The 72,089-nt window shown below is 32.6% G+C and overlaps 1 protein-coding gene across 2 annotated transcripts; it reads left to right on the top strand.

Annotated features, from left to right (window-relative positions):
• Window positions 1-37,655: 37,655 nt before the first annotated feature.
• On the top strand, window positions 37,656-50,101 carry LOC107636152 (topless-related protein 2-like). Of its 2 annotated transcripts, XM_021120883.2 has the most exons (22): window positions 37,656-38,001; window positions 39,934-40,113; window positions 41,574-41,687; window positions 42,072-42,230; window positions 42,319-42,527; window positions 42,661-42,752; window positions 42,873-43,121; window positions 43,249-43,318; window positions 44,394-44,467; window positions 44,641-44,736; window positions 44,879-44,971; window positions 45,077-45,204; window positions 45,288-45,525; window positions 45,611-45,895; window positions 46,430-46,540; window positions 46,643-46,819; window positions 47,000-47,128; window positions 48,073-48,168; window positions 48,250-48,432; window positions 48,535-48,713; window positions 48,898-49,025; window positions 49,739-50,101. In XM_021120883.2, the coding sequence occupies exons 1-22, from the start codon at window positions 37,922-37,924 to the stop codon at window positions 49,858-49,860; spliced, it is 3,192 nt and encodes a 1,063-aa protein (XP_020976542.2). In that variant the 5' UTR covers window positions 37,656-37,921; the 3' UTR covers window positions 49,861-50,101. The 2 variants fall into 2 exon arrangements, with proteins under 2 accessions (XP_020976542.2, XP_088339999.1); XM_088483873.1 differs by lacking the exon at window positions 44,879-44,971 and having other exon boundaries at window positions 37,657-38,001.
• The last annotated feature ends 21,988 nt before the right edge of the window (window positions 50,102-72,089 follow it).

Raw genomic sequence — 72,089 nt, 5'->3', positions numbered from 1 at the left:
TCTTATCAAATCTAGTGGGCTGTAAATAACCACGATCCTGACAAAATAATTTTCTTTAAAATTTGGTGGGCGGTAAATAACTAAAATCCCCACAAAACTATTTCAAATCAAGTTCATTCATATAATCTCAACATTCAGCACTTCATAATCAAACTCAACTCTCATCATTCTTCTTTCTCATCTCTTTCCCGGAGCAAGTGGACAATGCCACTGCCTCTTACCTGGGGTCTCAACTCTTAATCAAATTCAATTTATTTTTATATTCATTCTCGAATTCATTATTATCATTCACATTCATTCAAATTCAATCATAATCATCATACCTCTCATTTTGTCCATCAAAAATCCCAACTCAAACATAATTTATTTTTTTCTAATTAATTCAAACTCAAAACGTAATCCTTTTCTTAATAAGTCAAAATCAAATTATAAAATCCTTAAAAATCAAATCTTTCTAAATAACCACTTCAAGCGAAGCCTCCTATTTTCATAAAAATTTTGGCAGCATCTCCTCTAAAACTTGGACTTTTGCCACCCTTCAAAGGTCCCAACCACCAAACCAAGAACCTATGGTCATTCAAATCATTTCTATTATCAAATTATTTCAATATCAAACTAATTTTTAATATTAAATCTTTTCTAAAAACTAACCAACTCCAATAACAAACCGTTCATAAAATTGAATCACACATCATATACCATTTAAACAATCCATCAATAATTTATTCAGTTCATTCCTATCGTAAGGTCTTTTAGCCTAAGTTTTCACGTGACATTAAACATTAACTACGAGAAACCAAAATCATACCTTGGCTGATTCTTCCCCAAGCCCGGAACACCTCAATTATCCACTGTTCCTCAAGCTCCAAGCTCCAACTCCTCACCAATTGAATTTCCAGCTCCCAGGATTCAATTCCAAGCTTCCAATATCCACCAATTTAACTTCAATTCAACAAGATACATGATCTAATTCATATAATATCACAATAATCAACATTGAACTCACTAAATTACCAATTCACAAGGGTTAGGGTTTTTTTACCATTACCCATGAGTCAAATAGACAAAGTCCAATACTATCCACGAGCTAATTCGATCCTAGGACATCAAAATCACATAATCTTTCAAAATCAAAACCTTAAATTTCAAAACTAGGGAAGAGTGGCTGAGTTAGAAATCACTATATTCTTACCAAATTGTTCAGTAAATTTTGTAGAGAATTTTGAGATGAACGCATAACCGCTAACGGCTTGTCAATCGGATCTCCGGATTGAAAGTTATGGACGATTGAAATTTTGGTGGTGAGGGTTAGGGATTTCGGCATCGTTCTTCACTCAAGAACGTGAATCCCCTTTCCTTGAGGGATAAGTGGCTGAAGCCACTTATAAGAGTGTGAATGGGTTGGGCCTTGGGCTCGATTTGGGTTCGGTCCAACAAGTTTGGCTCGTTCGATTCAATCTTTGGCAAAATTCTTTAAAATTAGTGTTAAAATTCATATTTTAATTATTTCTACCTCATTAAACTATAAAATTTAATTTTTTTAGTTTCTTTAAATAATAATTAATTTATTGATTAATTATTTACTAATTACTCAGGATTTACAAAGAGAATCATTAGATATGTACATGGAACATCTAACTTTGGTTTATGGTATCCTATGTTTGATGAATTTTCTGTAGTGGGTTATTATGATGCAGATTTTTCCAGTGATAGAGTTGATAGAAGGAGCACGTCGGATATATGCTATTTTTTAGGCAAATCCTTGAATGTTTAGTCAAGCAAGAAGCAATCTACAGTGGCACTTTCCACTACTGAAGCCGAATACATCGCTACTTCTTCTTGTTGCTCACAATTGTGGTGGTTAAAAACTCAGCTTGCTGACTATAAATTGAATGCTGATGATATTTCCTTGTTGTGTGATAATATGAGTGCCATAAATATTTCTAAAAATCCAGTTTTTCGCTCTAGAACAAAACACATTGAAGTGAGATTTCACTCAATAAGGGAACATGTTCAAAAGGGCAATATTAACATTCAATTTGTTAAATCAGAGGAACAATTAGCTGATATTTTCACTAAATTCATAAGTTAAGAACTAGTTTCGGCATTCTTAGTTATGATTCTTTGTTTTAAATGTTGTTGATGCCTTGTTTAAAGTTTTTATTTCTCAGGTTAGGATGAGACAATTCTAGAAAAATGAAGAGCCATCATCAAAGAATGTGGTATCTGGTGTTTATTCTAAGTTTAGATTCATGTGGGCCAACCATTCTCTTCAGATTTCATGTGGTCCTTTGTGTTTCCTTAAACACAACCTCTTTTGGGTCCAACAAGAGTTAACTTATATGAATGTGGGCCTCATTGGTTTTGTCATATATTAATTTTATTTCAAATTCCTTTTCTTTGTCTTTTATGAAAGTCATTTTTTTACAATTTTTTTAAATAAAAACTTTTTCAACATTAGGTCATGTCATTTCAAAAGGTGTCAAAGGCTCTGATCAGGCATGTTTTCAAGAAACCATTAACGTGTAGTAGTTACCAAATCAAACCCATTCATATTCCTTTGCATGCCTCTTCAGTTTTTCACTACCTTCATTTGTTTTGAAAACTGCAAAATTATTGTGCCACAATAATGAAGAAGAAAACCGCTACATGAAGAGGCACCCACACTCAGCAACTTCCAAGAATTCCTGAAAAGTCTCAAGCATTATCTCACTCTCGCGATCCCACCTTCACTCCTTCACCCACACCTTCTCTTTCTCCTCCTCGCACCGAACCCATGGCACCCATGAAGATTACTCCAAGGTATCCATCTTCGTCTTAGGCAGTGGCTCCATCAAGTGCACCATCTCGCCCTAGTTCTTTGAAGGGGAAGTGTCCAGCCACTGAAGAAGCCCCTCCTGAACCTTCAAGGCCAAAGCCAAGATCTGCTTCTTAACACCCTCAATGAGGTAAACCATATATCCCTCTTCGTTCAGTGAAGGAACCCCCAAAATATAGACCCTTTTGCTAAAGAATCTCACATCATGAATTCTCACTCTCATTACAACACTCTTCGTTTCTCTTCTACTATGAACTATGAATTTTACAGAGGTGTTGTTACTCACCGCCCTTTGTGCCCTACCTTTTTGGCTGATTTGCTCACTTTGAAAAAGAAAGGTTTTGTTTTTGTAGAAAATTTAGAGTTTCTTGATTGTAACCATCTTTTCAAAATTAAAAAGTTTGTGTATCTTGATCTTGTTCGTGAGTTTTATGCAAATATGACTTATCATGAGGACAACATTCATTCCTATGTGAAAGGGCGTGAGTTGAACTTGAATAGTGAAACCTTAAGTGATGCCCTTGGATATACAGATGTGGGTGTATGTGTTTATACCTCGGGTAAATGGGATGAAGGTTTGTGTTTGTCATATCAAGATGCTTTGTCTTATGTTTGTGAAAATATTTCTCTGATTGATGGTTTCACTCTGAATCATAAGGCTTTCGGCCCTCTACATGCTCAACTCCACTGCATTGTGAACCATATCATTCTACCCCAAAGCGGTTCTTATCAAACAGTTTCATTTTGTGATACATTAGTTTTATATGCTATCATTACGAAAACTGAGATTTTGTTTGCTTATTTAATGATGAGGCATATGCATGATTGCATAAGGAGCGACGGGAATGCGTCTCTTCCTTACGGCATGTTGTTAACTTGTATTTTTGAATTATTTAATGTTGACCTAACCACTGAGACTTTTGAAAATAGACACTCTTATCTAAAAGGGGGGTGGTGCAGTGAAATAGCAAAAGAAAAGACCTACAAGAACTGAAAAGCTTGTCATTGATGATGATGAAGATGAACTTGATGACATTCCTCTTTATTCAACTTCTGAAACATCTGTCTCAACTGGTCACAAATCACTCCTGTATGGAGTTGTTAAAGATGTCTTGCAAGAGTTTGTGAACTTATCCAACCATCTCATTTCCACAAGCCAAAAAAAAAAAATCTTGTGGTAAGGAATGAAAATGCCTTGAGAAAATCAAGAGATAGAGTGGTTGTTCTCCTGAAATATGTGGACAATATACATGAGGATGACACCATGGCCAACGGATCAAGAAGAACCACTGGACTCTGAAGAGGATGGCTCGGATGCCTAGGAATATCTCTTGCTGAAGATTTCTATTTTATTGCTCTTTGTTTCATGAAACAATTTAGTTTTAGACACTGCCTTATTTTAAGAATTACTATAAGACTTAAAGACTGTTTTATTTGCACTTACTTTAATTCAGTTTAAGTGGATTTTAAGGACTAATGTCTTCTATGCAGGCCTAATTCTTGACACTGATTCTTCCCTTGATGACAAAAGGGGGAGTTATGGTTTAGCTTTGAGTAATTTTGATGAGTGTGATGAATTTAATTGTTGAAACTTGTTAATTTAGTTAGTGTTAATGATTTGGTGGTTAGTTTTAATGCTTTATATCTAGGTGATGTTTAATTGAGTTTGTGAAAAGAAAATGCATGATGCATGATGAATTATTTTGGTTATGCTACTGATTTAATAATTGAGGTGCTGACAATATTGTCATACAAGATAATTCTATGCAACATTTGCTTGTCATGTATAGTTGTGTTCTTTGTGTGTATATTGAACAGAAAATAGTAGATGAGCACACATTAAGGGGGAGCAACCCTTGTGAAAGAAAAGGGGAGCACATAAAAATACATAGTATCATGAAAGGAAAGCTTCTGAAACTTATCTATGTTAAATCCTTTGATTATTACCTTGAATATTATGTTTGTCATCAAGAGGGAGATTGTTGAGTTAAAAAAAAATAACACATTGATGATCACAAACATGTTGATTTGGGTTAATAACCCAAGTGGGTTTGATGATGCTGGTTAGGTATGCAGGCCCAAATTATTATTGTTACAGCCCAAACATTTGAAACCAAATGAACCAAAGTAGCTGTATGAAAATGAATCACTAGCCCAACCCATTATCTTCCAAGCAAAAGGAAAGCAACCCTAAGCTTTAGACAAGTTCATTTTAGATAAAGATCAAAAGAGAGAGCGCTTCACTTTTGTGTTCAAACCCTAAAGAAGAAGAAAAGAAAAGCTAATCAAGGAAGCTAATGTCAAATCAAGTGAATCAAAAGCAAGCTAAGCCAAGTTTAGAGAAGTTAAAGGTAATTAGTTTCCTTTAATATGCAAGTTAATTACTTCACATTTTCTCCTTCCTCCTGCACCACCATTTCGGGCAAAATGAAGAAAGTGGTAGTAAAGTTTCTCTACTGTGAGTCAATGGTTGAAAGTGTTTCTTGAAGGCAAAGGACAAATCTAAGAGTTTGGATTTTGCTAAGCCCATTGAAAAAGGTAAATCATGGTGCTGCTGTGTCTGCTACAGAGTTGAGCCCTGATTCCAAACCTCTAATTTTTGGGGTTGATTGAAGAAATAGAAGAGAATATTTGGGCTAGCCCAAGGATCAAGACGTTAAATTTTTTGAAGAAAACCCTAGCCGTGGCTTAAACAAGATATAAAAAGAAAAATGCTTTTTATTTGAAAAACCTAAGGAAAGAGAACTCGAATTGGAGAGAAGAATGAAACCTCACAATAGAGTTTGAAGTCTTAGAAGCATTGCACCTACACTAAAGGGAGCACTCCGCTAAGATAAAGAACAATGTTTTGAGTCTAGAAGTTGGGTTCAGTGCATAGAGCCGAGGCTGTAAATCATCATCTCCTTCATGGTTTACTGTTTGTATTTCTATTTCAATGTTATATCTTTCTTTGTATTCATTATGTGGTAAAAGGCAAAAGAGAGAGATATTGATAAAAGCCACTGAGAGAAAAGGCTGAGAGAAACACTTGAGAGAAAAGCCTAGAGTGATTTCAGATTCTTTTTTATTGCATTTCTGTTTTGTGTAATGTACCTGAGAGGTATCCCTTGCTAAGTTGGGTGAGCACTTAGTGTGTTGAGTCTAAGTAGTTACATAGCCAAGTCAAGTTTATGTTGAAGCTTGAGTGTCTCAAATACGATTATGTTGAGTCCTAGGGACTTGGTGTATGTAATACTTGGAAAGATAATGAAATTCCACCAACGTTTTGGTGGAGAATCGATATAGGTTGCATTATACTTGGCAACTGAACAAGGATACATGGCTGTGTCATCTTCTTCCTCTCTGCTCTGATTCTGTTTTTCACGATTTATGAGACAAAACGAAATTGTCTCCTGCATAATTGTATACATAGACCAAACAGAAGCTAAGATAAAAGATTTGATTTGAAGCTTTATTAATCAAGTTTTAAAGAGGCCATAGATTCAACCCTCTTCTCTAGGCCATCAAGAACCTTCAGATATTTTTTCATCATCATGCCTAGCGAATCTAGAGCCTTTCTTCATTGATTTCGAACCTAAGGTTATATCTTCCATGAGTCGAAGGTTATGAAGACTAATAATTATGGAGAAAATCAAAAGTGCTACCTTCAGTGTGCACCCTCAGAGTGCCCCTAGAGATGATGGGATGACCGCCAAATTTTTTCAAAATTATTGGGATATTCTGAGTGGGCATTTGTTTCGTGCAGTTCGTAGTATCTTTGCAGGAGGAATAATTCTCAAAAGCTTCAACCACACATGCATTTGCCTTATTCGGAAGATCTCGGATGCCTCTAATATGACTCAGGTGAGACCTATTAGCTTATCTACTGTCGTCTACAAAATCGTGTCAAAAGTTCTTGTTCATAGGCTACAAGGCATAATGAATAAGTTAGTGAGTCTTAACCAGAGCGCATTTATCAAACGTCGGCTGATATCTGACAATATTCTCTAGGGGTGGCAATATATACCTACCTGCGGGTACCCAACCCGACCCCACCCGATCGGGTAGGGTTGCCAACCCGATCCGCAGCGGGTAGGGTTCTCGTGCGGGTCGGGTAGGGTGCGGGTTGAACCTCAACCCTACCCGACCAACCCGCACTCTATATATGTTTATGTTATATACTTATATAAAAATATGTTTTAAGTGGATATTGAATCAAAGACCTCTCACTAAATGCAAAAGATCCTTAACCACTAAAAGAAAATCATTAATTGATAATTTAATATTTTTTTTACATAAAAATCAGTTCTATTTTAAATTATCATCAAGTTATATAATGATGTTGTATATTTTTTGTAACCCACGGGTAGGGTCGGGTACTCGCAGGTTAAGAGCGGGTAGGGTTAGGGTTGGGATATTCTCAACCCGTGGGTAGGGTAGGGTTAAATTTATATAAAAATCTCAACCCAAGGGTAGGGTTAGGGTTGGATCCAAACCCTACCCTACCCTACCCATTGCCACCCCCTAATATTCTCATTACTCATAAATATATGCATTATCTTAAAAATAAATGCCAAGGTTTAGAAGCTGAAATGGCAATTAAGCAAGACATGAGTAAAGCTTATGATAGAGTTGACTGGCACTTTTTGTAGTTTATGTTGAAAAAACTTGGCTTTAATGACATCTTAATTGGTTGGATATGTGAATTGGTGACTATCATTTTTTATTCTGTCGTTATGGAAGGACAACCCCATGGCTTTTTTAGGCCAAATAGAGGCGTTCAGCAAGGTGATCCTCTATCCTCATACCTTTTTTTATTTTATGCAAAAGGACTTTCCTTTCTATTACACAAGGCAGAACAAAACGGTTCAATTTAAGGAGTCCAAGTCACTAGAAAATGCCCTAGAGTGAACCACCTTCTTTTTGCAAATGACTCTATTTTGTTTTGCAAAGCCACTAATGCTTGTTGTGAGAATATTCTGGAGTTACTAGTTAATTGCGAAAGTTTCAGTGGTCAACGGGTTAATCTGAATAAATCTGCTATTTTTTTCAGCTATAATACTCCCCAACAACGCTGGTCTCCATTAGCCACTGATCTTAATATTAATCGTATTGGAGTGAAAGATAAATATCTTGGCCTTCGGTCACTTGTTAATAAATTAAAGAAAGCCACGTTCAGTGCATTAAAGAAAAGGTCAGGAAAAATGTTATGGGATGGAAATGTAACTTGCTTTCAGCAGCGGGTCGACGAGTTTTGCTTGGAGAAGCGGTTCATATACACACATTGTCATGCTTCAAGCTCCCAGATTCTTTAATATTAGAAATTCATAGTATTTTATCGCAATTTTGGTGGGTTCAAAGAGGCTTGGAAAGAAGAATGGTATGGATTAGTTGGAACATTATGAGTAGACCAAAGAAGGAAGGAGGTCTGGAAATTAAAGACATAAGGGCTCAAAATCTCGTTTTACTTGGAAAACAGTTTTACAAAATAGCATCTCAACCAAATTCTATTCTCTCTAGAATTTTAAAAGGAAAATACCATAGATACTGTGATATTTTAAAGGCAGAAATTGGAATACACCTTCGTGGGACTGACGCAGTATCTTATAGGGCCGCAAAGTAGTGGAGAAGAGATTGTTGTGGAGTGTGGGAACAGGCTCTGACATCAGAATTTTGAGTGACCCACGGCTTCCTAAGGAGTACCCGTTTACAATCCCTCTTTCGGCGATGCTTCAACCCAATAATATCCTTCGAGTCAAAGATCTTCTCTCTGAAAACAAACAATGGAATCAAACTTTAATCCAGCAAATATTTCCTCAACACATTAGTGATCGAATTCTATCAATTGAAGTTAGAGAAGATTTCGATAAATTAAAATGAATTTTTCACATATCAGGAAAATACAATGTTGTTTTGGGCTACCAAGTTGCTTATGGTTTCCTTCATGAACCAATTAACATTTGCCCCCCTATTATGAAAAGAAAAGACATTTGGATATCTTTGTAGAAACTAAAAATTTCCCATAAATCCAAGATTTTCCTGTGGAAGACTTGCCATGAACGACTTCATGTACTCCATCTCATGCCTTCCCGGTTTTCTTCAACAGATGGAACCTGCCCCTGTTGTCAATCAGAACCAAAAACCCAAATTTACTACATGGTTAATTGCAAGGAAGCTAGAGAGACATGGAAATAATCTGGCCTAGCTAGGTACTTACCTAGAGTGGAAATGGAGGATTTTAGTCAGTGGTGTCTCGCGGTGTTGTCGGCCATCCAACTTAGTCACGATGCAAAATCCATCGCCCAACTTGTTGCAATTCTTCTCTGGCAGATCTAGAAGGAGAGAAATTCTTGGATTTTTGAACATCTGTGTCGTCCTCCAGCAGACGTTGTGGCCTCGGCAAGAAAGCTTCAACTCGAGCTTTGTAAGACCCGGAAAAATTATAAAAGAATTAATTAGATAATTACTTATTAAATTAAAATAATTAAAATGTGCTGAGATGGGATCGGAAATTAAAGCTTAGAATTTTGAAATTTTAACAATAATATTTGGATTCGGAGAACTTTTTCGATTGGAAAAAATGCATAAAAACGCGTACTAGTATTTTAGCCAGCAATACCGGCTTAAGTCTATCCAGCACTGTGAGTGAGACAATTAATTATAAGTGAAGAAGATTAAGAAGCTAAAATTTATAATTTGGGAAGTAGAAATAATTAGAATACGAATTAAAATACCAATCTTAAAGGTTTTGTCCCAAAATTGAGCCAACGGGCTAAAACGAGTGAACCGATCCAAGTGGGATCAATCCCACATATATAACCTTCATTTACTTGGTAATTCAGCATCATCACCCCCTCATTTGTGAAAGTCACGCTAAAATGAGAAGAGAGTGAGGTGAAGAACACAAACCCTAACTCCACAAACTTCAATCCTCCATAATTTTCTCTCTGGAGCTTCGATTAACGAGCCGTTTGCGGCCATGAGAAACACTCGTCAAGATCTTTGATTCTATCTGAATAAAGTGGTAAGAAATTTCAAATTCTATGCCTAGTTTCCTATTCTTTCCAATTTTATGTTTTTGGTTTGGTTTTTGAAGAAATCTTGTAATTTTGGTTATTTAGGGGCGCTTTAGTATGAGCTATTGGTGGGTTCCATCACCAATCTCAGCAAGTTAAGGTAAGAAAGCTTTATCCCCTTTTAATTTTCTAATCTTATGAACCCTAGGTTGAGAAATTGTGGATTTTTGTTGTGAATAGCGAAATTGTTGTGTTGGTCGGTGCGGGGTTGAGTTATGGATCAAGCAGCGAGGTTTTGGTGAACGTTGTAATTTTCAGTAAAAAGACTCAAGGGTTTGGAACTGCCGCCATTAAGGTACAATTTAAGTTTTATTTAAATACCATGTAATGTGACATGAAGTCCAAGGCTAGATGCCCTTAGGAATAAGTTTGAATTGTGTGATTGGATGGAATTAAAATGTTGTAATTGATGAAGTGTTGATTTTAATTTTGATTTGGTGATTGGTTGTTTATGAGTTGTGAGAATGTGTTAGGAGCTTGATGATTGAAATTATGAATTGATGAAATGATGAATTATTGAGTTGATGAGTTAATGAATATTGGGTCAGAGATCGTAAATTTTGGGCCAAAAGCCGTGAAAGGTAAGTTCGGGTAAGTGTGATGGATTGGAATGTGTGATTTTGGTGCGAAGTATGTTTGGATTAGTAATTATTGAATTTTTATTGAATATGTGAAAAGTTGTTGGATTTTTTAGTTGTTTATTAAATCGGTTTGGAATACATGATTCGGCTTAGAATTGGATGAAAATGGGCGATTTATATGATAAATAATTTGATATAATTTGAGAATGATGATGTATTATTAAGGAGGTCTAGAATGTGGTTTGAATTGGTTGTGGATATAATGAGGATTTAGTGAATTTGTGAATGAAAATTTTTAGATGGATTAATAAACTGGAAGTTAATTTGTTATGTGATGAATGCTTAGAGGAGTAGAGAATGAAGGAATCTATGTTGAGATTGTTTAGTGATGAATGTGGTATAGCTTTGGCTTGGTTTGGATTGTGAACTTCTTGGAAATGAAAATTTTCTATTTTTTGGTAAAAACGAGTTTTTGGCCAATTTTGGCGGGCCGTAACTCGATCCTCGGAGTTGAAAATTCAATGAAATATTAGATTTTTGTGAAAATTTATTCAATAATCTTTTCCATGGTTTAAGAATAGTTGTAAAATGAATTTTGTAGGAAAAGTTATCAACATTTGAAAATTTGGTTTCAAAACTGAATTCTGCAGAAGTTGCAGAATTTTGAGGTCATGCGTATGCATGACCCATTCCTACGCATGATGGGCATTTCAGAATTTAAAAGGTTTCGTGCGCATACCATACGAGTACCATGCGTACGTGCAAAAGTGAACTCATGCGTTCGCATGAGGCATGTGTATGCACAACCACCTAGTTTTGCAGAAAATATATTTTTTGTATTTTTAACCATTTTCAAATATTCTAAACCTCTCTAAATCCTGTTATGAGTCTAGAGTCAGTGAAATTCAGGGTAGATGAGCTAGGAATGAGACTGAATGAGTTGAGATAGTGAGTTGAAGAAAGATGAACTAAATGTGAAGTCAAGTATGATGAGGATGAATATAATGATAAGGAATGATGATGAGTGATAATTGATTTTTGATTGAGGTATGATGATGATTATGAGATTGAGAGAGAATGATGATTGAGTATGATCAAGATATGATGAGAACAATAAGGAAAACGAGCTAGGGTAATGACTGAGGATGATTATGATTATTAATGGAGTGAAATGAAATTGAGAAAGAAGTCAATAATGAAATTAACTCTAATTTGAGACATACCTGCTTGGGAAGTACAGTTGAGTGATTACACTTAATTGCCGCAGTAGAGTGATTCTACTTGCTCCCAGATGTTGACCCTCCATCATAAGATGTAGTCGGACACTTAGATCTTTCCAGATTTTATCCTCCAAGAGATGTGAATTACTCTTGAGAGATGCGCGCAAGCAGGGATTGTCCAGGGTTAGCTACCGGATATGTCGGGTTCACCTGTATAACCGACAGATGATATCATCATCCATATGATAGGCATACATCATTTGCATTTATTTGACTTGTTTGGGTTTGCTACTTGTCATGGCTTGTTTATTTGTACCCATTACAAGATTATATGCTAATTGCTTTAATTGAAATACTTGTGAATTACTTGATTGCCTTGCTTGTGTTTGTATAACTAAGAGGTCCCTCATGCTGGTGTTGGTTGACGTTGAGAGTTGTTCTGTTTAGAGTTTAGTGAATTGTGAAAACATGGAGGTAAATAATTGTGGAACTTTGATAAAAGTGAATTAGATTAGAATTCTCCCCCTAATTACGGATTAGTGAGAACCTAGAATGGAACGAATGATGTATGGGAGTTTAAGATGGCATAGAGAGTTCCTGTTACCTTATATTGTATCTATTTGACATTTTTACCATACTGAAAATCCATGGATCGGGAGTTCTCATTCCACATATCCATTGTTTTTCAAATGCAGGTCCTAGTGCTCCACAATGAGCTGGAGTTCGTCTGGAAGACAGTGAAGTTATTTTAAATTTTGTATTTTTATCTTGTTTTGATTTTTCTCTCCCTCTTTCTTTTGGAAAACTCTAATGATGTATGTATATATATTCTTTTGAAAACTTGTCTATAAAGGCATTGATGTATTTTGGGAGAGATAGGATTGTTATCAACTATTTTTACTGTTGTAACCCTGGCCGACCAAAACTTCGTGGGTCGTGACTAATGGCTATTATACATAGCTATATATATTCCGTCTTTACTCTATTTCTCCATTAAGTTTTATTTTACCCTGCTTATTCGAATGTGATACTTTTGATACGTGAGTGTTGGTGCTCACGATTTTCTTTTACTCTTTTCAGACTTCTCGTTTATTAGGTTGCGTTTGTTTACAGAGACAGGACACTGAGACAGAAATACAGAGATACAAAATCATGTTTGAAGAGGAGACATGGACAGAGACAATGTGTCCAGGGACACTGAATTAGTATATTTTGTGTCCATTCTGACAGGAAAGACACAGAGACACTAACAAGGGACACAACTTATTTTTCATTTTTTCTTTTATTATTCTTGTTAATTTTTTGTAATTATTATATTTTTCATCTCAAAATTTTTGAATGAAAAAAATGAATAAATTATATTTTCATATATAATTTATTCTAGTTTATCACCAAACAGGATACAAGAATACAAAATTTTGTGTCTCTATCTTTTATGTCTTGTTCTCAGTATCTTGTCTTGTCCTGTTCTCAGAAACAAACACAGCCTTAATTCCTTCTAAATATACATGTATTATAACTCCATCTTAAATTATACTACCTTATTATTATTAACTTATGATTCGAGTATAAGAATATGAATATTAGGGTGTGTGTGATTGGAGGGAATACAAGTATATTCCCAGAAATTTTGAGATGGGAATGTCTTATTCCCATGTTTAGTTCAAGATTTAAAAAATTATTCTTGGGTATGTTTTATTCCAAGGAATTAAATTACCACCAATTTTATTCCCACAACCCCCTAGTCATCTTTAATTCCAATGGGAATGGAATGTGTATAATAGAAGAAAAAGACTAAATTACCCCTATTATTTAATTAGGTTTCACCTTCTTTTTGTTCCTTTCTGAAAAATGGAACCCTAGCAGAGCATTTTTCTTCTCCCAAATCAGTGAGACTTTACCAACGCCACCGCCACCGGAGCCGGCACCGGCGCCGCCGTTATTCTTAACAGAAGATTCGTCTCCTTCTCTTCTCCGATTCATGTTCGCACTACTTCTCTTTGTGAATTTTCTTCAAATCTCATATTAAGGTTTGAGTTTTTCGCCAAATCAGTGGAGGCTTCACCAACGCCACCGCCACCGGAGCTGCGCCGGCTGATGAGCGGATAATTTATACGCTTTTTGGCATTGTTTTTAGTATATTTTTAGTAGAATCTAGTTACTTTTAGGGATGTTTTCATTAGTTTTTATGTTAAATTCACATTTCTGGACTTTACTATGAGTTTGTGTGTTTTTCTGTGATTTCAGGTATTTTTTGGCTGAAATTGAGGGACTTGAGCAAAAATCAGATTCAGAGGTTGAAGAAGGACTGCTGATGCTATTGGATTCTGACCTCCTTGCACTCAAAGTGGATTTTCTGGAGCTACAGAACTCAAAATGGCGCGCTTCCAATTGCGTTGGAAATTAGACATCCAGGGCTTTCCAGAAATATATAATAGTCCATACTTTGGCCGAGTTTAGACGATGTAAAAGGGCGTTGAACGCCAGTTCTACGCTGCAGTTTGGAGTTAAACGCCAGAAACACGTCACGAACCAGAGTTGAACGCCAGAAACACGTTACAACCTGGCGTTCAACTCCAGAAGAAGCCTCTGCACATGTAACATTCAAGCTCAGCCCAAGCACACACCAAGTGGCCCCCGGAAGTGGATTTATGCATCAATTACTTACTTTTGTAAACCCTAGTAACTAGTTTAGTATAAATAAGACTTTTTACTATTGTATTAGAAATCTTTGGAAGATCCTGGATTGTATTTTTGATCCTGTGATCACGTTTTGGGGGCTGGCCATTCGGCCATGCCTGGACCTTTCACTTATGTATTTTCAATGGTAGAGTTTCTACACTCCATAGATTAAGGTGTGGAGCTCTGCTGTTCCTCATGAATTAATGCAAAGTACTTATTCAACTCAACTTATTCCGCTTCTAAGATATTCATTCGCACTTCAATATGAATGTGATGAACGTGACAATCATCATCATTCCCCCATGAACGTGTGCCTGACAACCACTTCCGTTCCACCTTAGATTGAATGATTATCTCTTGGATCTCTTAATCAGAATCTTCGTGGTATAAGCTAGATTGATGGCGGCATTCATGAGAATCCGGAAAGTCTAAACCTTGTCTGTGGTATTCCGAGTAGGATTCTGGGATTGAATGACTGTGACGAACTTCAAACTCGCGAGTGCTGGGCGTAGTGACAGACGCAAAAGGAGGGTGAATCCTATTCCAGTATGATCGAGAACCTCAGATGATTAGTCGTGCTGTGACAGAGCATTTGGACCATTTTCACAAGAGGATAGGATGCAGCCATTGACCACGGTGATGCCTCCAGATGATTAGCCATGCAGTGACAGCGCATCGGACCATTTTCACAGAGAGGATGAAAAGTAGCCATTGACAATGGTGATGTCCTTACATAAAGCCAGCCATGGAAAGGAGTACGATTGATTGGATGAAGACAGCAGGAAAGCAGAAGTTCAGAGGAACGAAAGTATCTCCATACGCTTATCTGAAATTCTCACCAATGATATACATAAGTATTTCTATCTTTATTTTCTGTCTATTTATTATTTATTTTCGAAAACTCCATAACTATTTTATATCCGCCTGACTGAGATTTACAAGGTGACCATAGCTTGCTTCATACCAACAATCTCCGTGGGATCGACCCTTACTCACGTAAGATTTTATTACTTGGGCGACCCAGTGCACTTGCTGGTTAGTTGTATCGAAGTTGTGAATGAAAAACAATTTATTAAGACGTGCGTACAGAGTTTTTGGCGCCGTTGCCTGAGATCACAATTTCGTGCACCACCGGCGCATCGTTACCTTAAACAGAAAGCTGGTCTCCTCTTCTTCGAGTTCATATTCGCATTGCTTCTCTCTACGAATTCTCTTTAAATTCTCTTCGAATCTCTCATTAAGGTTTGGGTTTATTATGCTTTCTACATCATATTACACTAATTTTTTGTAATAAATTGCTAATTTGATTAGTTATTTTTTATTTTGCTTGATTTCTTAGATGCTCTCTGTGATTATGTTGCATGTAAACAACGTGTTTGATGATTTGCCTCAAATAAAGAGTTTAAGCTTGTTGTCACCGATTTTGATGATTTGATGAAAAGATATTAATCAATTTTCTAGACTTTGCAATGTAAGTAGTTTCCATTATGAAACAAAATATTCTAGTTGGATAGAATGAAGTTGAGTACAAAGTAAATAAATATAGGAATTTTATCCATTTCTGTCATACTCCACTGACCCAACTAGTCAATACAATAGAGACGGAGCTTTACTCGTAGGTCTAAATTTCCAAATTTCACATTGATGTCTATTACCGTTAGAGGGGTCATTGTGGCTGCTTGAATTTATGGCTAGTGAGACAAATGTATTTCCAAATTTCCAAATTTCACATTCAATTGAATTTCTGTATTATTATATAGTTAGTGATATTACTAATATCCTGTTCTTGATAATGTGCAATCACTAATCCTTATATAAATTCAATTATTCATTTATGAATGTATATGCTTGACTATATATATTGGTATTCAGAGTTGTTGCTATTGATGGAAACAAAGCCATGGAACTGATCAGATAATTTTATTATTGTTATTAGGATTGAAGTTGAGTGTGTGCAGGCAAATTCAGTTGCAATTATAGTTTTGAATTGCAATTTTAAACCATTTCAAGTGCTCTTCTTAAGTTGAGCTTAATAGTTCATAGTACTGTATCAAGTTTTCTGATGTTGTTTCACATTGTAATATTTTTAATTTATTTTCTTTTAATTTTGCTTATCATTCTTTTAGTATAAAGTTACTATGATTTTTTGAAAGAGCTGTTGGGAATAAGGAATATGACCACAATCCAATCAATTATGTGTCAAATAATTTGTTATTATTATTATATTAAAATATTAATATAATAAGGTCCTTGATTAAATTTAGAGATTTATCATTGTGATAGTGATCATAATATTGAGAGATAAATCTTTTATAATTTAATTTAAATTATTCTTGGTCATAGGATTATTAAAAAGGACATTAATAATTCGGAAAGATCAATATATATATATAATGGTCTTCATTGGATGAAGATTAATAGATCTCATTTATTAAATTATATATATAGATGGTGCATATAGAGATATGACCATTGAACTAACTTACTTTGAGAATTCCTAATGGTTATAATTACCGTATATTTGTCAATAGGATATTCTCAAGATGAACACAGTAATAGAGTTTCCTTTGACCTGTGACTGTCATAGTAATTAACAATGTATTTATTATACTTTGATTCCGGACACCTAATACCCTAGGGTGCTAGTTGAATGGATATTGGGTATGATTTAAATACTTGTAGAATTAATGATTAGTCAATAAGGAATCCGTCAACTCTCGGTAAAGAGTTTGAGCTCTATGATTATAATGACTGAGATGAATAAAACCTTGGCCAAGGGGATTGAATGAATGAAGAAATGAGTTTCTTAAGTCATTCACAGTTCATTATAATAATGGTAACAAGTTAGAGTTTGACAATTAAACCATACTCTAAGGGTTAACCAAGAGCTGGAAAGATGGAAGGAATTATACTTTGTTCTTCTGAGGTTCTTAGTAAAAATATATTACTTCATACTATCGGGTCGTTGAGGAGTGTTGCTAGACGCCAACCTTGATTAGTAAATTTAGTATGACTAATTTACTACCCGCTTAGTATTGAACCTATGGGGTCACACACTAACGAGTGTTCTAATCTTTGCTGTAGAATTATTTAATTATTATTTCGATTTGATCAAATAAATAATTATATTAATTCAAATGGAATATTATTATATTCTTTGCTAGCACCAAGAATATAATAATAGTATGATAATTGAGAATATTAAATGAGATTTGAGAATAATTAGTTATTCTATTTCTAAACTTGAATTCTAAATTTGGATGAGATCTTAACTGATTCTGTTTCAAATTGAGTTATGATATGATTCATAAATTTGAAAGATTCAAGTTTAAAATAACAAGATATGATTTAAATTTGAATTGAGGTTCAAATTTAAAATCAGTAACAAATCTCATACTATATATATGTATGCCAAGAGTAGAGAAAAAAACAAGAATGAAAAGAGAATAACAAAGAGTTTTTATTCCTTTACCTCTACACACATAAACGTATGTGAGCCTAATTCTTGGAGAAGAATTTTATGGCATGCAAAGAGTTGTAAGAGATTTCTCAATTTAGATCAGATGTCCATTGGTCAAGGAGTTGACAGCAAAGGTTGGTCTCGGTGTGGATACGCATAGCGTCTTCGTACCATCGAAGGAGAAAGTGATTTTTACCAAAGCGTCTAAAGGTATTTAGATCTGATCTATATATTAAATTATTGGAATAAAATTTAAGCACAAAATAGATCTTTAGGATTACTTTATTTTCTTCCGCTGCGTGTGTTATGAACACATAGTAATCCCACAGTGGTATCAGAGCTTTGGTTTTTTTGTGTTTAAATTTTTATTCCTATTTTCTTAAATTTGTGAATTAATAGGAATAATTCAATTTTTTTTTAAGCATGCGATGCAGTTATTTCCATTGAGATGGTTTTCTAATAAATTAATAGTTAATTTATTTTAATTATTTAATTGTGATTAAATTATCATTTTTTTAATATAAAAGTTATGTTTATAATCAAATATTTTGTTTGATTTTATTTATTGATTAAATTTTATTGTGAATTTAATCACAATAAAAGAAATACGATGCAAAATATTTTTGTTTGTTTCTTATATATATAAGTGTATATATAAAGGTCAAATTTGATTTGATAATTTTGAAGGATAAACGTTAGTACATGAAAAATCAAATTTTGATTTGATTGATGTGTTTTGAACACTATAGTTTTAGAAAATAATTTTTCTAATGTTCTTGATTATAAAGAGCAGCCTAACAACCAGGAGTTTTATTTTCAAGATAATAATCAGTATATACATTTGATGTATTAGGGATTTAATTTTATATTTTGCCTAGACAACCTGGGAGTATAAAATTTAATCCATGAATACTGATAAAAATTCTCTAACAATTGAGATAAATTCTAAAAGTTAGGAGTTTGCCAAAAAAATAAATTTATCTCTTGTTTACAAGGAACAACCTGACAACCAGGAGACTTATACTCAAAGATAGAATTTATTTATGCATATGATGATGTATAAGGAGAATTAATTTTATACTTGAACCTAGACAACCTAGGGGTATAAAATATAATTCAGTTAAATAATTGTCTGACAACCAGATATTATTTAGGATTATAATTGTATGTGATACAATTTAATCATATTTATTTGGAATAGGTATGAGTAACAACTTGACAACCAAGGTACTCATTCACGATTCTAAATAATTTTGTCAGAAATATAGATTTCTTATTTACTTTCATATTTTTAAATTTTTAAATATGTCCATCTTTCTTATGGCATACTTTGAAAGTAATAAATTGGCTATACATTGAGAATTGTTCTTATGTATGAAAAGGTTATCATGGACATGATAATCCTATTGAAATAATATTGTCCAATAAAATTGGTGATAGAATAGTCAGTACTTGTGAAGTATTTGAAATATTGCTTTACTGCAATATGGGTTGTTTTGACAACCATGAGTTCCAATTTCAAAAGCATATACCCACTATTTATTACTGAACATCTTGAGAAGATGTATGGTGCCCAAAGTAAGATAGTATGACTATCAAAGATTTTATTTGAACTAGTGGGAGTATTTGGCAATATACTTTGAATTAAACAATTTTAGAAGTTGAAATGCCATTAGGCAAATGGCTTTTGTGAGAATTGTTCTTGCAAGTATTTAAAGAGATTTTTTTTGTTACAAATAATTTATAATTGGCCCTAATATGATTAAGGTTTGTGGTCTTTTTTGAAAAATCTAATATGAGTATTGAGGATGCGAATCAAAATTGCTCTTAAGGGTTGGTTTGACCAATAATAAAGATATTGAGTATTTTTATTATAAGAGCTTAAAGTAAAATATCTAACATCTAATTGATATTCTATTCAAATAGAGGATGAGATTCTCTCAACGCACAAATACTAGTACTCTATGTACTCCATCATGTTTAAAGAAACATGGAATTTGATTTAGCTGAGGATCACTGTTTTTTAAATATTTGGACTACGTTTTAGAAATGTTGCTAAATTAACAAATTTCTCACTAAATCAACTTTTTTTCTTATGAGATATGGAAAAGACATAAACTCAAACTCCAGAACATTAGAGTTTGAAGATGTCTTATATGTATTAAGAGATTGTACAACAATAGAATTGATATTAGGTCCAATAAATGAGATTTATTGGTTATCCTAAAAAAATAATGAGATTATTTTTATCACTCTTCTTATGACAAAGTGTCTGTGATAAGAGGTTAAACTCCTTTTTAGAAAAGGGATTCCATCTTAAAGAAAGAGTGAGAGTACAATTACTTTTATTAGAATTGTATACCACTCAATAGAGGATATACTTTTTTCTGAAAGTATAAAAAACGTTTGATCGTCAAACTAATTTTTCGAAAAAGTAGCCTATTTGTATAATGATACAATTCTATAAAGATAGATCTAATGGTTACTTAGATTTTTTATAATTATGTTCAATAAGGATTGTCCTTAAAATAAAATTATGCACTATTGTAGTAGGAGATTTCATGTTTTGAGAAAATGTGATATTTATTATGCACTAGGTGTATTTTACAAAAGGTCAAGCAAACATGATCAAACGTTAAGGTGTTTAAGGTCAAAAGAATTTTGATAAACACAAATGTGCATTGAAAAATTATACACATGATTGATTGGCTCTAGTGCAAGTGAGAGATTATTATGATAATAGTATGCCCAAGATCCAATCTATCATGATTGGCTCTCGTGCAAGTGGGAGATTGTTGGGAATAAGGAGTATGACCACAATCCAATCAATCATGTGTCAAATAATTTGTTATTATTATTATATTAAAATATTAATATAATAAAGTCCTTGATTAAATTTAGAGATTTATCATTGTGATAGTGATCATAATATTGAGAGATAAATCTTTTATAATTTAATTTAAATTATTCTTGGTCATAGGATTATTAAAAAAGACATTAATAATTCGGAAAGATCAATATATATATAATGGTCTTCATTGGATGAAGATTAATAGATCTCATTTATTAAATTATATATATAGATGGTGCATATAGAGATATGACCATTGAACTGACTCACTTTGAGAATTCCTAATAGTTATAATTACCGTATATTTGTCAATAGGATATTCTCAAGATGAACACAGTAATAGAGTTTCCTTTGACCTGTGACTGTCATAGTAATTAACAATGTATTTATTATACTTTGATTCCGGACACCTAATACCCTAGGGTGCTAGTTGAATGGATATTGGGTATGATTTAAATACTTGTAGAATTAATGATTAGTCAATAAGGAATCCGTCAACTCTCGGTAAAGAGTTTGAGCTATATGATTATAATGACTGAGATGAATAAAACATTGGCCAAGAAGATTGAATGAATGAAGAAATGAGTTTCTTAAGTCATTCACAGTTCATTATAATAATGGTAACAAGTTAGAGTTTGACAATTAAACCATACTCTAAGGGTTAACCAAGAGCTGGAAAGATGGAAGGAATTATACTTTGTTCTTCTGAGGTTCTTAGTAAAAATATATTACTTCATACTATCGGGTCGTTGAGGAGTGTTGCTAGACGCCAACCTTGATTAGTAAATTTAGTATGACTAATTTACTACCCGCTTAGTATTGAACCTATGGGGTCACACACTAACGAGTGTTCTAATCTTTGCTGTAGAATTATTTAATTATTATTTCGATTTGATCAAATAAATAATTATATTAATTCAAATAGAATATTATTATATTCTTTGCTAGCACCAAGAATATAATAATAGTATGATAATTGAGAATATTAAATGAGATTTGAGAATAATTAGTTATTCTATTTCTAAACTTGAATTCTAAATTTGGATGAGATCTTAACTGATTCTGTTTCAAAGTGAGTTATGATATGATTCATAAATTTGAAAGATTCAAGTTTAAAATAACAAGATATGATTTAAATTTGAATTGAGGTTCAAATTTAAAATCAGTAACAAATCTCATACTATATATATGTATGCCAAGAGTAGAGAAAAAAACAAGAATGAAAAGAGAATAACAAAGAGTTTTTATTCCTTTACCTCTACACACATAAACGTATGTGAGCCTAATTCTTGGAGAAGAATTTTATGGCATGCAAAGAGTTGTAAGAGATTTCTTAATTTAGATCAGATGTCCATTGGTCAAGGAGTTGATAGCAAAGGTTGGTCTCGGTGTGGATATGCATAGCGCCTTCGTACCATCGAAGGAGAAAGTGATTTTTACCAAAGCGTCTAAAGGTATTTAGATCTGATCTATATATTAAATTATTGGAATAAAAATTAAGCACAAAATAGATCTTTAAGATTACTTTATTTTCTTCCGTTGCGTGTGTTATGAACACATAGTAATCCCACAGAGCAAATGAGATGCCATCTTCTGCTATGTGGCTTTATGTTTCTTATACTAGACATTGTAGATTCTTTGTTTGTGGATAAATTGATGACAACACTTATTTAACTATATACCCAAGTTTTTCTTGGAATGTGTAAATCCATTTGTCTATTTTAGACCATCTTGTGAATAGTCTTTTTCTTACAAAGTACAATCAGTTTGTTAGACTGGTAACTTGGATATAGCTTTTATAATTTCATTGCAGGAAATGATAAATTTTGATTTTTTTATTTGTATGGTAGAAGAAATTTCAATGGCTTTTGAGCTTGCTTTTGATTCTTTTTGGCTTTACCATATGTCTCTGTCAAAGGAGTGATTATATTTAAGCATTACTTTTCGTGAATTGCATATCTATATAAGCGTGAATGGCTACATTTTGCATATCCTGTAAAGCATTACTTGTTTTTTCTCTTTTTTTATGATTTCATTTATTTTCATCTCTGAGCTATACATCTGACTTTACTGCTATTTAAAGAGTTCCATTCTGTTCATACTAATTATCGTTACATTCCTTAGTAGTCGTATCTTGTTGATAGCTTCTTTGGGAACATTTGGATCTTTCTATTATAATCATTTCTTAACAAAATAAATGTTTGAGCAAATAAAAAGCCACTTTATATATTTTGGAGAAGTATGTTATGTTTTATGAATATCAAGTATTCAAGTTAGAGTTAATACTCAAAATGGCCCCTAAAATTTTGAGACAGACTTAATTTCCAAAATTTTAATTGACTCAATTTGAACCCCCAAATTTGAATAAGTGACTCACGTTAGCCCTTCTGTTAATCTCTATTAATGGCACGCTTACCTAGAACGTTAAGTGACACGTGGACTTGACACGTGGCCTTATTAAACCTTGCTGACATAGAAAAAAACATTTTCGACTCAATTTAGCCCCCCTTTTAATGAATATAAAACCCTAACAAGTGCCAAATTTTCAAATTGATATCGTTGTTTGGATGTTGGAGAAGATGATGAGGAGCACCAGCCAAGATTTCGAAAGCTGCAACAGATCTCATTCACATGGAAGTTTGGATAGGAATCCAAATCGAGCTAGATCTGGAAAGGTTTCACACTGGTGTGGTTGTGGAATGTGTCCTGTTCTTCATTGGTCTGGAACAGAAGTAAATCCAGAGAGACTATTTTTTGGATGTCCAAACTATAATGTGAGTTCTTGAATTGTTTCCTTCTTAAATTTACATCTTCTTTTTGTAATACATGCATAATTTATTTTGTGGTTCTTGTTGTGATAGACCTCTGGGAATAGATGGTGTGGACTTTTTGTGTGAGAAAATGGCGTGGAAGAAGAAGACATGATTGGCAGACATGAAACTGAAAATAGCATTGAGTATTGGAAGATGAACGTGGGTTGGAAGATTAGTGCAATAGAAGCTGAAATTAGGATTTTAAAGTATGAAATTGTATTTTGAGTTTTTTTCTTGTTTTGTTTGTAGTTGTAGCCATTGGCTATACCTTGGGTGTAGGAAAGTGATGAATAAAATTGAATTAATGTCACGACAATTATATTTTTTTAAATACAAATCTGTTTTGTAAATTGTAAGTTTTGACTAAACCTACAAATTCAGTGAGGATATTACAAATAGGTATGATTCTGTAAATTAAAAGTTGTGACTAAGCCTGTAAAAGTAAAATGGTAAGAATAAACAAGAGACTGATTACAAATCTGCAAATATCAATAATAAACTAACTTGTAATTTATCTACCAAATCTTTAAATTGCAAAATAAGTTATAATAATAAACCTTGAATCTGATTTCATAGGTCAACTATAGTCATGACAATAACCATTGTAACACATGATAAACCAAGAGTGATGTCTAGAATGTCATCATTACGATCACAAAACAAAAGGGCTATTTAAAAAGTTCCAAAACAAAGCCCTATACAAGACATGACAAAAGATATAAACAACCACTGACACAAATTTCAGTCACAAAACAGCCACAAAATAACCTCAAAACACACAACTTTGGATTACATTTATCAATTCATCCACAAAAGATAACATAATTTAATCTCTATTTCTTCCTTGGTGCTTTGAAGCCCGGAGTGGGGAAAAATTTTATAAATTCTGTAAACTTTGGCGTTGTCCCAGAACTAGCTCCTTGCATTGGTTCCACACCGAAAGTTGTTCTTCTTGTATGTGGCAGCTTATCCAGCCTTGTGAGTGGAGGTGGAGGTGGATGCACCTACAAGTAATTAGAAATATTTGATAGATGATGAATAAACACATGATATTTTCATAAATGTAATTAATTAATGTGTTATATAATGGTACCTGCTATATAATTTGTGGTTGTGAAACAGTGGATTGGGTGATGTCAATCTCCGAAGCCTGTGGAGCATCCGCAGTTTGTATACCAGCAGTTGTCGTAGCATCATCGGGTGCATTTGCATTAGCTCCATCTTGGGATTTGGATTTAGCTACAACAGCTGCTGCTGCTGCAGCAAGAGCACATGCAATATCATAAGCTTTTTTATGAGCACAGCTTCTTTTAGTGTGTCCTTTAACACCGCAGTAGGTACAAGTAAATTCTTTGTAGATTCTCTTTAACTTTGTTGCAATTTTAGACTTCTTACTGCTCGAAGGCTCCTCATAAGCGTCCTTTCTCCTTTTCTTCTTAAAATTTCCTGGCCTTCTCCTAGTTTTAGGTGCTTGAGGTCTGTTGTATTTAGATTTTTCCTACAGTTTCTCACCCGGTATTGGATTTAGAAAATGCATGTATGTAGCCCTATATGCCTCCATAGTCAACCAATGATGACAAAAGTCTTCAGGATTTTTATTTATCCTTGAAATTGCTGCACATGCATGGACACACGGCATGCCTACAGATTCAAATTTTAATTAGTCATAGTCTATAATTCTTAAATGCCATACGTTAAAAATGTTAGTTAAGATATCATGTTGGACCTGTTATCTGCCAAAATCTACAAGTACAGATGCTTTTGCTTAAATCAACTGCCATGTTAGTAGGCCAGCCGTGAATTTCAAACCTTTGGTAGCCATCATCTCCACACCATATAGGTGTCCATTTTTGCGAGTCTTTCATGATCTTCTACAGCCGACTTTATCGGATTGGGGGTAGCTTGCCAATATGGTGAGACAATTTGACTTTATTTTTGGCAATTGACCTCATTGCAAACATTCGAACCTCCTCTAGTAGTGTTATAATTGGCTTCGCTCTGAACTCCTTATTTTTGAGTTAAATACCTCACAGTCGTTGTTACAAATGTTGTCCATCTTTGGTCCATGACTGAAAAATGCTCTTGTCCATGACTTTTTAGGCCACTTGTCCAATTATGCCCATGCTTCTTCATTTCTCCTCTTTAGTCTAAGCATCTTCTGTTCAAACCCGTGGCGAGTAGTTTCCCTAGCACAGTCCCACAACATTCCTCTCAACTCCAACTTCTTCCATTGTTTATTGAAATTCTTCCATAAATGCCATACGCAAAACCTGTGGTGAACCGTAGGCAACAATTTCTTGACAGCTGGTATGAACCCCTAAACCAAATAGTAAGAGCAATTTAACTTTCGTGCCCTATGTTGGCCCTAAAATAATTTTAATGAACTCAAACTGACCCTTGAAATAATTTTAATGAACTATTATTGAACCCCAATAAAATAAAAGATTGCGTGTTCTATGTATTCCAGGTCTATGACAATGTGTGTAATTAGTAAAATGCTAACAGTAAAACTAAACATCTTAAATTGAAACAAGTTGAATTTGTACTCTTTAAGTACTCTATAGTACATAATTCCAATACTAAGTGCCAGTACTCATAACTCTCCACTAATTTCTCGCATGTTTATTTAAATATGTCGGAAACAAATTATTCAACTCTTCTAAATGATTCAACTCTAATTTATATATGTTTAAATGATATATAAAAAATTTAAATAACATAAATGCTTTCAAACAAGTATGTATAAGTATTTCCTAGAGGGAGAGCAGGTCCTTATGATATGTTAATAAGTCATGTTTAATTTTGAATATAATAGTATATATTAATATCAAACTCTTAATTAAAACAAGTCAAAAATAATAGTGTAATTAAAACTCTTAAGTACTCTACAGTATATAATTAAAATAAATTAAATTTGTAAACAAGTTGTATAAAGCCCAAGTTTAGATTACCTTTTGCATGTCCGATATAAAGCTCTGTTTATCTTGTTCATAGTCACCAAGGTCTTCAAGAAGCAATTCTAGAAACCACCTCCAGTTCTCCTTATTTTCGACATCTACAATCGCCCAAGCAATCGGATATATATGATTGTTGGCATCCTGTCCCACAGCTAAAAGTATTTGTCCTCCAAAATGCGTCTTTAAGAAAGCTCCATCTAAACCAATCAATGGCTGACATCTAGCCTTGAACCCCTTTTTGCAACCATCCAGACAAATATACATTCTTTAAAATATTGGGTCGCCTTCAATCTGTGGAATCACTCCAATTTTAACTGTTGACCCTGGATTACTCTTAAGCAATGTCTCACCATAGTCTCTAAGCCTACCATACTGTGCGGCTACATCACTATACACTGCATTCCTTGCATCTGTTAAAGCTCTAGTCAAGGAGGACTTGTTCAAATCTAGGTCACATCTCCTCTTAAAATAAGTTGCTGCCTCACAATGCTTCAAGTTAAGGTATTTTCTTAACTTCTTGACTAAGTTCTGAGCAAGCCACTCCTTATTTGCTGCCCTATTTTTGTTCATCCTAGGACATACATGCTCATTATTGAACGTCTTTAACTGCCAACACGTCTCCTCATGGCCCTTAGATGCATATGCAACCCATGGACATTTAACTTCTTCATTCTTCCACTTGCAAACTGCACTCACCTTGTAGCTTTCATTTCTTCTGAATTTTATTTGCCTCCCCTCTTGAATGGTAAAGTCCCTCACAGCTTCATAAATTCTTGTTTAGTGTTAAATTTCATTCCAACTTGGAGCATCAGCTGTCCAAACCGAGCACCTTGTGAGAATATTAGAAACATGTCATCACTTTCTTCGTCACTAATTTCATCTTCAGTATCTGGGGGGGTTTTTAACTCTTCCGATTGCCAAGAGTCTTTTCCATCAGCGTCATCATGCATTGGATCATAAGCATCATAATGTGAACCATGGTTCTTCCCTAACACTTGTAACCAGTCCACCTCCTCATTAGAATTCTCTACTACAATTTTATCATCTTCCACTAACACTTTTTCTTTCCCTTTTTTCCAAGCAAACCCCGGTGCATGCTTGAACTTCAAATCCCTCTTCTTTGCTTCAGAAATTCCACCATCAATATCAGAGTCAGTTGAGCTTTCAAATGGGTCTAGCCTATATAGGCTGTCTTCTACAGAATTATATGAGTCACTACTACTACTGGTTCGGTCTCCACCATCCTGACTTTTCACTATTTTACTTGCTGATCTAGCAGATGATCTGGTAATAGGTTTGGTTTTGGCATAATTCACTAAAGTGGATTTGGGTTGAGGCTTGTTTGTAGGCTTAGTGATTGTGACTTTAGATGATGAGGGTTTGTTCTTGGGTTTGGGTTTTCTTGCAGATTTAGATGATGCGTGGTTGGTCTTGGTAGTGTTGGATGGAGTGAGTTTGGGTTTGGGTTTGGATTTGGCCTTGGGTTTGGATTTGATGTTGGTGGTGGTGGATTTGGTTGAGGTGGGCTTGGGTTTAGATAAGTTGTGCTTGGCTGGTGGATTAGGTTGGGCCTGGGTTAGTGATTTGGGTTGGGCCTGGGTTGGTGACTCGGGTTGGGTCTGGACTGGTGGATCTTCTTGGTCCTGGACTAATACTTTAGGTTTGGTCTGGACTGCTGGTTCTTCATTGGACTTTGTAGTTGAGACATCATTTGAGCTTCCTGTTGGATTTGGTATGGTGATAGGTGCATCCTTGTCTACTTCAGGAGCAATAGGAGTAAACTCTATTAACTCAGGTACTTCATTATCATTAGGTTGGAAAACTCCATGCTCAAAATATAAGTAGACTTTTCCTTGATTCATTCTTGCAAGATAGCACATCTCTAACAATTCCTTATCATGTGAAAGTGCTCTCAGTCCATTCTTTAAAGGTCTCCCAGGAATAAGCCACCAACATTCAACAATGTCAGAATAACCAAGCTCCTTGTAGTAATCCCTCAGTAAAAATACATCCAATCTATCTTCATCTAGTCCAGTTAATTCATCTGTATTGTCCGTTTCGTAAACTACACTGCCATCATTCTTTGTAACAAAGCTGCCTCCGTGATGATAGACAATGGTTATCAAATCACCCATCTACAAATATAATTCAAGCAATTAACAAATTAACTTCAACATCCAAGGCCTTTTATATCATGCATCAGATGATTCTACATTAACATGCCAATCAATATTTTTTTAGAACAGAAAATATAAAAATTCATATATAAAATTTATCCATGTAACAACAGCTACACATTTTTTTGTTATCCATAATTAATAGCTCCACATTATCACATTGACAAGCATAATCTATTTACTCATTCATGAATTTCTCATTTTATATTTTCAGAAAAAATGCTCAGCTATTGTAATCATCTATAAACAGAAACTGGTACATAAAGAAGTGGTAGACTTCACTAATTTAGATGTGCTTTCTTCTCTGTAACACAGTTAACATTAATCATAATTAGTCTTTAAAAAAAAACCCTAACAAAAGAGGATCAATAACTAAAACTATCTTCTTTCACAATGGACCCAATCCATTTGAACATCAAATAGAGCACAAATTAATGGCCTGTAAACCCCAACCAAGAGAAGATAAAAAACATAACATTGAACCCAAACATAGAATGCTTGGTGCGCAGCTTCTTCTTCCTCGTGCTAGCAAACGAGATCGCGTGCGACAAGCTTTGTCGGCACCGTACACTAGCAGTGATATTGATCTTCCACAGTATGGTGCATGCGAGAGAATGAAGAAGAAGAAGAATAGTTTTCCTGTTTTGAGTGGTTTGATCATTGGTATTGTTGAATTTTAACCTCAGAATAGAAAACGCTGTCGTTTGAAGAGAGATTACGTGAAGGAGAAAATGACGTCGTTTAATAAGGCCACCTGTCAAGCCCACGTGTCACTTAACGTTCCAGGTAAGCGTGTCATTAATAGAGATTAACAGAAGGGCTAATGTGAGTCACTTATTCAAATTTGGAGGTTCAGATTGAGTCAATTAAAATTTTAGAGGTCAAATTGAGTCTGTCTCCAAATTTCAGGGGCCATTTTGAGTATTAACTCATTCAAGTTATGATAATGCAGAAAAATTTGAAAGCCACTTTATATGTATTACTCTTGTGTACACATTTTGTGTACACCTTCCATTTTTAAATTTGAAAGTGAAAGTTAAGAGAGATAATGCAGAAAAATTTACTTTAAGGTGTTCACTTAAGGTGTACAATAAAATAGTGCAAGTATCATTTCTTATTCTCTGCCATTGTTATTACTTGCTATGTCATGACTAATGAGTACAAATATGTAATGTTGGTTTGGCATTAGGTATTTGGTTGAAATTCTAAATACTGGAGTTGATCTATCAAAATAAATTATCAAAACAGTGTGTGTCTTTATCCCTTCATGAAATTGAAGTACTTGATGATAAGGTTGCCTTCATTCTTCTTTAGATAGTTCTTAGACAGAACCATTTTAACTTTTATTACAAATTAACCCTTCATGAAATTGAAATACTTGATGATAGGGTTGCCTTCATTCTTCTTTATTAGATAGTTCTTAGACAGACATTTTAGCTTTTACTACAAATTAATAAAGGCAGAAAAATAAAATATAAAAAATTTTAACATAATAATAAGTCAAATTAAAATTCTAAAAAATCAAATTAAAAGGAAGTTAAGTGCTGAATGTATATCTCTATGGTCTGATCTCATTGCTTAGTTTTGAATTATGATTTATGCAATAAGCTAAATATTTCGAATAAGTTTGAAGTATGGCTATTAATTTTATTTTTTAAATGATAGAAAAAGTTTATATAGAATAAATAAATATTTAAGTCTTCTAGCTAAATATTTTAATATTTTTTTACAGAATAGATTCCAAACAGAAGATGAAAGTTATTGCCTGCTTGATTTTACATTTTGAATTAATGAATGATCTTATGGTTAAGTTGTTGATGATTTACTATGTTTTGATTATATTGCAATTAAGAAAAAAGAAAAAAAAATGGAATGATAGTTATAGTAGGCAAGTAATAAGAGATGTTAGTGTTGATAGGATTATTTATTTTAGTGATCTAACATGTATAGAAAATACAAAAATGGATAGATGTGCCTTTCATGCATTATGTAACATGCTTAAAAGGCTTGAAAGGTTAGAACCAAGTAGGAATATGGGTGTGGAAGAAATGGTTGCCATGTTTTTACATATTATAGCACATGACGTCAAAATTAGAGTAATAAAGCGACAATTTGTGAGATCTGAAGAAACAATTAGTAGGCGGTTTAATGATGTATTGCTTGCTATTTTTAGATGTCATAATCTCTTACTGAAGAAACCTTAACCATTTAGCCAGGATAGAATGGATGAATGATGAAAATGGTTCAAGGTAATTTATTTTGCTAATGTTATTAAATCTCATATGGTTGGTGTTCTTTATAATTGAGTTAATTGATCTTTATTTTTGGATTTTAGGATTGCCTAGGAGCCTTAGATGGCACTCATATCAAAGTCAATGTCCTTGAGGCTGATAAGCCTAGATATCGAAACAGAAAAGGTGACATAACAACCAATGTGTTTGGAGTAGTTGCTCCCGATATGCAATTTATCTACGTACTGGCGGGTTGGGAGGGTTCAGCTGTAGATTCTAGGGTATTGCGAGATGCACTATTTTGTAATTGGTTTAGTGTTTCCCAAGATATTTTATTGAGACTTTAGTATGTTATCAAAGTAACCATCTGATCTTTCATTAATTTTGTTCAATTGTGTATGTCACACTAGGTCATTATTACTTATGTGATGTTGGATACATGAATTGTGAAGGATTTTTGGCACCTTATAAAAGAAAAAATATCATTTGAGTGATTTTAATCCACATAATCAACCTAGTACAGCCCAAGAACTTTTTAATATGAAACACTCACAAGTTAGAAATGTCATTGAAGAGCATTTAGAGTATTGAAAGCAAGATGGGAACTTTTAAGGGAAAGGTCATTTTATCCTATTAAAACTCAAGGAAGAGTTATAACTGCATGTTACCTTTTACATAATCACATTAGAAGAGTGATGGTTGTGGATCCTATTGATGAGATAATAGATCAAAATATGCTTAGAGTATATGGGAGGACGATCCACCATATTGAGACAAGCAATGCTTGAGGTAGATGGAAGGATCAACTTGCACAAGAAATGTGGAACCAATGGAGGAAAAGACATCTACACGATAATTGTGTTCATTTTTCTATGTATGAGGTTGTCTATTGTAACATTGATTTCATTTTATTGATTTGTTTGCGTTCTTGTACAAGAGTTGTGCATATATGTTTGTTAGTAAATGTTAACTTTTGAGACTTCTTTGTAACTTTAATTTGGATAATAGTAAAGCTTTTTAATACATATGTAGTTAGAATCGTTAGAGATTTATTTTATATAAGTTCAATTATGGATTATGAGACGAATTATAAATTATGAAATTTTTGAAAATTTAGATACGTATTTTGTGTTAATTTTAATTAAACATATTTAATATTAGGGGTATTTTAATAAATTTTAAAAATTTAGAGTCAATAATAATTTAACTAAAGATATTTGTTATTAGGAATATTTTAGTAAATTTAAAAAAATTTAGAATCAATAATAATTTTAATTAAAGATATTTGATATTATTAGGGGTATTTTAGTAAATTTAAAAAAACTAGAATCAATAATAATTTTAATTAAATATATTTGATATTAGTAGTATTTTAGTAAATTTAAAAACATTTAGAGTCAATAATAATTTAACTAAAAATATTTGATATTAGGAGTATTATTTTAGTAAATTTAAAATTGAATCAATAATAATTTTAATTAAAAATATTTGTTATTAGGGATATTTTAGTAAATTTAAAAAAATTAGAGTAAATAATAATTTTAACTAAATATTTATTATTAGGGATATTTTAATAAATTTATTATTAGAAATATTTTGTAAATTAAAAAAAATCAATGTAAAAAATATAATATTTAATTAGATTTATATTTAACTTTTAGTCATTAATATTTTAATTTAAATAATTAAAGATAATTTTGACATATTACATAATATGACCAAAATATTTAAACTCAACCAAATAAAAATTTAATTTTTTTTAAAATTATTACATAATATTCTAATGTATTAAATTTTATAATTAAATAAATAAATTTTATATTCTAAATAATCTTCCTAAACATTATATTTTTAATAATGATATTCTTAATAATAAAATTTAATCTTTGAACCACGCACACCGTTAAAAGCGTTACAAGCTTCAAAATTGCAATAAGGTCTCACGAGCTTTGCAATAGTTTCTTTATTCAGTTCCACTTTCCCTTTTAAAAGTAATACTTCTTTTTCCCCTTTGAGGCCAATTTGGGATTACCCCTCTTTCTCTCTTTTTTGTCCTTGTACCGTGTGGACACATGTATTGATTTTTATCAATAAATCTCTAATAGTTTTGAAAAAAAAAAAAATAAAGTTTAATTATTCTATTAATTTTATAATTTTATTAAATTTAATTAAATTTTTATATTTTTTTAATAATTGAATATTTATACTATATCAAATTTTATAATAATTTTTACCATAATAAAAACGTTAGAATTAACAAAATATTTTATTAAACAAAATAAATATATCTAACACTTAATTACAAATTTTTTCAACGAACAAAATGAATATTTCGTTAAACTATACCGAATATGCTAAATATTCTGTATAGTTCAATAAAATATTTCATTAATTTTAATATTTTTATTACAATAAAGATATAGTTACGAAATCTGATACAATATAGGAATCTAATTTAAAAAATATATATAAAAAATTTAATTAAAAATTTGATAAAATTATAAGAATAGACAAAATAATAACAATAATAATAATAATAATATGCGCACCGACTAAACTGGCCATATAACCAGCCGGCTGAAAAGAAAAAGGCAAGTTAATTTATGCAAATGAAAAGAAAAATTCTATAGTAAATTCCATAGTTAGTTTTTTCTGGATAAAAAAATCTCAACATACAAAATAGAGTAAAGAGATAAAACAAGAATCATACAACAAGATAAAAACATCAACTTTTTTCATCTCCGACGTTATCATCAACTAAAATAATTAGGACCATATCAATTTCTATAAATTCTGTTTGAAGATGCAATATCAACGTATATTTATAGGACACAAGATACACAAACGTTATTAACAATTATCCTTTTTACAATGTTTGACGTAGTATTGCATTAAATATATTTTTCTCTCACTTATATTAATTTCTTTAAAAGAAGTTAATATATTATTGACCTCTTAATTATAATCTTAACCAATATAAAACCTATAAATTTAGGGTATTACTCATAAAGAAAGCAAAAATAAATTTTTTTTGAAGTAGTTTATCTGTCATACTTAAAAAATATATTCTAAAAAATGTAGATTAATAATAAAAATATAAATTATTTATAAAATTGAAGATGTAAGAGCATAAATAATTATATTAATGATTATAATTAATATTAATTTAAACAATACTAAATTTTTTAAATCAATACAAAATATTTTTTTTTAAATCTCAATTTCGCAATAATATCAACATGTGATCTTAGGACACAAGATAAATAAATTTTATTAATAATTATTCTTTTTACAATATTTGACTTAATATTGCATTAAATATTTTGTTCTCTCTCACTTATATTAATTTTTTTAAAAGAAGTGAATGCATTGTCGCTCTCTTAATAATAATCTCAACCAATGTGAAATCTATAAATTTAGGACACTACTCATACAAAGATGGCAAAAATAATTTTTTTTTAGAATTGTTTATCTGATTACACTATAAAAATGTACTCTAAAAAATGTAAATTAATAATTAAAGTATAAATGATTAATAAAATTGAAGATGTAAGAACATAAATAATTATATTAACGATTTTAACTAATTATTTTTTATTTATGTATTATGTTAAATTTTTTTTAAAAGTAAAAATTTGTTAACAAAATATAAATTATAACTTCTAATTTTTTTATTTTTTAAATATTTTTACTTTTATTTATAAAAATTTACTAAATACATTAAAAAATAAAAATAACTTTTTGAATAAATAAAATATGTTTTTTTAACAAGTTAAAGACTGTGCTAGAAGGACAATGAATTAAAGAGAGGATTAAGAAATTTTTAATAATTAGGATTTGAAGAAAAAGAAAGTTTTTTTTAGTTAAAATAGTACTTATACACGCTAAGCTATTTGAATAGATCATATTAAAATATTTCATTTATTAATTAAATCCATCAATAAATTCTCATTTAATTATTGAATAATTATTGAATTAATAGTCTTTAATTCATCCATTTAAATAATTATAATTGTATAACTTATGAGATAGATAATTAGATAATGAGTAATTGAGTCAAATACTCTTATTATATTATTATAATGGTTATCTGAATATTCTTTTTTTATATATATATAAGAACAACATTACATACAAATTAAATCATATTAAATATATTAATATTAATAAGTTTAGTGTAAAAATATTATTATAATATATTATCTAAATATCACAAATGAATAAATATCTAAAAATATTAAAATACCCAAACAAAAGTCCAAAAATGATAAATAAGTTGAAAAGAAGGAAGTATAATTTGACTTAAATGGAAAAAGAAAAAAAAACACTATTTATATTTCTCTTAATTATTTTGGTGTATAAAATAAATAGAAGAAAAAATTGATGTTATCATCTAAATTCTAAACACAAACAAATGAAGAATAAACATTTCAAAATATTAAAAAAAGAGAAGAAATATATCATTTAGACTTAAACGGAAAAGAAGTTAGTGCTTGTTTGGGCGTCATTATTTTGATAAAAATATCTTTTTTTATTTTTTAGCGTGTTTGGTAAATTTCTAGTAGTAAAAGTAAAAGTACTGGAAAAATAAAAAAAAAACATCTTTTTTGAGAAGCTGTAATTTACATCTTTTTTTAAAAGATCTTTTTCTCTTAAAAAAAGATATTTTTCATGTAATAAATAAACAAAAAAGTACTTTTATATTATTATATTCAAACATAATCGATAGATAAAAACAACTTTTTGTATGAGATATCTAAACATAAAATTACTCTTACTTTTACATAAGATCTTTTAAAAAAAAATAATTCAAAAAAAATCTTTTTTTTAGAAACTCACCTGAACAAGCTCTTAGTCACCAAAAAAACGGAAAAGAAGTTAGGCACCATTTAAACTTTCCTCATACTATAGAATATTTAGTGACAAGATTTTTATCATTATGCAACTACAAACCACAAGCGATGACCAGATCTTAAAAATTTAATAACATCTATCTTCTAAATTATTATTTTGGAATTTAAAAGATTTTGCTTCCAATAAAATCCTTTTTGAAAGAAAAAAAATCTAAAATTATTCAAGTGCGTCAAACTTTATTAAATGCAATTATTAGGGATCATACTTTCCTAAATTAATAAGATTAATAAAATGAGAAATTAAATAAAATATTAAATCATTATTAAATTAAAATAGTAAGATTCATTACAAAAAAAATTAATAAAGGTCATAAATTTAATAATAGTTAATCTTTTTACTTATCACTTTATCCATTTCTTTACTTTAAAATATCTTTTTATATTTAATAGAGATTTTAAAATAAGAGGTTTTATTATCTTTTATGGAACATAAAATTTTTACTCTATATTTGATTACAATTACTCATTTGTATTTTTGATATATCTTTCACATTCTTCTTTAATTATTTGTGGCACTTTATTAGTCTATTGATATGGAAGAATAATCACTGTATCACTACTTTTCCTCTACAATGTACATAAGAATTTCTTTTGAAATTGATTTAGAGAATAAATTACTATTTTTAACTATAAAAAATTTATAAATTAATAATTATAATAAAAAAAGATATAAATAACTTTAATGCTCATATAAACAGTTGAATTAGATTTAACAAAGTTATCTAATGAACCGTCTTTTTCAATATTTATAAACTATTCGAGTATTTTATAAATATTAAATTAGTTTATATTTTCATAGAGTGAATTTTTAAAGTGATTTTTGAGATAATTTTTGTGCATTAAAATAGTCTCTAACAATATAATGAATAAGTTAACGGAAAAATATCTAGGAAATAATGTAGTGTATTTTTGTTAATTTTAAAAATAATAATTTATACAAAATTTAAAAGTGTCATCTATCTCTATTAAATATTTATAATAAATTTTTTTTACTTTCCATGTGCACCGTTGACTATAAAATTTTTTGTACCGTACTCTCAATCATTTTTTATTTTTATTTTTTATCATATTTATCCTTCTTCTTCTATTTTATATTATATTTAAATATTTATTACATTATTAAAAAAACTAATGACTACAATAAAATAATTACACATTAATATTTTTTATTATACTCATTAATATCTTTATATTTTAATGAATATTATTTATTTTAAATTTAATTAATACTAGTATACCAATATGTACTGACGTGTGCATTTATTAAATTTGTAAAAATTTACTATAAAAAAATATTAACGAGTACAATCAAATAATTACTCATTAATAATTTTTATAGTATTCATTCATATTTTTTTGTTATAGTCATTAATATTTTTATAATATAATGAATATCTTTTATTTTATTAAATTTAATGAATACTAGTGTAACTTTATTAAATTTGTATAAAAAATTTAATCAATAATCATGTTAACAAAGATTGATATATTGATATTAAATAAATTAAAAAAAAAGAAAAAATAATGGTTATACTACAAAAACATTAATAAGTATAATAAAAAATATTAATGAGTATTATAAAATTTTAATGAATAATATTTTATTAAATTTATCAATATTTTATGCATTTATTGTATAGCAAATATTTAATTATAGTGTAATTTCTAGAAGTTCATTGAGAGATTATGTCATTTTACGGTACAAAGTTCAAAATAAAAAAAATTGTTATAAAATAATACAACTGCTTACTTGTTGCTGACTACTAGGCTTATGTCATTTTAACAAAATAATAAGTATAAATATTTATCCAAATTTTTATAAGTACCATGTCTTATCACTTATAAGTTTTTCAAAAAAAATCACTATAAAACACCTGGTAGAGAGTATAACAATATCATACACTTAAAGAATTAAGGCATAATATCTCTTTTCTCTTTCTTTCTCTTGCATATTTTAATTTCATTTTTTCTTTTCTTTCTTTTTGGTTCTCTTTTGTGTTTTCCTTTTCTCTTTTTAATTACCCTTTTTGAAGTTTTTTTTAAACAACGTTTATAATTTGTCTTTGATTTTCAACTTTTAAAATTCTAGATTTCAAAAGTTTCTTCATCTCTTCATTTTAGTGGGTGTTGTGATAGTTTTTGCTGTAAGAAGGGTGAGACAAAATGTCATCTTTAAGCAGAGAATTGGTGTTCCTCATTCTCCAATTCTTTCAAGAAGAGAATTTGAAGGACACTATTCACAAGTAAACACCGTTCTCCTTTTCTTCAAAATATTTACTTATATAAATTTATTTCTATGTGATTGTATTGTGTATCATATTTAAGACATAATATATTTGTTCTTTTTAATAATATGTGTCTTTTATATATTTGTAAGGTTCATTGGCAATTTATGAATCTAGACTTAATTTGTATCTGATACATTATTAGATTGCTAATAAACTTAAAAAGTAAAAGAGAGAAATTTTATAAGTATAAAAAAATTGATGAATAATTTTTTTTAATTTTTTTTTAATTTAAAACTTGGTCTTACTGAAGATCCTTGTAAAAAATACACAAATAAAAAACTTTTAATGGGAGAACATAATTCAATTTTTGTTTATTGAAAAAATAAAAATAATTTTATACTTTAACTTATGAGTTGTAGAACAACATACATAATCGACCAACATAAAAATTTAATTTGGTATTGATCCAATTTTCTTTGATAAAATTTGATATTCAGATCTATTGAATATTATTTGATGTATTTCTGGACGATATATCAAATTTAAACGTTATACATGTATATCTGATAAATTTATTAAAAAAACATAAAAATGTTTCAACTATAACCTTTTTTTTGTATGCATCAGTCTTTCCTCTATTATTTGATTTTGTCCTTCTACTTGTTCTAATCTTTCGTGCCTTCTTTGTTCTGTTTCAATCCATAATTTTACTCGTGTATTATTCTACTTCTTCTCCAGTCTTTGTTGCTCACTAATGATATATTTTCTCTGTTGTGCTTCATTTGTCTCTCATGTTACTGATGTTTGCTATTATATATTTATTCATCTTGTTTGTGCTTTCTCTATGTATTTTACCTGCTCATTGTGATAATGGGTAAACAAATCTGTATTTGGTTTGAACTTTGCAGATATTAGTCCATCTACACTTCTATCAGATCTGATCTGATTATTAGATTTTATAGATATATTTGCTGTATTGATTAATTAAATAATTAAAAAATATTATAAATAAATAAAAAGATTTGTACTCTGTGAAAGTAACGTAACCCTAATTCAAACATCACTAATGCTATTTTTCACTATCTTCCATTTTGGCCATGCATCCCCTTAAGTGCCTCTCATCACTAGTTATAATGATGCACCGACCACCATGCTAAAGGTTAGATGGCTCACCGTTAGTCATTCCTCACTCCTTCGGCCTCGTTTGTCACCATGCCAGAAAGCCCGCAGTTTTCCTGCATTTTTTGCCGCTAGTCTGCTTTTTCTGTTTTACTTGCATTAATTCCTAGTTCTGGTTGCTTTGTGGCCCTCACCTCTATTTTGTTTTGTTCTAGTTCTGGATATGATTGTCTATGTTTGGTTATTTTATTTTTTTATTATTTAAAAAATATTATTTAATAATATTTTAGAAATAAACAAATTTAAGAGAATAATAAAAAAAGTTTTTTATTCTTTAAAAAATGCTAATTTTTTTTTATCAGATTAGATCCGAACCTCAAACACACATTTAATTCGATATGATGATATTTTGAATGTGGATCAAATCTAAATTTTTTCCTAGGTATTAATATACATCTTAAAGAAAAAAAAAAATATCACTACTAAATTGAGTCCCACATCCTTTTTATCTTTTGGGGCTGACAACACCCATAAGGATATATGAACCCCAGGAAAAGAAAACTCTCTTAGAAATAAATTTAGGAGAATAATAAAAAAATTAGTTATTAAAAGTATTGAACATACAAATTTAAATTTTTGGTATACATTTTTTTATTAATTATTAATTAATTTTCATTATCCTCTAACAAAGCCGTATCCATAAATTGAAATAATAATTATGTCAATTAAGAGAATTATCAATGATGTCATTTATAAAATAATTAGTAAATTGGAAATTGAATGTGATTGTTATTATTATTTTTTGTTTGTTGTTTGCATGTGATGTAGGTTGCAGCAGGAATCTGGATACTTCTTTGATATGAAGTACTTTGAAGAGAAAGCACTAAACGGAGAGTGGGAAGAAGTTGAGAATTACCTATCTGGTTTCACCAAATTGACTGATAATCGTTACTCCATGAAAATGTGCTTTGAAATAAGGAAGCAGAAATATCTCGAAGCCTTGGACAGGTTTATTATATTATTTGTGTTTTTATATTAGTACTACTTTCATTCACATTTTTGTGTGTGTATATATTTATATGTAATTATTTATACGAAAATATTTTATATAAAGACAATAATTAAGATGCGAAGACGCATGAGTTTTGTTAAATTGTGTTATATTAGTATTTAGTTGAGAAAAATATTAGTATTTATACTGTTATTTTTAGTTGAGAAAAAGTAGGGAAATAAAGTAATTAATTTGTAAAATAAATATTTTTTTTTGTAAAGTTTTAACATGTTTTCAACAAAACATCATTATTTAAGTGAACAATCAACAAGCTTAGGCACACTATTTGAAGGATGAACTAGCAAATCTATTACAATGATGAATTCGATAGATTTTTACCAAACCACTACAATGAAATCCGTTTGGTTTAGATAATTTAATTGTTCGACTAGGATATTGGGTTATATTCTTTTTCTAATTATAGCCTCATTTGAACCGCCACAATCTTTTATTAAATCGTTGCAAACCCTTCTTAAATTCATGTTTTCATCTTTCATATTGTTTGAATGCTTTGCTACCATGATATCTAGTGTTGATTGTTATGAGTACTTGATATTCAATAACTATGTTGTTTATATTAGAATTAGGGTAAATAAAAAAGTATGATGTTAGGAAGATAAAAAATAATTAGTCCAAATAATTTAAATTTATCTTATTTAATTTTTATTTATTTATTGTCTTATTTGATTGATATTCTTTTATTACTAAATATTTTTGATAAAAAATATACTTGAAAGACTATAAAGTAGTGGACAAAAAATATATTTCAAATATTTTAAAATAACTAAAAGATTTTATATTCAATCACTTTTTTTCTTTGGTGACTTTATATTCAATCAGTTTGTATGTATATGCACTGATGAATTTAGAGATAAAAGCAAATAGAAAATGGTTTCTTAAACTGTTGCATTGAGATTTGATAATGATTAAATATATGGTTGCAATTTTATGTTAGACCAGTAAAATGTTAAAAACAGAAGTATAAATAATTTTTGAAGTATATCATACAATTTTATAATATTTGAAAATATATAAATAATTAATTTTTAATTAGTCAACATTAATTAGTTTTAAAGTTTAAAATTTATAATTTAAGATATAAAATTAAATATTTGTGATGTAGAGTCTAAATTAATTTAAACAAAATAATTTTAACAAAATTAAGTAATTTTGAGTGTACTTTTATTTCTTCTATAAATTTTTTATGTGTATTTTTGTTTATATACTCGGTAGAAGTAATTTGATATTGGAATTGCTTAAGTTGTAATGTTGTGATATTAAAATTAATCTTATCATCAGCAGTATTCAATTTGGTTCAGATTTTCTTAAAATTAAAATTTTAAAAACCAAATATTAATTTATTTGTTTGGATTTGTTTTACCTCAATCTAATCGGAACAATTTCATCTAATTTGTAGTAAGGAGAAAACAAGAGCTCTTGAAATACTGGGGAAGGATTTGAAAGTGTTCCAAACATACAATGAAGAATTATACAGAGAAATCACATATCTGTTAACCCTTGAAAACTTTAGGTAACATATTTATGTATATATCTGCCTGCGACTAAAAGTTAATTAATTTAAAGGTAAAATATATTTTTTTAACCTAATATTTGTGGATTTTTTTAAAAATATTCTTAATATTTAGCTGCATTTATTTTTATTTCTAATATTTTTTATTTGTGTTAAAATTACTCTTAGATATTAATTTTATGTAAAATATCAGAGACAAAATTAAAAATTTTTAAGAATAATTTTGACACAATTTAAAAACATTAGAAATAAAATTAAATATTAAAAGTATTTTTTAATAAAATTACAAACATCCAAAGAAAAGGTATATTTTACCCTTAATTTAATTAGTAGCATGCACCACGAATAAAAATGAAATGGGTTTTGATTGATGGATAATGGCAGGGATAATGAACAGTTATCAAAATATGGGGATACCAAAACAGCTAGGAAAACAATGATAGTAGAGCTTAAGAAACTGATTGACGCAAATCCCCGTTTGAATGACAAGCTTGTATTTCCTTCATTGAAGCCATCAAGGTTGCGAACACTTATTAATCAGAGGTAGTAAAGAATTTCCGTAAGAAAATGGTAACATGTTTTAATGTTGGTGACTTCTTTGATTGACTTGACTTCTCTATATCTATACAAGTCTAAATTGGCAACATCAGCTTTGCAAGAACCCAAAGCCGAATCCGGACATAAGGACTCTATTCGTTGACCACACATGCTCTCCTCCTGGTCCGGCCGGTGCAAGCTCAGCCGCGGCAAGGTCACCATCAGTCCCAGCAGCTGTTAATCCTTCTGCGGTTGCGGCTGCGACTGGGGCCGGGACGTCTGTTCCCTTGAACCAAACCTTAGGTAATGAAAATGAATTTCTCAACTTTTAAATTTAGATTGTGGCCGTGAAATCATTTATTTTAAAACTTTAAACTTAGAGATAGAGGTATATGTATGAATATATTTTTAACATTTTTATGTCAAATTCTTGTAGTGTCTGCATTGAAGCATTCCAGGACACCACCTACTCCTACGAATGACGAGCAGCGAGGAAAACGGTTGCGATCTGTTCCACAAGCAACAGAGGTACTTATTGTATTATAATTTTTATTTCTATGACAAAGGCTTGCGAATAGGTGCCGAATATGTTTTCTTTTTGTTATTATTTGTCTGGATGAATTTAAAGCATCCAAATAATGTATACAGACGACGAATTCTGGGATGGTCCGTCAACAAGTCCCTCGGTCTTTTGATGACCTTACTAGAACGTTGTTTTGTACATTGAATCAAGGATCAACGGTTACAAGCATGGATTTTCATCCTTCTCTTCATTCCTCACTTCTTATTGGAACTGTAAGTGGTGAAATTTCATTCTGGGAAGTAGGGCGCAATGAGAGGCCAATCTTAAAGCCTTTTGCCATTTGGAACAGTGCTACTTGCTCGGTCTTATTTCAGGTTTACTAATTTAACACTTCAATTTCTCTCTCTTTCATAAGTATTTTTTTATTTTTAATTTTTTTGGAATGTTGCATATATATTTGCTATTGGACTTTAGCAATAATAATTGCAAACGGTTGTATAGGCTGCGTATGCCAAGGACTCGAATATATCCGTTTGCCGTGTATCATGGAGCGCTGACGGCAGATATCTTGGTAAATGCATTTATGTTTTTGTTAATTGAGGATGAGGACAATGAGAATTAAAACTAGAGAGAATTAAAACTAGAGAGATATGAAGATAATATTTTCTTTTTCTATTTATAAAATATTATTTTATAAGATTAAAAGAATGTATATTTCAATGTGTTTTTTTAGATATTTTTCATTAATAATAATGTAAGTTCAATTGTAATTAATAAGAGTACATAAAATGTAATCATTTAATAAATATTATTTAGATTTTTACTCTAAAATTTGAAAGTAAAAACTTTTTAGATTATAAACCTAAAAAATACTTATTAGATAGTTATATCTTATGTACTCTTTATGTACTCTTATTACAAAATTAATTATAATTAAGTCTATATTATTTCTAATAAAAAAAATACTTAGATAACACAATGTATTTTGCCGATGAGTAATAGCTCAAATGGCATAATCTCCAGAGGTTGCGGGTTCGAGTCTCCTATCTTTGGTAAAAAAAAAAAAATCTCCCAAAATAAGAAGTCTAATCTAAATCCAATGCTAATTGAAAATGGTTGATTCCAAATTTTTTTTCTTTAATGAAAATACATTTTAATAATCATTATATTGATATATAAGTTAATAATAATATTTGGTTAACTTAAATAATAATAATATAAAATTAAAATAAAATATATTTAAATTTATTTAATTAAAATATCATTTAATAATTATTATAAATATATATAAATTAGTAATAATATTGGGTTGATTTAAATAATAATATAAAATCTTTTAAATTATTATAAAAATATTTAATTTATAATTTTTATATATTTCATGATTAAAAATAAAATTTATTATATTAATAATAAATATATATTTTATATTAATCATTTTTGAGTTATATACAACAAAAAAATATTTACAAACAAAGATAATATAATAAATATATATTTTATATTAATATTTTTTTTAATTATATACCAGGAAAAAAACATTTACAAACCGAAAAGAAGAAAATGTCATTTAAACATTTCTTCAGAGAAAAGAGTATATGTCTTTTATAAAATTTCTGCTAATGATTTATAATAACTGTGTTTAGGGGTTGCTTTCACAAAGCATTTGGTTCATCTGTATACTTATCAAGCACCTAATGACTTAAAAGAGCATTTGGAGGTACTTTGTTTATATATTTAGATTAATAATTATGATTGATATGAATGTAACAGAGATTTATGAATTTCTTACTAATGTATACATTTATATATTTAGATTAATAATTATGATTGATATAAATGTAATAGAGATTTATGTAATTTCTTACTAATGTATATACTTGACTTTTATAGGTTGATGCTCATGTTGGCAGTGTCAATGATTTGGCGTTTTCTTCCCCACACAAACAGCTATGCATGGTAACTTGCGGGGATGATAAGCTCATAAAGGTGACGAAAAAGTTTCTAGATTTGAATCTAAGGTCTTATAGATACGATTCGAGTTTAAAGTTCAAACCCTAACTACTAGAAAAAAAGTTTCATGTTTCATTTGTAATGGCTTGTCTAATTATGAGAAAGTTTTCTTAATTAGGTGTGGGACTTAACCGGACACAACCTGTTTAACTTCCAAGGTCACGAAGCAGCGGTTTATTCTATTTGTATGAATGTGAAGGAAAACGTTGAGGTCAAATTTTTCTAACACTGATATTGATTGTGATCTTGTGTATGTTTTTCACGGGAATGAATAATTGACTGATGAATGTAACAAATGTTATATGCATGGGCGCAGTACATATTTTCAAGTAGTGTTGATGGAAAAATAAAGGCATGGTTGTTTGATAACTCGGACACAAAAGTGGAATTTGATGCTCATGGAAAATACTGCACCACAATGCTCTATAGCGCCGATGGAACTAAGTAAGAATTTAACTGACTGACTTAATAATGAGTATTTGTTTCGTTAATTAGTTGACTTAATATTATGCTCTATCCTCTCTCAGATTGTTTTGTTGCGGGATAAGTAAAAACAATGGAGATTCTTTCCTAGTTGAGTGGAATGAAAATGATGGAGTTATAAAGAGAACCTATGCTGGATTCGGAAAGAAATCGATGGGCATGATGCAATTCGACACGACCAAGAATCGCTTCTTGGTTGCCGGCGAAGACAAGCTGATAAAGTTCTGGGAGTTGGACAACCCTAATATTCTAGCTAGTGTACATGTTGATGGCAATTTATCAGTGAGTAGTATTAATTAATTTAATTATTTAATTATTTAATTGTTTCTAGACGTTTGTAATGGTGGATCATGGTTCATGGATACAGAGTGTTCCCCGAGTGAGGTTTAATAGGATCGGGAGTCTGCTTGCTGTAACCACCGCAGATGGCAGGGTAAAGATTTTTGCTAACGCCGACGGCATCAAGCACTTAAGGGCCATTCAAGCTTGGTCTTGCCGGGTTTCGTCCAAAGCGAATACCAATCCAGCCATGACTCATTTGGAACTCGGAGAGAGTAGCTCTGCTCGTAGATCTAAATCTTTTACGGAATTACCAGAAATACTTAAATGTCAAATGATTACTCTGCCCGATACCATGTATCCCACAGCCAAGGTATACATTTACGTTTACATTCTTTTATAGTTTGCACGGTTGATATGTGATTAATTAGGTGATCACTCGCGCCAAGTAAAGTTGTCTTCCAAAAAATAACTGGTAGATAATTTAATATGTTTAACTAAACAATCATATCATATCATATGTATATATCAATTATTAAAGAGCAATGCTAGGGGCCAGCAACATTTGTGATTTGTAGACATCAATTAGCCATCAATGATGATTTGATGGTGTGAGATTGGTGTGAGATTTCATCCAATGGCTCACCTTTCTCTGCTGGTTACATGCTTGCTAAAAAACAATAAAATTGCTGGCCCCTAGACTTTCCCATTATTAAAATCAATTTCTAAGATAAAGTATGGATTAAAATATAAAATACGTATTAAAGAAGAATTAAACTATACATCTATTTCTGTATGCAGATAATACTTTTGTTCTGAATAATCATTTTTACATAAAAATATTTTTAAGTGAGTAGTTAGCATGTGATTAATAATAATGGATGTACATTTAATTTGTTCCGACAAGGTTGCTCGTCTTGTCTACATGAATAACGGAGTTGGCCTTCTCGCTGTTGGTTCCAATGGGACTCAGAAGCTGTGGCGATGGAATCAAACTGAATTGAATCCTACTGGAAAGGTTTTCATAGAGTTATCTGTGTCTTATACAATTAAATTCAGATATTCATATAAACTTTGATCGAGTGACTGACTTTTTCCTTTTATTTTAAATGAATAAAAGGCGATGGCAAGTGCTTGTCCAGTACTTTGGCGACCGAATTCCGGTTTTGTCATGACAAACGATGTTCCAGAAAATTCAGAAGGCGCAATTCCTTGTGCAATCATCTCAAGGAACGATTCTTATGTTTTGTCAGCATGCGGAGGAAAACTTACACTTTTCAACATGCTCTCATTTAAGGTAATTTATATAACTAGTATCTTCACCTTACTACTACCAGACTATATTTGATTTTGTATTTTTATATCATATAAAATATATATCTATATCTAATAAGTAATAATATATATGGCATGTGAGTGATGAACAAAGTACACTGATTGTGAGGTGTGACAAAGTATTGCCATATGTGTGATTCAGGTAATGGTGAGTTTCATGTCGCCACCACCTCGTTCAACTTGCCTTGCATTTCACCCTCAAGATAATAACGTTGTTGCAATTGGAAAGGAAGATTCCTCCATCCATATTTACAACATTCAGTCGGAAGAGGTAATTACTTAACCCGCAAGCAAGGAATGTTTGGGAATAGACTTTGTTGTTTATTTGTAACCAGGGACGGAACGGATCTACTTATATTAAAGCGTCTCATTAGAATTTGAATTTTTTTAAATAGTATATAATAATAATCTTTATTTCTCTTTATTAAATTATTAAATTTGATTCTATAATAATTTTTTATTCAATTTTTGACATTTGATAATCAATTTAAAAACTTTATATTAGATGTGCATTATAATGATAAATTCTCAAATTTAAATGAGATTGGTGTTGTTTCTTAAAAATCGACTTAAAAAAATATTATCTATTCATTAATGTTTTTTCTTTTAAAATTAGTTTTAATTTTTTCATAACAATTACAATAATTGAATAAATTTTTTTAATTGTAAATATCATTAAGATCAAAACTAATTGTATGAAAGATGGGTTTTAAATATTTTTAAATAATTGTTTAACAACATATATATAAAAATGAGACATTTTAATTATATTGTCAATAAAAAATTATTCAATCTTTTTAAAATATAAAATATAAAAAATAAAATTTTAAATTATATATTATTATTTAAATTACTATTTTAGTTTTTTTATTTATAATTGAATATTGAGAAGACTAATCATATTTTATAATAACAAAATATAATTATACCAACAATTATGTTATGTATATATAAAAAATAATTATTTGTACATAATAATTTTAAAATATAAAATATATATTAAAAATAAGTTAAATAATATATATATTTATACACAAATTTATAATAGATAATTTACTAGCTAATTTTTTACAAAAATATAATATTTTTATTATAAAAATTATCATGCTATATATATTTTCTCTCTACTATCAAATTTTTTTTGAATCCATCACTGTTTATAACTCTAATCATATATACTAATGCATGTACCCTCCTTAATTATTTGGCGTTTAGGTCAAAGCTAAATTGACTGGCGATGAGAAGTGCATCACTAGTTTAGCTTTCTCAATGCTGCTGGCTGTCTTGGTTTCATCAGATGCCGATGCTCAGGTATGAATGGTTAATCGTCCGATTCGAGTTTTCTGGTTATCTGTTAGAAATATAATTATTCATGCACGTTTTATTTTGTAGATCTTCTTTTGGAGCACTGACACATGGAATTTGAAGAAATCATTGAAAATGTATTTGCGCGACGAAAGTCCAGTTACCGGCGATACTCAAGTGCAATTTCACTGTAATCAGATAAACTTGCTGGTATGCCACCGCGAGGTGCTAAGTCTATATGATGCATCAAGAATGGAACTGGTTATGCAGGTAATAATATAGGCATCTATGCCTCAAAACATCGCAGTCCATGTTTTCAATTTAGTGTCAATGAAACTATTTTGTGTGTTTGGATTATTATTGTTATTGCAGTGGGTTCCAAAGGCTCATATGTCCGGTTCCATATCATGTGCTACATACTCGGGCAATGGCAAATTGATCTATACTGCTCTCACCGATGGCAACATTGTAATATTTAATGCTGACACCTTGATGCTACGATGTCGTATCGCTCCATCTGTTTACCTCATGACCCCAAACATACCAAATAGGTACTTCAAATGTTTTTTTTTTCTTTTATTCTATTGTGTTTTAGATTAGTAAAATTTGTAACATCTTATCTCGCTTGTAAAAAAATAGGTAGTTATAATCTTATAAGACATACATATTTCGTAATGACATTTATATATATATACTACATACCTTAACCTTTATTTGTATTGATGTATTGTGTAGCGAAAATGTGTATCCGGTTGTACTTGCAGCAAATCCACAGGAGCCGAATCAATTTGCAGTTGGACTGTCCAATGGAGCTATTAAGGTCATTGAGCCCAACGCTTCTCGTCGAGGGAATAATGGTATTGGTAGGCACCATCTCACTCACTCACTCATCTCTATCTTCAATTTGTTTTGGTATTGTTGGTGGTATGAATTGGAACAGTTTATTTGGGTCCGTTTGGGATATGGTTTGATAAAGAAATTTTTATGGATATACAAAAGCAACAACATGATACATTTTAGAGTAAAACTAAATTAAAAAATATTATTTATATACTAAAATCAGCCACTAATGTATTTGTGTATAAATATATTTATAGTTTAATTTATTTTTAATATGTATTTATATTCTAACATATATTTTATACTAGTGATTGATTTTAGTATATACATAACATGATTGATCTAAATTTGATATAACACCTAAAAATGAGATTTATTGAAAAAATATACGAATATAGATGTGAAGCTTTTTGCAATATGTGGAATTTCTTTTTTATTATTTTTCATTTTGCAATCTACAAGAAGCATTTTCGTAGTCTAAAAAAAGCAGATTAACTTAGAAATCCAATGGCATTGGACTTTCTTACGTCCTATCAAAAATAGAGTCACTCCATGTCACATTTTAATGTGTTACATTCATATCAATTTCTATTTCAAAGTTAATTTATGTACATTTGACATATTTCATTTATTTTATTTGTTTTAGTCTTGTTAGTGACAATGAACATTTGTAGAGTACTGTTAAATTAGTATATATTAAAAAAGATTTTACCTTGTTTTTTTCAAATATATTCAGGTAGCTGGGTGGGAAAATTTAAACGCGCGGGAAAACCTCCGCGCAACGGCGGCCGAGCATGCAGCAGTGCCATGGAGGAGACAGTGTCTGATGATGGAAACAGTGGTGCAAATACAATATAACTAGATTTTATTTTTCGTAATCATCATCATTAAAATAAAGATGATATATAACTATATAACTTATCATCGCTTCAAATGTTTCTGTACATTGTTTATCATTGCGTGGGATTTATTTGCTAGTTCTTAATTAATATTATTATGACTATTTTTTTTTTTTGGTGCAATGCTACCTTCTATTATACCTATTTAATTGTTATTTTTAAAATATTCTTCATTACTAGTATTTAAGTTAATCACTTTATCTATTACTATTCTATTTAATTTTATCTTATTTACCCGGTTCTATTTTAATAAAAATTATTTATCTTATTCTAATTAATGCTCTTTTTACTAGTGTTACGGTTTTGTCTCTACCACCTGTTCAAATCCATTTTCTTCTCCGTAGAGGATTCAAAGCCATCATCTTCTATTCCGCAAGAGCAATTCTCACAACATTTCTTTTTGTGTCTTTTAAAGGATGGAAAATCAACAAGAAAGTGCTTTAATTTGATTAACATTTAGCTTCCTAATTATAATTTTGACTTTGACATGAATATTTGCATGTAATTATCTATTATATATTTTTTAATAAATAAATAATATTTTCTTTATCATTATTTTATATTATATTATTTTAGTGTTGCAGTAACAAATATTTCACAACAGTTTTAAATGAATTACTTTCTTGATGAAATATTATTATTATTGTTGTTGTTGTTGAACTAATATCATATAAAAACTATGTTATTGTTATTTCTTTTTTACCAAATAACTGCTATATATATTTTTATTGGTGAAAATTCAGATGCAATTAACTCTATATGAAGTTGATAATTGAAAGTCGTTCAATAATTTAACAGGTTTGATTAAATTGTGATCTAGCGACTATCAACTTTACGTGAAATTAAATGTATCTGATTTTCTACCAAATTTTTATTTGATCATACTTGACAACATAGTTATTTAAATTCTATAAGAATACAAGTTTTCATAAACTAATCTTTTATTAGTAGTATTAATTAGTATAATTTTTTTAATGTAGATATATAGAAAAATTCTATCCCACACAGAATGTGACAATAACCTTCTCTAGAGAAATGTATTATCTTCTCACATAGAAACCATCATTTATTATTTCTTTAATTAAATAGACATTGTCATATTCTAGTTGTTCGGTTGTTTGTCAAATTGGTGGAGTATGGATCGTTGAAGGTGAGGGTCGAAACCTAGATGTAAGAGCTGCGATGAGGTGCGGAGCTATGAGTCGTCAGTAGATCAGTGGGTGGAGCCACCTGCAAGGGCACTCCGATGCCAAAGTAAGCGTCCGTACGAAGAAGTGGCTAATTAGCGTAAAAGTGGCATACCTGAGGAGAGGGGTAGGTCCCTTTCCTTTATTCTCATTCGTCGGGTGGGCCCTCTCATTCGAATCCAGTCTCTTAGAAGCTTCTGCCAGCTGTCTAGGTCCTCCCACAGGAGGTCGTGTCACGTGATGGATGTGCAGCCGGGTCGTGGGTTTGTTTGGTGGACCTCCGACGCTTATTGGGTTGGGCCAAAATAGTGCCCTCAATGCGTCAAGTCGGGGATTATTCGAAGGCAACACTTCAATTGCCATGCCTAGAGCATTAAATGCTCTTTAAGTGATTTGAAAGTTAGTGGAAAGGTTAATTTTGTCCCTGACCTTTCGCGTTTCTTCCTCAACAATTACCCCCTTGTTACTCTTATCTCCCCTCATTTTTCATTTCCTTTTTACAACTGCTATCACCATTATTGCCCCCATTTCCTTTATTGCCATCGCTATTTGCCCTCAACCTTCGTCATTGTCGTGGATTTCGCTCTGCCCTTGCAGTGCTGTTGTTCTTTCTCTTGCAACCTTCTCTATCCATTTTTATTGGTGACTGATCCTTCATTTATGTTGTTCTACCTAATTTTCTGTCATTATTACATTGGTTTGTCCCTTGTTGCAACCTTTTGTATCTGAAACTAACTTGTTAGATAGTTTCCAGGGAGGTGTCATAGGTTTCCTTTTTGTGTTTTTAGGCTAGAATGGTTTAGTGTAGAATGAATTTGGTTTAAGTGTAGAATTAAGTGTAGAATAACTTAGTTTTGGCTTAAAACCTTCTCCCAAACTCACAATTTAAGTGGTGCCTCCACTGTATGTATGACACAACGACCTCCTGCAAATCGGTATGCTTGGTGCACTATCGATGTCACTGGCACGTCCTCCAGGGTAACCGCAGTGGAGTTAACAGAGCTCTGAGACTCGGGAGCATTGTCCAGAGGTGGCCTCAAGGAGGCGAACTACGAACTCTTGGTGCTGGGCCCCCGAAAGCGCATCTTCCAACTAAACCTTGACACTCCACGCGTCCTAGACTAGATGCGGGTGTATAAGCCCATGTTTACAACCTTGGGAATTCGACTTCCCTTTTTCCCCTTCATTATGGCTCTTCTAAATTGGTGTGATATTGCCCCTTCCTAACTTCATTCGAATATTTGGGCTGCCATCAGGTGCTTCGAGATGGTCTGCAAGTACCTGGAGCTCCTGGCCACTGTCGAAGTCTTTCTCTTCTTCTTCTTACTTACGAACCCTTCCCGGGAAGGTAAGCATAAAAAGGGGTGGCATTCTTTTTGTGTTGTGCAAAACCGTAGAATCTTCAACCTCTTCAAATATTCTTTTCATGGCTTTAAAGAGACTTTTTTTTTTAGAATCAGGCCCGTCCGAAGTCATCATCCCTTCTGATTTACCCTTGAGGGAGAAAGGCGCATTCCGACTTATTGGAGTTTCGGCGCTAACTCTACCCACTTGATTAAAATGACCTATGAGGGTTTAGGTCAGTAGAACCAGTAGATTGCTGATGTCTTACTGGCAATATTTGGTTCCAATCCCCTCAACCCTCACCTCTTAATGGGTGACCAAGAAGCCAGACCAGACTGCATAGGTAAATTTACGTTTTTTTTTCTGCTGTTCTGACGATGTCCCAATTTACATACTGCTACTTAATTGCCGACTCTATAACTTGATTTCGTTTTTCTTTTGTAGTTGGAATGGCTGCTGGGAATACCTCAAGTAGTCGTTTGATGACCCACTTCTTTCCCGGGGATGACGACAACTCTGATTCCTCTACTCCTCAAGCCGAGATCCCTCAAGTCGACGAGCCAGAGGTTCAATCTCAGCCTCTTCCTGGGCCACCTCCCAGGCATAACACTGGTAGTGATGTTGCCCATGGCAAAGGCGGGGGTTGAACAGTCTTCGAGTGCTCTGGAGGAGGAGCCAAAAGTGTTCATGATCCCCAATCCCAAGAAAAGAAACTCGAGTTCCAGTCCGGGAAAAGTGCTCCGTGATGGAGAAGAATTTCGATGTGGGTTTCTTTATCGACTCCCAGTTACTGCCGGGCACTGAAAACTTCTTTCGGGACAAGAACCTGGTCGCCCAAGCGAGGTGGATGTATTGGAGACTTCTTCGAGCTGCTGCCATTGCGAGGAAGGTAGAGCCGATCCTGGCCAAGTGCCAGATATTAGATGGGAAGTACAGGATTGCCTAGGAAGGTGGAGCCGGTCCTAGGCCATCATCACCCCTACTAGGTTGAGTTTCTGCAAGATCTGCTTGATCGCTTGGTCAGTTCTCACCGTGATCGCGTGCCCCAGGAAATATTGGCTTAGCCTTCGAGAGGAGACCAACAAAGCGAAAGCCACCTTTTCTAGCTTCGTGTACCTCAGCTCTACCCCTTGGAGCACCTTACTTATGAAGTACATGGGTTGCCGTTGCTTACCTTCTTCTCGCACTAAAGCGGCAGCCAGAGCCTCTTCTGTTACTGCCAGGTATAGGTATAAGGGCTCCCCTTCTCTTGGCTTCCCAAGGACGGGTGGTTTGGACAAAATCCTTTTAAAATAGTTAAAAGGCTCGTCGCAAGATGGGCTCCATTCAAAGGTCATTCCTTTTGTCATCAGGTAAAAAAAAAGGCAGTGCTTTAGCCGACGCACTGAAGAAACGAGATAGGGTCGTCAATCTTCTTACTAATCTTTGCACATCCTTCACACACCTAAGGCTCGTCATGCGAAGTACGGCTTCACATTTGTTCGGGTTAGCTTCTACCCCCTCTGGGTGAACATGAATCCCAAGAACTTCCCTTCTTCCATGTTGAAAGCGTATTTTAAGGAATTCAATCTCATGTTGTGTTTCCGAATAGAGTTGAAGATGCCTGTAGATCGGATACTAGATTGCCCGACTCAGTCGTTTTAACTAGCATGTTGTCAACGTAGACTTTTACCGACATGCCTATGTGGTTCTTGAAGACCTTTTTCATTAATCTTTAGTAAGTTGCTCCCGCATTTTTCAGGTCAATGGCATGACCTTGTAACAATACGTTCCTACTAGTGTTATGAACGCCGTCTTCTCCTTATCAGGTCGGTGCATCGGAATTTGGTTGTATCCCGAGTAAGCGTCCATGAAACTTAAAAACTTGTACCCCGCCGCTGCATCTACCAAGGCATCAATGTTGGGGAGGGAGAATGAGTCTTTTGGGAATACCTTTTCAAGGTCCTAGTAATCCACACAAATTCTCCATTTTCCATTTTCCTTCTTCACAAGAACCACATTCGATGGCCATGTGGAATAGTCAAGTTCTCTGATGAAACAGGCTTCCAATAAGCTAGTTGTTTGCTTTGCTACTTTGTTTGTCCTTTCTAAAGACATCTTCCTCCTCCTCTGCACGACAGGATGCACCTCCGGTCTCATGCCTAAACGGTGAGATATGAAGTCTGAGTCTATCCTGGCATGTCGGTGAGGGTCCAGGCAAAGAGGTCTCCGTTGGCTCGGATGGCATCAATCAGAGGTCCTTTCAACTCATGGGGAAGGTTGTGATTTACAAATGTGAACTTCCTCCATTTCCCCCACCCAGAATGTTTCCAAGTCACCCTGGGATTCGAATCTCGGGTGCTCGTCAATCCTAGCATCCAAATTTGTTAAGAACACCCCGGTTGCATTCTTGGACCTCTTTTGGAGGGATAAGCTGGCGTAATCACAAGCGACAGCCATTTCCAAGTCGCCCCGGATCGTCTTTACCGACCCATCGTCCGCCACAAATTTCATTCTCAGGAACTTCGTGCAAATGAATGCCAATAATTCGTTGATGGTTCTTCTCCTGAGGATGACGTTATATGCTGTAGAGTCTCTCAGGATCACAAACTTGGCCATTGTGGACTTTCTGCTCGTCCTAAAACTAACACAGATCGGCAGGACGACAGAACCATCGGGTTTGATGTAGTTGTCACCTAATCCTACAACTCCATGACGGTGGTCCTTGAGATCGCCTTCCTTGAAACTCAAGGCGTCAAACATGTTTCGAAACAAGATGTTTGAGTCGGCCCCTGCGTCGATCAAGATTTGCTTGACCAGACCGGTCCCGATCCTCGCTATAATCACCATTGGCAGGTCTGTCGGGAGGTTGTCACACCAGCGGTCTCCAGGGCCAAATGATATTTCCGGAAGCTCCCATCATCACAGCAAGTACCTTGGCATCTTTCTTTGTTGCGGACTCTGATTTTGGTAGGGCGTTCCTATCGACCACCACATTCACCACCACTGTTGGAGTTGTGTTCGAGTTCTCCGGCGGGTCTTGCCTTGGCTTGACAGTCTGACTGCGGTCCTCTTCTGAACTCTCTCTTTTTTTTTCTTCTTGGTTCCCGGATGAACCGTAAAAATTCATTCAACTTTCCTTCTCATATAGCCTGTTCTAGCGCGTCCTTTAGGTCAAAGCAATCCTGCGTCTTGTGCCCAAAATTCTTGTGATAATCACAATAGAGGTTCTTATTCCCTCCAGTTCGGTCTTTTAATTGCCTCAGCTTGGGCAGGATGCCCTTGTTCCTAATTTGTTGAAAGACTTCTACTATCAGGGCGGTCAAGGGAGTATAATTCGTGAATTTTCCTATCCGAAGAAATGGCTTGAACGACCTCCCGGATGCCATTTCTCTCGGGGCGTCCTTTGGCCTTTCCGAGTTGACGACCTGACGAGTGGGTGGGGGTGGCTTGCTTCCATTTGTTGGAAGCTACCACTTGGCTAACATCCTTATCATTTATATATTCCTTTGCCATGTCCTGGATCTCCTGCATTGTCCAAATAGGCTTGGTGGTTAAGTATTTCCGGATGTCCTCGTTCACTAGGCCATTAGTGAGACACAAACTGGCCATAGAGTATGTGAGATCGTCAATCTCTAAGCACTCATAATTGAAATGGTCCAAGTATTTTCTCGTGAGCTCGCTGACCCATTGTGTTATCTCCAAGAGGTTAATCAGGTGCTTTTCCTTGGCAATGCGAGTAGTAAACTAGGCTAGGAACCTTAGAGAAATATCTGCAAATGTGGTTATGGAACCTTGTGGGAGAGAATTGAACCACTGGATTGCCAGCCCAGGCAAGGTTACGGGGAATGCCTAGCATCTGACTGTATCTCTTACGCCTTCCAACTTCATTCTGGCCTCGAATGTCGTGATGTGCTCTTGTAGTCTTTAGTACCATCGTACCTCATTTCCATCGGCTTATCTAATTTTTTGGGAAGGCAGACATTGAGAATGGAAAAGTTAAAAGGAGTGGCGCCGATCACCACGGGATCCCGATGCTACCTCTTCCGCTCCTCCTTACGTTCCTGTCTTCTCGACTTGCATATGGAGTAGAAGGGTTGGGTTCGATTGTCGATTTGGTCATGCCCGTCGTCCTCCTCTTCCTGTCACTTTTCTCTCGATCTTCTCATAGGGGACCGGGTGCGAGAATGGCTGGGCCACGACTCTGTGCGTGAGCTGGTATTACACTTAACCTCCGGGTTGTAGCAGTCCCTCGCCGCCAATTCTCTCTCAAGGTTTTGAATCATGTTCCTAAGTTCTTGCATGATCCGGGAGTTGTCGTTGCTTGTACCCCAAATGGACGCCTTTTGGGGGATTGCTCGTGGGAGCGACCATTGTCAAAAGGGGTTGGTCGACGGCTCCTAGAGGTTCTCGTGCTCACCCTACTCATGAGGCGACGCCCTTGGCGGTCGCCCCCCTTCTTCTGGCTCGTCCACCGGGCGGAAAGCCTCCATCATTAACTCATGTCAGGTCCCCACAGACAGCTCAATTGTTCGGTTGTTCGTCGAACCGATGGAGTATGGATCGTTGATGGTGAGGGTCAAAACCTAGATGTGAGAGCTGCGATGAGGTGCGAAGCTAGGAGTCGTCGGTGGATCGGCAAGTGGGGCCACCTGTAAGGACACTCCGATGTCAAAGTAAGCGACCGTACAAAGAGGCGGCTAATTATGGTAAAAGTGGCGTACTTGAGGAGAGGGGTAGGTCCTTCTCCTTTATTCCCATTCGTCGGGTGAGTCATCTCACTCGGGCCCAACCCCTTAGAAGCTTCCGCCAACAGTCTAAATCTTCTCACAGGAGATCGTGTTACATGATGGGTGTCTTGCCATGCAGCCGAGTCGTGGGTCCATTTGGTGGACCTTAAGCATTTATTGGGCTGGACCAGAACACTAGTAAATGAAGAAATAGTCAATGCCATATTAAATTAGGTAATTATATTTGAACAAAATTCTTTCTTTGTTTAAATAAACAGAATTTATAATCCACTCTTTCGAAGTATGTCAAAAAGAAAAATATATGATGGAGAATTAATTTTGTTCATGTAACAAAAAGATATCTTTATTCAAATATTATTACTCTATCGGATTTGAATATTTGATGCTCTAAATCCAATAATTAAAACTTTCATCCATGACTTGTTTGAAAATACTTTTAAGCATTTGTTTTCGTTTCTTTTGTTAGAGATATAACCATTAATATTGTCTTCTCATATCAACTTAAACTTTTGAGAAGAAAACTTTTATGACACCTTTTACTGATATGATTTAATTTTCATGGCATTAGTAATTGGTAACTAAATTAGGAAATTTTCATGGCATTAGTAACTGGTAACTAAATTAGGAAATTTGTACAAGAATGCAAGCTTGTTCAGTTGTTTGAGCACCATTGTAATCATTGAAAACCAAAAACTGAGCACTAGTTTCATCAAACCACCAATTAATCGTCGATACATACTCTTACAAAAAGAACTTCAACACAGAGGTACAAGATGAATTAAATGACATTTATTTTTCCTCTATCTATTTCACGTTCTAATACCAACCTGTTCATACTTGTAATCTAATAGTTACACTTATCTTTTCAATTAAACAAACATTTTCTAGAAAAATAACTTTTCTTTAACCTATAACAAGCAAAAAAATAATGTTCAACATTATTTGCAGGCTTATCATACATCGGTTTATTTTTTGATAACTTGGCTATTTCGAAAGCAATTAATCTACTATAAATTAAGCTTACATGTGAAGCTCCTGAATCATCTTGTTTCTTTCCTTGATCTGCATTCTACCGGCAAAGAACTCGTTCCTTGAAGAAGCTCTGTTTGAATAAACAGAAAGTCATTGATCATCTACAATTAACTGGATGCGCATACATACCAGATGCATAGTTCATCTTTTTCTTCGGTAATTAATATAGCACAAAAAATTAGTATATCCATTATCTCTTAATAGCCTAAGCTTTTTAAGAAAAACAAGAGATAACTTGCTAAGTTGGCTTGCAAGAGAGAGAATCTACCCATCAAAATGTATCTACAAGAGAGAGGTTTGTATATACTTAATTATAAGGTATATTTTGTTCCTCTCTCTAATTAAGTGGGACTTCACATCATATAGTTGTGCATTAAGTACTTGTACCAAAAAGAGAAATATAAGTTCAAAGTTCTAATGTGCTTTTGGATTAACGTTGGTAAACAAAAATTTGTATAAAGTTGATTTTCCAAAATTAACTTTGATCAAAAGTGGGTTGGTATTAACGTGGTTTATGTTTAGTCATTTTTATTCAAAATGAATTACAGTATATTAAATATTGTTTAGATTATATTATTTAAAATTATTCTTAGATGAAAAATTATGAAAAAAAATACATGAATTTAAATAATTATTTTATGTTATATTATAATTTTATTTTAAATATTTAAATAAATTTTAATATTCTTTTTAGTACTTTCAGTACTCTTTAGTACTTTAATAAAATTAATAGAATCATAATACAAAACAAAAAAATATTCCATACAAAAAAATAACAATAACATTAAAAAAATTTATATAATAAAAAATAATAAAAATTTTATGAAAAATAATAATATGTATAAAAGAGTATTAGAAAAAAATATTATAAAAAAATTAACTGTATTCGCATACATACTCAGATGCATGGTTTATTTCGGTGATTAATAGTACAAAAAAAATTAGAATATCCATTATCTCTTAATAGCCTAAGTTTTTTAAGAAAAACAAGAGACAACTTGCTACATTGGCTTGCGCTAATGGGCACTTGCAAGAGATAGAATCGAGTGGACTAGGACCATCAGGTGCATTCAAAGTGAAAAATAATCTTGTCATTTAGAGTTAGAAACTATTGTTTCCATAAGTTGAACTTAAAATTACAAATTCAAATACATGGAGTCAACTACTGATGCAATTATCGATTTAAACTATTTATATTACATTTTTTCTTCTTGAGGTTCTGTATTAAAATACCTGTACATCGACTAAATCATAGTCAATTCACTCAATATCCTAAATTTTCCCAAACCATAAACAAAATAGTACCCATAGCAGCAAGATCACTAAAAGGTAAAATCTAAGATACAAAGGACCAGCGAAAACCAATAATTGACAATAACATACACCAGCATAGTCCAAAGAACTTCTGCAACATATTTCATCCCTTCACATTGCCATTAGACCAACACACAGATCATAAGTTATACACCAGCAGCAATAACAAATTAGGCTATAACAAAAAAATAACAGTTAAAATGTTCCAAATGAGATAGGGAACAGAAGTTCCCGTACACAAACCAAAAATATATATCCAAACCAACGACAAAAAGGAATCCAATGAAGCAAATAATAATAGGGGCGCGCTACATGTAACATGTAATCAAGTTGGCCAATCCCAAATAGAATCACGCGCATTAATAAAAGTGAAAACATGCGCCCGCTCATTATGAAAAAACGTTACTTCTTCCTCAGTTCTTCTTCTTCTCTTCTCCATCACGCTTTTTCTTCTTTTCTTCTTCTTCTCCTGCGCTTCTTCTTCTTCTCACGCTCGTTTACGCACGGAGCGTCTTCTTCGCCTTCTTCTTCGCGTTCCTCCTCCTCCTCCTTCTCCTCCTTTTTTGCGTTCCTTCTTCTTCACGTGTTTTCTCCTTATCGTCATTCTTTTGTTGTTGTTGCTGCTGTATTTTTTTGTCTTTTCCTCCTTCTCTATCTGGTGAAGAAGTAGTAGAAGGTGAGGAAGAAGAGTTTTGAATAGTGCAGAATGAACCGAACACAATACTCATGTTGAACCGAACATAGTACTCATGGTGAAACAATTGTATAGTACCGAGTGAATGAAACATAATCCATTATATAAAATCAAATTCAAATAGCTTTCTGCAGAATGAACCAAATACAGTACTCATGGTGAACCGAACACAATACTCATAGTGAAACAATTGTATAGTACTGAGTGAACGAAGCATAATCCATTATATAAAATCAAATTCAAACAACTTTCTGCAGAATGAACCGAATACAGTACTAATGGTGAACCGAACACAGTACTCATGGGAAAACAATTGTATAGTACTGAGTGAATGAAACATAATCCATTATATAAAATCAAATTCAAATAACTCTGCCTACAAATCAAAATCACAAAGGCCATCAAAATCACAAAGGCCACCGAACCGAACAATATTCATGTGGTGAATAAATGGTGATCAACTTTCAATCAACAAGAATAGTATTTCTCCATTCAAAAGAAGTATTGAACATAGTAACAACCAATTTCAAAGTCTTAGTTAAACTATCCACTGAACTGAAGAAGAAGAAGAAGAACTTACGTGTGCGAATTTGAAAGAAGAAGGAGGAGGAGGAGGAAGAGGAGGAAGAGGAGGAAAAATACTATTCTTTTTGATTGAAAGTTGATCACCATTTATTCACCACATGAACATTGTTCGGTGGCCTTTGTGATTTTGATTCACCAAATGAATGTTGTTCGGTTCAGTGGTCTCTTTTTATTTTGTTCAATGTTTAAGATTATTGTGATAGCATGCAGCAATCATTCCCTAGCTGTCTCAACGTAATAACCTCATTCAACTGATTTGAAGTTGAATCATTCATTGTTTCCATTCAGAAGTGTAGATCGAAGAAGAAAACGAAGAAGAAGAACGACGGAGCTTATTATGTTGAATTCAATGCAGATCAATAATGAAAAATGCGAGCAGAGAAGAAAAACGCGAACAGAGGAGAACGGCGAATTTTATTAGGTTGAAGAAGAAGAAGAAGAACGCGAACAGAGAAGAAGAAGAACGAAAATGCGATACATTATATAAGGCATGTATATAACAAACGACTATGGGGTAGAAGAACGCGTGTGTGAAAAAAGTTACTTGAATAACATCCATGTATTTTTTACATGGATGTAGAGCTTTTCCCATAATAATAATAATAATAATAATACATGCTACACACAGAGAATATCCGCCAGCTAAATGGGACAACGTTTATTTGGACTCAAATTTGCTGGAGCAATATATATGTAATCATTTCAAAATTAAAGGCCAGAATAAACAATAATAAATTAATTAATACTTTTCCAATTATATTTCTTCTTGTATATATAAGAGAAATAAGAAATTTTAGAGGCCCAGTAACTTAGCCAATAACGAATTGAACCAACACATCAAGCTTACATTTTATTGGTTTTTATATGCATACCTATTTTTTTGAAACAAAAGAAGCTCAACACAGTAAAGTGGAGCGAAAGACCCTAACAACGGAAATGGATTCTCTCCATTTTTGTCACTGGAGAGAATAAAGTGTAATCTCCCACCTTTAATTCTACAAGTGGGACCAGAAATAAATATGAGAGAGAATACAATGAAGGGTGAGATCTTTCACTGGATACCATCCAGTTTTTCTTCCACTGGAGAGGATCCACTCCCCCCTAACAACAAGTGCTACATAGAATTACATAAATCATGTCAACTGCCGATAGGATCACTATCGGTCCATTCTTTGTAGCTCATAAACGTCCTCCTTATTACACTCTCAACACCTGCTTCCTTATGATTGAAGATCCTAGCATTACGTTCCACCCAAATATTCCAGATCACTGTGAAAAAGCTAATCAGCCACGTTTTCTGCTCTTGTTTTTGCTTATGCCTGCCAGTCCAACTCTCAATTAGTTCCCTAATAGTACTAGGAATAACCCACGCCTCACCAAAACTCCTCAACCAACTGCACCACACCTGCCATGTTAGATCACATAAAAGGAATAAATGTTTGACCGATTCTATCTCCTTCTTACACAGAATACAGATATTATCACTGGGAATAATAACGCCTAGCCTACTCAATCTTTCCTTGGTATTCACTCTACCAACCAGCACAAACCATCCAAAGAGCTCAATTCTTGAAGGAACCACACCTCGCCAGATTGCACTTGTAAAGCTGTAACTCATTATCTCATCTGACAGAGTCTCTGATTGAAGTACCTGCATAACCGATCTGGTAGAAAACACCCCTTTTCTATCAAACCTCCACACCATATTATCCTCTGTACCATCTGCCAGCTTCACCGGCCTTAACCTCTCATGAAACTGGCGGAGAAGTTCCATCTCCTATTGGAACAGTTCCCTTCTCCACTGGAAATTCCAAATCCACTCGAACCCATCCCAAAATCCACAATCCCCTATCATAGCTCCTTGTTGGTTTGAAATAGCATAGAGTCTTGGAAAAGCCACTTTCAGGGGTCCACCTTGCAGCTAATTATCCTCCCAAAACCGAGTCCTCCTTCTGTTACCTACCTCCATCACCATGCCAGTAAGCATTTTGTCTTTTATCCTCTGCTCTATGATGTTCAATTGGCAAATATCTTTCCAGGGCCCTCCTCTAACCGGTAGCTGCTGATTTACGAGCATTATATCAAGGTTCAGGTTGTTACACGAGCAAACAATCTTCTTCCACAAGGGGCACTCCTCCGTTGAAAACCTCCACCACCACTTAAACAAGAGCGCTGTGTTTCGAAGCAATGCATCCCCAACCCCCAAGCCCCCAGCTTTTTTCGGTGCCTGAACAAGCTCCCACTTAACTAATGGGATACCCTCATTACCATCCCCCTTACACCACATAAATCTCCTTTGCAAAGATATCAGCTTGTCCGCAATCACCTTCGGCATCTTGTACAGACTAAGGTAATAAATCGGAAGGCTATTCAGCACTGATTTTATGAGCACGAGCTTACCCGCTTTGTTTAAGACCTTTGCTTTCTATAGGCTAAGTTTCTCTTCCACCTTATCTATTATCAGTTTCCAAGTCTTCACCAAATGCGGATTTGCCCCCAAGGAAATTCCGAGATACCTTACTGGTAATACCGCTTGCTGGCACCCCAGCAGACCACACGCATGATCTATCCAATCCTGCTCACAATTCACCGCTATCAGATTTGACTTATCAAAATTGATACTCAATCCCGACATCAGCTCAAAACACTGCAACAATCTCTTATAATTCACAATTGTCTCTGTTACTGGGGGACAAAACAATATCGTATCATCAGCAAATTGTAAATGCGACAATGCGATATGCTCTCCTCCAACCAGCAGTGGTTCAATGCGGCCGTTCCTGACAGCTTCTCCCAGCATCCGATGCAACACATCAACTACTAGCACAAACAGAAATGGAGAGAGAGGATCCCCTTGTCAGAGGCCTCGCTCCATATTAAACGGCTTGGATGGCGACCCATTTACCAGTACCGACATAGTGGCCGTAGTAAGACACTCCTTCACCCAATTTCTCCAACGCTGTCCAAATCCCATTTTCTCTAACACTGTATCCACGAAGCTCTATATGACTCTATCGTAAGAATTTATATAAAGCTAGGGTGTTTATATCAGTAGCTAGGACCTAGGATACAACTAATGTTATCAAAATTCGACATTAATTTTTCCATGGTGATTTTATAGTTGTTGATCATCTTCTCGCAAAAGTAATGCAATAATGATAAAGAAGCCATAATGGTAAAGAAAATCTCAACTCTAGTGATAAAAGAAAAAGAAGAAATAACAAAAATAAAACACAAACAACTACTAAACCATCAATCCTAATTCCTAAGTTCCTAATATGATCAGCACTTTTTAGTTCTTATTACTATCTTGTGAACCCACTTAAATTCGGTATGACATCTTATTTTACTACATATGTATTATCTAAAAAATATTTATTTTCATCTCTAAAATTGGTTGACTTAGTTAATTTGATAACTTTACAAAAAAATAAATATAGAAGACTAATTTTTAATCTAATATTAACTAAATTTTTTTATTATAAAATTATTAGAATTTAAGATTTAAAATTAAAATTTAAAATAAAAAATTCAAATACAATTAGTTGATATTATAGCTAAAAAATATAATATAATTTTCTAGATTAACACTTTTTAAAATAATTAATTAATTTTACTTACAGAAGCGCCATTTCGATTAGTCTTAAATTTTTGTCAAATTTTCATACCATAAAAATTCCTTCATGTGAACACTTTTTAATTGCGGTCGCTATGGTATTCAAAATAGATTCATGACTTAATTAAATAAAAACTAATAGGCACCAATTTAGTAACTAATTTTAGGCATCATATTTACCACGATTTAAAGGTCTTTTCGTCTATTAATCATTACAATGCATTTTAATTTTTAACTGACCATAGATATCGAAACATTAACAATTATAAAACGAAAATTTGTCTACTGACTATGAATTTCTTACTCTCTTCTATTTTTGAATATTGCATAAGGCTTCTTTTGATATTTTATCATATATTTTTTACAATTCAATAAACATTATATGTAAATTCTTCTTGTTACTACGGCCCTGTTATCATTCCTCTTAACCACACACATAAAAGAAATTCTTGATCGATCTACCCACAATAACAAAGCAGGTTCTCCAAACGTCGAATCTCTTGTCTTAATCTATGTTCTATCACTTTCTTCTAAAATTTTATATGAACATGTGATATTACTCATAAGCTTAATACCTCTCTAGTTTCCACAATTATAAATACCTACTTAATTCTAAAAATGAAGATTAAGATCCTTTTCCAGTTGTGGTATCTTTTTAGACCTTAAAACAATTTAAAAAAGGTGTTTGCGTGGATACTATTATAAATTCATACGTATTGTTACGATAAAAACGTAAACAAATTAGAATACGACATGTAGATTATATTTTCTAGGTCAATAATCAATTTTTATTTTTCTAAATGCAAGCACATGGTGCCTCCACATAATTGACTTTCTCTTCTCACAGTGTTGTAGCACCAGAACATGATAGTTATTTTTCTACTAATTCATGAATACTGATGATCCAGACAGGCAGGACTTCAGAAAAAGCGTGCAAATATAGTTTTAATCACAATTTGTGGATGATTTGCAGCCACCACAAGTGGAAGCCTTTGCTTGGTTTGCTCCGGTAAAAAGATTTGACACACTAGATAGGCTACATAAGATTTATGTTGTGGAAATAGTGTGTGTTGTATAAAGAGACTGTAAAAAACCTCGTGTAGCATTGGGTATCAGTTCAGCTACTTAAGAAAATTGTCCGTTTTGACACTTTAAACTTTATGATATTGTTCTTGATGATAGGAATGATAATAGTGCTCTCACACTCACCTATCAAAATACATTCATAAGGAAGAGGTCTTCCGTCCTTATAAAATGTCTTGTTCATCTCTTCAACCAATGTAAGACTTTATGTTCCCACCCCCTAATTAATCCCAACGTTTTCATTGGCATATCGATCTCGACAATAATTTCAATTGACGCAGGAGCAAGTAGAGTTAGTAGGTTAATACAAGTCCTATATTGTTTAGAATAGTGAACTTTGTGTTATGTATTAGTCCTACATCGTCCAAATTATGAAGGCTTTTCCTTCTTCCACTAATATAAATAACTCATGTACGTTTATTTATGAAATAGAGTTGAAGTTTATTTGAATATGAAATAAGCTGTGTGCTTATTTTTCTTTGGGCTCTTTGAGAATAAGAGGTTCATCCTTGGCTTGGCGAACCAAAGTCGCCAAAATTGGTGAATCTAAACTATGTCATCATAGTGGAGTTGTTAACCTCGTCTCGGCATTACCAATACAATCTTTAACAATCCAACTTTCTCACTTGACGTTTTAACACTTCGAATTTTTATGGGGTTATTTTATAATAGGGACGATGCCAAAGTTTCTCAAATCCACCTATCAAAATATATCTATAAGAGAGATGTTTGTATTATGTATATACTTAATTATAAGGTATATTTGGTTCCTCTCTCTAATTAAGTGGGACTTTACATCATATAGTTGTGCATTAACGTCCATAAACGAAAATTTGTATATTAATTTTGATCAAAAGTGAGTTGGTATTAATGTGGTTTATGTTTAGTAATTTTTATTCAAAATAGATTATAGTAAATTAAATATTGTTTAGATTACATTATTCAAAATTGCTTTTAGATGAAAAATTATAAAAAAAGACATGAATTTAAATTTATTTTATGTTATCTTATAATTTTATTTTAAATATTTAAATAAATTTTAATATTTTTTTTAGTACTCTTAGTACTCTTAGTACTCTTTAGTACTCTAATAAAATTAATATAATCATAATACAAAACAAAAAATTATTCCATACAAAAAAGAAATAACAATAACACTAAAAAAATTCATATAAACAAAAAATAATAAAAGTTTTATAAAAAAATAATAATATGTATAAAAGAGTATTGGGAAAAAAATATTATAAAAAAATAAACATGTGAATAATGAAAGATATAATCAGTACATAGAAAATAAATTTCAGTCCAACTTTGAAAAAGTAAACGTAAAAACTAGAATTTGTAGTTTTGCCCTCCGGAGACAGAGACAATTGTGAATTACAAGAGATTGTTGCGGTGTTTTGAGCTGATGTCGGGTCTGAGCATCAACTTTGATAAGTCGAATATGATGTCAGTTAATTGTGAGCAAGAGTGGATGGAGCATTTTTGTGGCCTACTGGAGTGTAAGCAAGCGGTTTTACCTTTTAGATACCTCGGGGTGCCTCTTGGTGCGAATCCACGTTTGATGAAGACGTGGAAATCGATCATAGAAAAGGTGGAAGAGAAGGTGCTCAACAAAGCAGGTAAGCTAGTTCTCATTAAATCAGTGTTAAATAGCTTACCAATCTATTACCTTAGCCTGTACAAGATGTCGAACGCGATCGCTGACAAGTTGATTGCATTATGTGGTGTACAAAGGGTGGCAACTATAGTATACCTCTAGTGAAGTGGGAAGTGGTCCAGGCACCAAAGAAGGCTGGGGGATTGGGGGTTGGAGATACAGTGCTCAGGAACACAGAGCTTCTGTTTAAGTGGTGGTGGTATTTTTCAAAGGACTGCCCATTGTGGAAGAAGATTATTTGTTCGTGTAACAATTTGAACCCTAATGTTATGCTATCAAATCAGGCTTTACCGGTAAAGGGTGGCCCGTGGAAAGACATTTGTCAGCTGAATATAAAAGAACAACATGTAAAAGATAAAATTATTAGTGGGCTAGCGATGGAAGTAGGGAATGGAAGAAGAACTCTGTTTTGGGAGGATAATTGGGTCCAAGGTGGCCCTCTAAAAGCAAGTTTTCCAAGGCTCTTCTCTATTTCAAACTAACAAGGATCTATGATAGGGGACTGTGGGTTTTGGGATGGATTAGATTGGATTTGGAATTTTTATTGGAGGAGAGAGTTGTTCCAATGGGAGTTGGAACTGGTCCATCAACTTCATGATAGGTTAAGGCCAGTGAAGCTATCAACTGGGAGAGATGATAATCTTGTTTGGAAATTTGATAATAAAGGCATTTTTTCTACTAACTCTTTTGTACAGGTATTGCAATCAGAGACTCTTTCGAAAGAGATTACGAGTTATAGTTTCACAAGTTCCATCTGGAAAGGGTTGGTTCCTCCGGGGATTGAGCTTTTTGGGTGGTTTGTTCTAGTCAATAAAGTGAATACTAAAGAGAGGTTGAGTAGATTAGGCGTTATTCCCTAAAGTGATAATTTATGTGTCCTGTGTAAAAAAGGAGATGGAATTTGTTCATCATTTTTTTTCTGTTTTGTGAGTTTTCGTGGCAGGTGTGGTGCGCCTGATTGAGGTGTTTTCATAGAGCTTGGGCTATCGCGGGAACCATTAAAGGCCTGTTTGAGAGTTGGAATGGCACCCATAATAGAAAAGATGAGCAAAAGATGTGGCTGACAGGGTTCTTCGCAGTAATTTGGAACATCTGGTTGGAACGCAATGACAGAATTTTCAAGTTTCAACAATAAAGAAGCAGGTGTTGAAGTCATTTAAAGAAGGACGTTTTTGAGCTACAAGGAGTGGACTGGTATTGATCCTGTTTGGTTATTGATAGCTATGCCGAAAATGACAGAGGATTGATAACCACGGTGTTTGAGTTGGTTTTGTGTCTGTTTGTTTGTTGCTCTACTTTAATGTGTTGAGCTTTCTTCATTTCAAAAAAAAAAAAAAAAGAAATCACTTCTGCTTTCGGAGGATAAAAAAAGTTACTAAATATAAAAATAAAGCGTTTAAAAGACTCAAATGCGCACCCACGCAAAAAGAAAACAGAAATATACGTTAACATTTTTGTTGTGGACGCATTCTCTGATTAGCACGTATGAAAGGTTTATCATTATTTCTAAAATAATCGTAAGCCCAGAATGTCAAAACAGACCATATCCTCAAAGAGCTTAAAGGAATGCTTCATACTTTGGAGAGTCATGCAATGTTGGAAGAATAAAAAACGAAGTGGGAAAAATCCTCCTTTGCTACGTTATGTATTAAGGATTCTATATTGCCTATATGCGCCTATTAAGTGTGGACTTTTGTGTTTTCGCAACACAGTCAATTTAATTTTTTCATTCTTCCTCTCGCTGGATTTCTCTCTCTTTTCCATTACACTTCAAAATTCACAGTTTGGTGTCTTCTGTGCTATAAAAAAACAACTCTATTTTGGCACAATGATCCTCTAACCAAATGAAACCCTTTTGAGATCATACAAAGTCATTTCTTTTGGGGTACATAAATTGGATTCAAAACTAAAAAGTCGATTGAAAAAGATGTAGAGATACATAACTACACCAATAAATCAAGTAATAAAAACCTCCATTACCATTTGAAAAGCATGGTAGTATTATTCATGACTGAATCTCTACTCTCAGACTCCTTACTTATTCATTCCCCTCCCTCCAAACATGCCATTGCCAGTTCTTCTCCATGGATTTAATTAGAAACATGATCCACAAAAACAGTATATGATATTGGTGTATTGCTCAATGATTTACCAATGTTAAAGCTTACCTGTTTGTGGCTATGCCTATCACTTAATTTTAGACCTGGTTCAAGTATGACGTTGTCATTCATATGTATATATACTATTAATACATGTACACATTTAATCCATGTATTTTCTTTAGATAATTGTTTCTTTATTGTTTGTGATCTATAAATAAATTCTGGACTCCCACTATATTAAGATAAATCATTTACTTAAACTAGTGCATCAATCTTTTATTGGATATATATCATATACTCATGTATGATATAAGTACAAGTTGACTTTTTCTATTTAATGTAGTAAATTAAGAAGTTTGAATGCCGCTTATACTTTCAACTATTTAAAACTAGGATCTCTTAATAGTTCTTATGAAATATTTCTAGAATTTGTTTATATTTATATGTTTTTATGTATTTTAAATAAATTAATTAGTTGTTAAAATAATTAAATCTTATACGATTAAATAATTAAAGTCCATTTAGTAAAACAATAAATAAAATTCTCATAGATACAGAAAGTATATATATGTTTTGTTTATCTAAAAGTTTACACTACTAGAAAACTAGTTATTACAGGTGGATATTTCTGATGGATTTTATCCCACGGAAATATAGACGGAATTTGCGAGGAATTTTTTGTCGGAAACAAAAAAAAATGAATTAGCATAAATTACAGACGGAAAAGAGAATCAGTCCATAATTCTATCGAAAAAATTAATTTTTTTTCGTGGAAAATGATTACTGACAGAAAATCCGTCTGTAATTAAATGGTCAAAAATGCTGCATTTTATTAAATTATTACAGACAAAAAATCTGTCTATAATTTAAAATTTTTCGTCGAAAATGTTGATATTCTGTTTATGATCGTTTTTGCCCAAGCTCCATTCATTCACAGCACCAAATCAAACGAGCTAAACCTAGCATTCCCCTCTCTGTCGACGAGCTTCTTCTTCTCCTTTCCTCACCCACAGTGCCACCGCCGGCCACCCTAACCGTCGCAGCTACCTTCTCCTTCTTCTCCTCTTTTTTAAACACTGAACCAGTAGAACATAGGCCCCGTCTCTCTCGTTCTTTCTCGTTCGCAGAACAAAGCAAGCTCAAGCTCCACCACCACCGCCCCTCAAGCTCGCATATCTTTTCAGCGCTACAGCCATCATCTCCTCCAGTCAATGCCGCGGCTACCTTCGCACAAGCCCTATCTCCGTGGCAACCAAAATCGGTTCCTCCGTCAGCCGCGGTTCCACCTCTTTCTTTCCCCCTGTTCGAACCATAGGGACCAGGTTTTGGTTTCAAAATTCTTTTAATTTCTGTTAAGTTCAATTAATTTTGTTTAGTTAGTTTGATTTTAGTAATTAGTTTAGTTAGATTTGTTTTCTGATTAGTGGATTTTTAGGTTGTTAAAATAGGATTAGATTAGGTTTTGATTATGAATAGCTGAGAAATGTTTAAAATAGGATTTTTAGGTTGTTTTCTGATTAGTTAGACTTGAGATATTATTACATGAAATTGGTACATGAATGCAAATTTTTTGAACTCAAAATAGTTGAAAAGGTACTGCTTTTACAACCATGTTAAAATTGATGCTTGATTGGTGAGTAAAAGGCATCTTTTAAAAATTGGAAGCTGCCTAATTGCGTTTTATGTCTCAATTACAGCATGTATATAGAGATAGTCGTCTTGAGGAGGTAGTTCTGCGACATCTTGGAGCTGCAGATGGCGATACAGTGATTGCCAAAGATATCAGGTTGCTTTTGTGCTCCTTTATTGTTCTATAGTATATGGCCTTCTGCTTTCTGACTTTAGATTCCTTTCTGTTATGTTTTTGTTCATTTACTAACTAAATACATGATGATATCTGCTACCAATTCTTTCTGACTTCTGTAGCTAATTGGTAAAAGTCATTAGAAGTCATAAATTAGCTACAGAAGTCATAAGGTTTCTACTTTCTACTGATTTGTTTTTTCGTTTCATCTCACTTTGGTTTGGTGCATTATCTGCTACATGATGGGTTCAAATGCTGGAAATGGTGGTGCTTGATTCACGGCTTAACTATTGCCAATGGGTTCAAATTACTATTAACAACAGAGATCTTTTGATTGTTTTACTGATTAGTTTATATTTGATAAAAATACTGCTATGGTTTGTTAAAAAATTCTAAGGCAATAGTTATTAATTCTTTTATATAGACAATGTTACCCATTTTTTGCTATGTTTAATGCCTTATGCAGTTTATATACTTGTGTTGTTTCTCAGGTTATCCACTTGATAATATTAAACATTTCTAATTGGTTGGTGACAAGAACCCTTGTTTTTCCTCCCAGGGTATTGTATGATAATGCAAATTCTTGATTCTTCAGGCTTTCAAAGTTCTTCAAGATATTATTTCATTTTCATTAAATGCAATATCATGTGGTCTCTTGCTTATTTTGCTTTGATAGTCCTAAATTTCTTGGAGGTAATTAGAAGCTTGTTGAACTTTAGGTCCTTTTAATTGTGTGTGAGGCTTTTAGGCCAAAGACAAATGCAGATGAAACTAAAGGAAGTTCGTGTCTTGGTTTACTTGTTTACAGAGACCTCTGTGGTGTGAAAATTATACCAAACCATCTTGTAGCGATAGAGAGTATTTCTTTCTGGGACAGTTGCCATATCTAACTAATGTAGAATGTCTTATTTATGAGGTAAGTGCCGGTAATTCAGAGTCAGACACTATATTTATTGGGAAATTACTGAAGATCCTTTTTAGTTGTTTTAATGTTGAAAACAAAAGGTAACTATTTGATTATACAATTGTCATGTTCA

The sequence above is a fragment of the Arachis ipaensis genome, chromosome B4, assembly GCF_059453495.1.
Source record: "Arachis ipaensis isolate K30076 ecotype BB chromosome B4, ASM5945349v1, whole genome shotgun sequence".
Lineage (NCBI taxonomy): Eukaryota > Viridiplantae > Streptophyta > Magnoliopsida > Fabales > Fabaceae > Arachis > Arachis ipaensis.
The sequence above is the reverse complement of the archived record's forward strand: the minus strand, read 5'-3'. Positions and strand labels throughout refer to the sequence as shown.

Excerpts from the sequence above, each read along its gene's own strand:
- LOC107636152 (XM_021120883.2), top strand. The coding sequence starts at position 37,922 with ATGTCATCTTTAAGCAGAGAATTGGTGTTCCTCATTCTCCAATTCTTT. Across the intron at positions 43,319-44,393 it reads CGCTGACGGCAGATATCTTG|GGGTTGCTTTCACAAAGCAT; the intron begins GTAAATGCATTT and ends AACTGTGTTTAG. Across the intron at positions 48,714-48,897 it reads ACCCCAAACATACCAAATAG|CGAAAATGTGTATCCGGTTG; the intron begins GTACTTCAAATG and ends TGTATTGTGTAG.